This window comes from Pistacia vera, unplaced genomic scaffold (genome assembly GCF_008641045.1).
Source record: "Pistacia vera cultivar Batoury unplaced genomic scaffold, PisVer_v2 Contig251, whole genome shotgun sequence".
Lineage (NCBI taxonomy): Eukaryota > Viridiplantae > Streptophyta > Magnoliopsida > Sapindales > Anacardiaceae > Pistacia > Pistacia vera.
The window spans coordinates 382,478-448,160 of record NW_022196059.1 but is presented as its reverse complement, the minus strand read 5'-3'; the positions used below and the strand labels follow the sequence as shown (position 1 = coordinate 448,160).

The 65,683-nt window shown below is 35.7% G+C and overlaps 2 protein-coding genes and 1 pseudogene across 2 annotated transcripts; all 3 read right to left on the bottom strand.

Moving 5' to 3' along the window:
• Positions 1-17,972: 17,972 nt before the first annotated feature.
• Positions 17,973-18,984, bottom strand: LOC116132414. Its single transcript, XM_031418064.1, has 2 exons — positions 18,684-18,984; positions 17,973-18,502 (listed from the first exon to the last, which is right to left on the bottom strand). The coding sequence occupies exons 1-2, from the start codon at positions 18,982-18,984 to the stop codon at positions 17,973-17,975; spliced, it is 831 nt and encodes a 276-aa protein (XP_031273924.1).
• Positions 18,985-19,002: 18 nt separating this feature from the next.
• LOC116132413 lies at positions 19,003-35,314 on the bottom strand (annotated as a pseudogene).
• Positions 35,315-50,481: 15,167 nt separating this feature from the next.
• On the bottom strand, positions 50,482-55,563 carry LOC116132415 (putative transferase At1g60990, chloroplastic). The gene is made up of 12 exons (XM_031418065.1): positions 55,309-55,563; positions 55,115-55,216; positions 54,328-54,361; positions 53,565-53,638; positions 53,368-53,433; positions 53,200-53,264; positions 52,874-52,961; positions 52,706-52,771; positions 52,226-52,391; positions 51,323-51,406; positions 51,124-51,251; positions 50,482-50,964 (listed from the first exon to the last, which is right to left on the bottom strand). Exons 1-12 carry the CDS (start codon positions 55,525-55,527, stop codon positions 50,812-50,814), a joined length of 1,245 nt encoding a protein of 414 aa, XP_031273925.1. The 5' UTR covers positions 55,528-55,563; the 3' UTR covers positions 50,482-50,811.
• Between the last annotated feature and the right edge of the window lie 10,120 nt (positions 55,564-65,683).

The following is a 65,683-nucleotide window of genomic DNA, read 5'->3' as shown; positions in this document are numbered from 1 at the left end:
CTAATTAGGGGTAGAATGGTCAAATTGCCCTTAGAGAAGAAAATATCTAAAACTTAACAAACATTTTGGTCGGCCTATCGTCGCGGCGAGGAATCTTCTGTCACCGCGGCGAAACTGTCTAGCAGCTTCCCGTGGCTTCAACACCTCTTCGCCGCGGCGAAGATTCTTCTTCGCCCCGGCGAAGCTTGGAACACTGAACTTCTTCTATTTTCAACCAATTACAGGGCAAGTATTCAACATAACACTCAATCAAAGGTTAACCAAACAATAATACCAAGAAACCAACTCAAATAAGAGCCAAAAGAAGAAACAATAACTACATACCTCAAGTGGGGCGTTACAGGGGCCGGGGGTGGGGTGTTATTGATAGACCACCCATCAAGAAGGTTTACCAACACAAAGGGCAAAAGGGTAAAAAGCCACTAACTGAATTGGAATTAGAGAAGCATGCATTAGTGGACGGAGCTAACAGAATTGAAGGAGCATGCTTGAGTGGAGGAAAGCTGGAGGCATATGACATGTGTACAATTAGTTAGAAAGGAATAATGTTGTTAGCTGATTCATGTATAAAAGGAAGAGCCCTTGGCTAAAAAGATAAGAATTTGTTAAGCGTGAATCAGGGAACTCCCCAGCTCCTCGAACTACTGGGATTTATCTGCTGTATTTTCATTTTATTTTGCTGAAGCATTACTCTGTAATCTGCCCTTTTTAATTCTTGATCACAATCCATTTAAATCAATCTATTCCTGCCTTGTGATAAACACTTGAGTATCTGTGCATCTTCTGTTTTTTGGTTGCTTGGTTAATTGATTATCCTGGGTTTTATCAAACTTAACCACTCAAGAATGTCATTTGGTAATGGACATGCAACAACATGGGAGCTGGTTCCTAGAAGTTAACAAGAGAAGAAATGCCAGAGCTATTAAAACCAGGGCAACTTTCTAGCATAACAAATAAAGCAATGAATGTCTCAGGCCATTAGAAATTTTATCTTACAAGAATACAGTCGAAAAAGTAAAACAAAAGCAAAAATGAAAGTATACAAAACCAAACATCCACTACAAAGGATGCATATATTATTAATTGTCAATAAATATACAGAATTTTAGAAAGGTGGGGGTTCATATTTTATAGAGTGCTCTATATGCTTTCTAAAGACCCTTAACACACACTTTCTCTACCATCTCACAACTTTAAACTTGTAGTAAAATAAAGCCTAGTTAGTAAATTCACGTTTTATACGCAAATTCCTGTATTCTATAAGCACAGCCAAATTATACGCGAATTATATGCCCTAGCCATATAATTAACGTATAATTCGACCGTATTTTTGAAAATAAAATTTTGTTATCTTATGAGCAAAAACGACGTCGTTTTAGGTGAAATTTGATCAAAACGACGTCGTTTTATGCTTAGTCTCTTTTTACTAAAGCAAGGTCAGTCTCTTTTGGCGCCCTCTTGCTCTCTCCTCTTTTTTGGCGCCCTCTTTCTCTCTCCTCTTTTTTGGCACCCTCTTCTTTCTTTTGCGCCCTCTTTCTTTCTTTATTTCTTTTTTTGTGCTCTCTTTCTCTCTCCTTCTCTTTTTTGGCGTCTCTACCTCTCTTCCTCTTCAACTATTGTTCAACAAACTTATCTTCTTCTTCTTCAACTTAATAACAAATAAAATTGTTTGTTTTATTTAATAATTGATCTATTTCTATAATATTTGTAATAATTGATTACGAATTAAATAATATAATTTTTTATAAACTAAAATATTATAATTAAAAAAGATATAAATCATACACATATAAAAAAAATATAGAGAATGATTAATTTAATGATCATAAAAAGTACTAAAATCAGGATTAATATTATCGTATTTTTCAAAACGTATTATTGACAATATACCGTATTAAACCCGTACCTTATTTTTCCCGTATCCGAATTTTAAGGCCGAATTTTTATAAACGTATTTTTCACCGTTTGCGTATCATTCCAGTACCCTTTTTTTACCGTACCCGTATTTACTAACTATGAAATAAAGTTAACAACTTAGTTTTTTTTTTTTTTTTTTTTTTTTTTTATGGACCTCCAATCTATTGGCCGATATAAAAAAAGTGAAACAAGAAATAAATTGATTAGGCAGTTGCTAGACCATATAAACACACAAAATAAATTCATCAAAAACTCTCCATCACATGGAAAGCCACTATTTATCAAACAAACAAGATTGGAGGGGAAAAAGAGTGTAAACTCTAATCCAGGTAAAGAATGAGCAACACAACTTCCACATAATAAGAAAAAGGTACCAAACCAATCCAAAGAAAAATAAAGATGCATAATCAAATATGCCATGGAAAAAAGTTGTGTAAATCCACACAAGTGTTATGTTCAACACCAGGAAGGAGGGCAGGGGTACAAATGCATATCAACGAGTATTTTTACACTTATGATATTTAACACATATACTAAATTATAAGTATGGGTTTGTATGCCTGTGGAAGAACTTTCTAAGATGGACGAACTTGTGATTACATGTAGGTGGAACTTATATAGCAAACTATTATTATAGCAACCACAGCATGTTACATATACTTTTAGCATATGAAATTGCGTTCTCCCATAATTTTCTATGCAATTGTAACAAGGGTTTCGTGTTCTCTAAGTCTTTGGCACAACATATTTCCTCAATTCAAATTTCCAACAGGAGCAATGTCCTGCAGGTCATAGTAAAAAAAAAAAATCTCCTCCTTTATTTAAGTAGCCAATTCCTACAACACTTAACCTTCCAACCCAGATGCTTATAAATCTACAATGCTACTCAACCATATAACCAGGTTTCTAATAACTAAGCGATGATTTCATGAAAAAGCAAAAACACTAAAAACAGATTCCTCTCTAGTTACATTACTCCATACCCAATCCTCAACAAAACCTAAATTTTTACCTTTTTTTTTTTCTTCTTCTTCTTTCAATCTTCTACTTTCTACCCACAAATCCATAATAAACATAATCCAAAACCCATTTTGCACAAACAAAAACTAATCTATGTATATATTTCTCTGCAAAAAAGTTAATCCCACAAAGAGAAAACAACCCATCTGAGCAAAAAACCATTAGCACGAAGCATCCATTTTTCAAATCACAACCCATTAGCATCAAGATCAAACATGGAACTCAATAAAAAATCAAACAAACCCATGATCCACAGCAACAACAAACAAAAACAATTTAAAAAAAAAAAAATGGCCCACGGGGATCCATCTCAAGCAACAATTGAAAACCCAACTGAATCCAACAAAAGGGTGAGAATCTAACAAAAATAAAAGGGTGGCAGAAGCATACCAGGAGATTGTAGAAAAAGGGTTTAATTGGGCTTCAAATTTAGGGATGACATAACAAAGATGCTTTAGAGAAGCTTCGTACACAGCTTTTGACGAAGACTCGTTAATGGAGAGCAAATTAATTAAAAAAGCTTCACTTTATTTCGTTTTAATACGTCTTTTTTAAGAAAAAAAGTATTATGATACAATCAAGGCATGACAGATTGAACAAAATTTCAGATTACAATATGCTATTATTATACACTACTACATCACTACAATTTTTTTTCGACAAATTTCTGCGCCAAACGAACAAAGATCTTGATTCCCAGAATATAACATACGGAAATCATAGTAAAAAGAAATATGTGTTTATGAACATAAAAACAAACACAGAAGACATGTTCATCCAAGGAAGAAAACACCATTGTTACATGTGATGGTTTGCGGTGGCAGAGGTGGCCAAGTGACGACTTCATTATTTATTGCGGCTACCGGGAACTGAAGAAACAAGTGATGGAAGAGATTTGGGCAATTAAGTGGAAGAGACTTGGGCGATTTAGTGGAGAAGATTTAGGGTTACGGAATCTGATTAATTTAGTGGAGGAATTTGGGTTTTTGGCAGAAGTTTTTTTCTTGCCCTAGGTTTGACTTGGTCAAAATTTGGGGAAAAATGGGCTTTGACAATGAACTTTGGTGTTTTGGGCGGAAAGAATTTGCTTTAGCCAAATTTGAGGTTTTTTTTTTTTTTTTTTTTTTTTTTTTTTTTTTTTTTTTTAACTTAATCCATGACAGTTAAACATGGTACAAAATGAAGCGTATAACCGTCAATAAATGAATTTCATTATTCTTTAAGATTATAACAATCAAAGAATAAAATTGAACAACTTAATTTTTACAAAATCCTTGTAACACCTCACTTGAGGTACATAGTTAAGATTTGCTGTATTACTTAAATGTTCATGTATTCAGTTTCAATTGAGTTTGTATGTTATTATGGTTGGTTGAGTGTTTGCCTTGAGTTTGGTTGAGACTTAAGGAATCTTGGAATTACAATCTTCGTCGCGGCGACGTTGACTTTGTAATTGTGGTGTCGACTCTGTAAGTTTTGCCGAGGCGACGGAAATTGCTTCGCCGCGGCGAAGGGACGGCAAAAAAGTTTAATTGAGTTTCTAGAGAATTCTCCATAGGGGTAAAATGACTATTCTACCCCTAATTAGCAGGAAAAGTGGAGAGTAAAATGTAAGGAAATTTAGTAGAGAATGTGTTGGAGATGAGGGTGTATTTGCAAAGAATTAAGGGTAAAATGGGAATGTTTGAATGTAAATTGAGCTAACAAGGGATTAAGTGTAGTAAACCCTTCATTTCACCCATTTCCACTGCCATTCTCATTCCCTAAGTTCTCTCAATTCTTCATTCAATTTTCCAAGAGTTTCTAAGGTTTTTTGGGTAGTTTTTAGTAGAGATTTCATCTAAAGCATTCTAAGGTAAGAATTCTTGCTTTAGATAAGAATTTGTTTATGGTTTATTGAAGTCTTATGTTGCTATTGTTGTTTAAAGTTGTAGAGAAAAGTTAGGCCACAAAAAGGGAAGGAGAAGTGTTAGAGAAGCCACTTATTCACAAGGTAAGTAAATCCAACCTAAGTTGAGATGTAAGAACTCTTTTGAGTAGAAATTTATGCATGAATGTGTATGTATCATGTTTGTTGAGATGAGATGAGATGAGATTATAGTTATTGATGAGTATTGAATATATTGGAATATGAGAAGTATTGAGAGTTTTATGATGTTGAGTTAAGTTTTGATTGAAGTTGAAGGAAGTTTTGAGCAAACCCTATAGGAGTGTTTTTCTTTGACAGGAGTTTAGAGTGTATGAGAGAGTTTTTTCTCCCATTTTTGGATGATTAAAGAGAAGAGAAAAGTTATTGTTAAAATAGAGTTTTATATGCACATGAGTTGTATGATGAAATGCTCAAGAGAAGCATGAATAAGAGTAGAAAGCCTTAAATTTTGCTACATGGCATAATTGCATTACATGGGTGTATTAATAAGCATGAGTCATCCATATGCATTAATTGCATTAGAGAAAGAGAAAGAGAGTAGAGAAAGAGTAAAGAACTTTGAGTGTGAGCTTCATTAAGAGAAAAGAGAGAAAAAGAGAATAGAGTAGGTTGTGCGATGGGGAACCCATGAGTAATGGGTAGTATATTCCCGTATGCATGCTGCAAAGAGAGAGAGCAGCTTGAGTATGAAAGAGAAAAGTGGTGTAGCCTGTGAGAGTACATGCGGATAAAGGCTATAACCGAGAGTACCCTAGAGAGAGTTTATACACTCACATGGCCAAGGGTTCCGAATCCATGTATAACCGAGTCCAATCGGCTGAGAACGAGTAGAAGTCACGAGGAGCGGGAACGAGTCCCGGCCGTGCCTCCGGTAAGATGAGGCTGTGACTTACAAAAGAGAGTTAGTAGAAAAGAGTTATGAGAAAGAGAAATAAAAGAGAGAGTAAATTAGAATTGTAAGGAAAGAATTAGACAGAGGTACAGGGATAGATGAGTAGAGGATTTACTTACTGAGTATTGTTTTTGTGCTCACCCCGTTGTTTCCCATGTTTTTTGCAAGATCTAGGCGAGAACACGGTCGGCACGCAAGGAGAAATGGTTACACTATCCACCATGTTTTTGATAACTGTTGTACATAATCTAAATTTTATATAAAGAATGTATATGTTTAATAAAAGAAAAATGTGGGCCCAACTCTTTTTATTATCTTATATGTATTTTCATTATGTATATTTTGTGGGTACTTAAGTAGAAAACAGTTATTACATTTTTGGTATCAGAGCCGAGATTTTGGGATTTGACAGTGTACCATTCTTGTCGCTACGATGTCCGAGAGCCGACTGTGTAAGTTAATTTTTTCCTTACGTTAAGTGTTTGCTGAATTGATCGAGTGTGGTTGTTTTGTAGATGAGGCGTAGTAACAAGAAGAAGGGTAAGAGTGTGATGAATGAGGGAGAATCCTCTAACCCACCAGAACCAACTCCCCCTACCCTTGATGAGACGAGGATTCGAACCATTGTACAGCAGGTATTAGCGGAGAGTCAGGGGAGAGTTGTTCAGGAGAGAACTGAGACCCCCAGTAGAGTACTGCCCACAAGACAAGAGCGAGAAGGGCCGGTACCTCAAACAGTACAAACTTGGGTTGATCCGATTTAGGGGCTTGTAAATCAGCACCAGCCGCCAGAGTTTAGGGGTACTAGGGACCCGTTGGAAGCAGAGGAGTGGTTTAAGTCCATAGAGCAGATGGCGGTACTGTTTCCCATGAATGATAGAGAGAGGATCAGATATGCTAGTTTCTTATTTAAGGGAGATGCTCGAATTTGGTGGGAATTAATGGAGGAGACTCATGATATGGCCTTGATGACCTGGGAGGAATTCAGAAGGTTGTATAAGGCCAAGTACTGAACAGAAGATCGAATACATGAGAAGGTCCAAGAGTTTATTAATCTGAAGTAGGGGACTAGTATAGTGAAGGAATATTCAGTAAGATTCAACTTCTTTGCTCGCTTTGCACCAGGGATAGTGTATACACCGGAGTTAAGGAGAGACAAGTTTGTGCAAGGGTTGAGATTAGATATTGCTTAAGATGTAATGACAGGATCAGAGCCCCCTCATACCTACAGTGAAGCTCTAGCACGGGCTTTGAGGGCAAAGATCTATATAAACAAATATATTGTAGAAGAGTTGGCTTTAACAGTATCTAGCGAGCCATCCATCACCCCACAGAAGGAGAGAGTAGATACCACAAGGAACAGAAAAGTAAGGGCCAAGAAGAAGTTCCAACCAAGGAAGACTAGAAGAGATTGGCAGAACAAACCGCCTAGGACAGAAGGGTTTCCCCCTTGTGTTAAATACGGGAGGAACTATTTAGGGGAGTGTTCAAGGGACAGAAATGTGTGTTACAAGTGCTGACAGCCAAGGCATCTGATGAGGGATTGTAAAGCTCCTCTTCCACCGGCAGCTCAGACTTCTAGAGGTACAAATGCTAGAGTATTTACAGTGGTTCAGGGTGAGGCCGAGGCCATTCCATCAGTCGTAACTGGTCAGTTGTTATTTCATGTTGTTCCTTTATATGCTTTAATTGATTCTGGAGCTACCCATTCTTTTATGTCTCATGGAATGATAGAGAGATTAAATTTGAAACCTACTAGAATGAGTCAACCCATTAAGATAGAGTTACCTGATTGGGTGAGTGTGTTGACTCGGGAGATGTTATTAGGAGAGTCCGTAGTGATCCGGGGTTGGGAGTTAGCAGTTGACTTAATAGTTTTTAATATGCCCGACTTTGATGTGATATTGGGCATAAATTTCCTAGGAAGGTATGGAGTAGAAATTGATTGTTGGAAGAAGAAAGCGAGATTTAAGCTCGATAGTGGAGATAAGTTTAGTTTTGGAAAGGGCCATCAGTTGAGTATGTTGATTAGTAGTGTAAAGGCTAAAAAGATGTTGAGAAATGGGTGTTCTGGATACATTGCTCATGTAGTACAGAGTGGTGATGTTCCACAGTCAAAAATTCAGAGGGTGCCGGTAGTTCGAGAATTTTTAGATGTGTTTCCGGAAGACTTACCAGGTTTGCCACAGGAAAGAGAGGTTGAGTTTAGTATTGAACTAGCACCAGGAATAGCACCAGGAATAGCACCCATATCTAAAGCCCCTTACCGAATGGCCCCCGTAGAGCTTCAGGAATTAAAGAAGCAACTCCAAGAGCTTTTAGATAAAGGTTTTATCCGACCGAGTCATTCTCCCTAGGGAACCCCAATTCTGTTTGTAAAGAAGAAGGACAGGTCACTACAGATGTGTATTGATTACAGAGAGCTGAATAAGGTGACAATGAAGAATAAGTACTCGCTACCTCAAATAGATGATTTGTTTGACCAGTTGAAGGGAGCAGTAGTATTCTCCAAGATTGATTTGAGGTCAGGGTACCATCAGGTAAGAGTGGCCGAACAGGATATAGCTAAGACTGCTTTCCGTACAAGGTATGAGCACTATGAGTTTGTAGTGATGTCGTTTGGCTTGACAAATGCCCCAGCCATTTTTATGGATTTGATGAATCGGGTATTCCATGACTGTTTAGATCAGTTTATAGTGGTGTTCATTGATGATATTCTGGTTTATTCCAAATCGAGAGAAGAGCATGAGGAACATTTGAGAATAGTGCTGCAACGGTTGAGGGAAAAGCAGTTATATGCTAAATTTTCTAAGTGTGAGTTTTGGCTCGACCAAGTAATATTTTTGGGCCATACAGTGTCTAAGGAAGGGATTTCAGTAGATCCGAGTAAGATAAAGGCAATCCTTGAGTGGCAGAGGCCGAAGACAGTAAAAGAGGTCAGAAGTTTCTTAGGCCTGGCAGGTTACTACAGACGATTTGTTGAAGGGTTTGCCCAATTGGCTAAACAATTGACAGCTTTTATCAAACAGAAGACTCCTTTTGTATGGTCAGAAGCTTTTGAGGAATGTTTCCAAGAGTTGAAGAAGAGCTTAACAACAACTCTAGTGTTAGTGTTACCACGGGAGGGTGTAGATTATGATATTTATACGGATGCCTCATTGCAAGGGCTTGGCGCAGTGTTAATGCAGTTAGGCAGGGTAATAGCTTATGCCTCTCGGCAATTGAAAGAGTATGAAACGAGATACCCTACGCATGACTTAGAATTGGCGGCCGTGGTCTTTGCCTTAAAGATTTGGAGGCATTACCTTTATGGTGCAAAAAGTAACATCTACACTGATCATAAGAGTTTAAAGTACTTCTTCACTCAAAAGGAGCTGAATATGAGACAGAGAAGGTGGTTAGAGCTGGTTAAGGACTATGATTGTGAGATCAAGTGTCAATCGGGAAAAGCCAATGTAGTAACCGATGCCTTGAGTAGAAAAGCCTGTTTGTCCCAGCTCACTAAGTAGAAAGAGCTAGTGGCAGAGTTGTGTAGAGAACAGATTGAAGTGATTCCGAGAAGGATTGCCAGGTTAGAGGTTCAGTCTACCTGTAATACCCAAGATGTCAAAGGTATGTTCCTAACTCAAAATAGTCCTTTAAATGTTTATTTTATGTTAAAAAGCATAAAATCTAACTAAGGGCAAAATAGTCAATTCATTTGGAATGGTATGAATCAATTATCCATAAAGAGGCTTAGGGGCAAAATGGTTATTTTGCCTATGGATAAGCATTGAAAAAGTCAAGGATGAGTAGGCTTCATTGCATTTAATGGCATTAATTAAGTAATAATTATGTCTAGTGTGAAATGACCAAAATGCCCTTATATGAAGAATTAAGGACTTATGAGTTATACAATTAAAATAATTGGGCCAATTGCATAATTTTGGAAAATAAATGAAATATTTTCCTATAAATGAGATGAAATTCGTTCAAGCCAAAGGAGAGAGCCTTTCTTCAACATTTCTTCCATTTTCTCTCAAATCTTCCATGAAACAAGCTTTCTTTCTCTAGGTTTTCAAGGAGTTTTGCATAATTTTTCAAGGAGAACAAGATAGGAGCCTTGGATCTTCAATTTGAAGGGTTTAAGGTAAGGATTAAAAACTTTAGTTTTGATGTGATTTGAAGATTTGAGGTAGATGTTGAGGTATAATGTTATATATGTAGGATTAAGGTGTAAAAGAAGTCAAAGGCAAAGGATTTGTTGGAGGAAGTCTTTAAAAAGGTAAGGAAGAACCTCCCATGACTTTAGGGTTTATGCTAGGGTTTGTAGATTTTTATGAAACCTTAAATTAAGGCTTTAAGGCATAGAATTAGTTGATGGCAAGTGTAGTTGAACTCATTTATTCTACTTATTGCCTTGAATTCATTATACATGAAGTTATTGCTCTTTATGTTTTATGAGTTGTTATGTTTGATTGAAGAAAATGAAGTGTGGATACTGATTGTGGCAAAAATTGTAGTATTGGAGGCCACATGGTGTTGAATGGTTGCTATTAGAAGTGTTGATGTGTTGTTTGCATTAGCTTACAATGTTTTATAGGCAATAATGGATGATTAGGGAAATGAGATTTACACTTCCTTTAAGATGTAAAGACTATTAAGGGGAGGTTTATTTGATCCACAAGTTAACCTATTGGTTAATGTCAATAGGAATGAGTGGCATAGTTAATATGAAAATTCGGATTAATGGGCTTAGGGGTTTTGTTAACCCTGCTTCTGTATTTCGACCAATACTTGAGTTATAAAAATCTAAATGAGATGATTCTTGAAGATTAGAAAGCTAAGACACAGACCTATAACTTTATGTTTATGCCAAGAGCCAATTCATTTGAGAAAAGGATGGAAAATGGCCTGAAGCATAAAAGGTTATTAAAGTTTAAGATTTAACATAATCAATCTTATGATTATGAATTGATTATTAATGTATTATTGTAATTATGCCATGTACTAATGTTTACCCATTAGTTAGATGATCTTTGAAAGATATACATGGTCATGATGTCAATGCATGATTAATGTTATGGAATGGCATGAAGATGCAATGTAATACATGTTTTAAGATGAGTATGTGAGCAAGAGGTAAGTAAATGGGTTGATAATCATAGATGAATTAAAAGTATTAAGCTCACCAAATATGTATTTACATGCCATAAGATGTTAGAGATGCAAATAGACATGACAGAAGAGATATAGACACGTGGAAAACGCGTAAGCATATCCTCGTAACCAGTTGAGGAAAGATGAATATATGCTTTAGATGCTAAATAACGCGTAAGCACGCCTCCCGATGATATGAGCTCTAGATGAAATTTGAGGCTAGATGATATGAAGTGCTAAGATGCTAAGAAAGGTCCGATCAGCTAGATGTTAAATGTTTCATATGCATTAGTTGCATTACATGAGTTATGATGTATTTACATCATGAGATGATTTACACTCATGTTAGATGATTTTAGATGTTATGTCATGATATGGGTGTGTGTGTACACATTGATGTTTATATAGCTATGGGATAAAATGATGAAAAGCATATGATTAGTATAAAAGAGGAAGTATCCCTAGATGTAAGAAAAAAAATAAGTGATGTGTTAACAGATAAACGGATCATTCCTTACTGAGCGATTAGCGCTCACCCTTTCATTGTTGATTGCTTTGCAGGTAGACTAGAAGCGAGGGATGCTAGAGACAGCGGGACTACACGTGAGGGGAGATGATTTATTATCATCTCGATGTTTTTATCTTGATGTAAATATGTAAATGATAAATATTTGTGAAATACATTTGGAAGCTTCCACCCTATAAATATGTTTTGATCTTGTAATTTCTTAAAGTTTGTAAATTATAAGTTTAGATCCTGCGTGATATTTTATATGCATGTTTTGGATATTATTATTATTATCCTTATACAGATTTTTTTTCTAAATACAACTCGTTCTCCAGACATGTATCCTCGGGATTCTCATTGAGGGATATTCAGAGGATACCTGACTGGAGGGGGGTTTTACACTACCTTACTGGAAGAAGTCAAAGAAAAACAAGTGGCTGATTAGTGGTGTCAGAAAATAGTTCAACAAGTGCATGAGGGCAAGGTAACATAATTTCACTTAATAGATGGTGTCCTCTATTTTAGGAATCGATTATGTATTCCTCAGGATGGTGAGTTGAGAAAGAGAATTCTTATGGAGGCTCATGACACACCATACACTGCCCATCTTGGAGCGACCAAGATGTATCAAGATGTAAAGAAAGACTTTTAGTGGCCAGGTATGAAGAGAGACATTGTAGAGTTTGTAGCTAAATGTCTAACTTGCCAACAGGTGAAAGCGGAACACCAAAGGCCGTCAGGGTTGCTTCAGCCACTGAGTATTCCAGAATGGAAATAATGCTATATGGGTGATTGTGGATAGATTAACTAAGTCCGCCCATTTCCTTCCAATAAAGGAGAGTACCACCACGGATCAGTTGGCTCAGATCTACATTAAAGAGATAGTCAAGTTACATGGTGTACCCAAGATTATAGTGTCAGACAGAGATTCTAGATTTGTCTCAGCTTTCTGGGCTAGTTTACAGAGAAATTTGGGTACCCGTTTGGCATTCAGTACTGCCTATCATTCTCAGACAGATGGTCAAATAGAGAGAATGAATCAGGTGCTTGAGGATATGTTGAGAGCTTGCTATATGGATTATAAAATATCCTGGCATGAGATGTTACCCTTAGTTGAGTTTGCCTACAACAACAGTTACCAGTATGGTAAATGATGTAGGTCTCCACTACATTGGGATGAGATTCAAAAGGGACAAGTTGAGTACCGTTCTTGGGCCAAAGGTGACTCAGAAAATGATAAAGAACGTCAAGTTAATCAGAAACAAAATGAAGCAAGCCCAAGATCAACAGAAGAGTTATGCTGACGTGAAGAGGAAAGAGGTTGAATTCCAAGTGGGTGATAAAGTATTTCTGAAAGTTTCCCCCTACAAACGAATAATGCGCTTCGGAAGCAAAGGGAAGTTAGCACCGAGATATGTAGGTCCATTTGAAGTTTTACAACAAGTAGGAAAGGTTGCCTATAGATTAGCACTACCACCTAGTATGGACAAGGTACATGATGTTTTTCATGTCTTGATGCTGCGAAAGTATGTAAGTGACCCCTCCCATATCTTGAGTATAGAAGATGTTGATTTAGCAGAGAATCTTGTGTATGAGGAGCGTCCAGTACAGATTTTAGATCGGAAGGTTAAAGAGCTTTGGAACAAGAGTATTCCGCTAGTAAAGGTCCTTTGGAGAAATCACAAGATAGAAGAGGCCACATGGGAGGTGGAACAAGACATGTAGAATCGGTACCCGGAGTTATTCGTGTGAATTTTCGGGACGAAATTCTTTTAAGGGGGGAGAATTGTAACGCCCCACTTGAGGTACATAGTTAAGATTTGTTGTATTACTTAAATGTTCATCGATTCAGTTTCAATTGAGTTTGTATGTTGTTATGGTTGGTTGAGTGTTTGCCTTGAGTTTGGTTGAGACCTGAGGAATCTTGGAATTACAATCTTCGTCGGGGCAACGTTGGCTTTGTAATTGCGGTGTTGACTCTGTAAGTTTTCGCCGAGGCGATGGAAATTGCTTCGCCGCGGCGAAGGGACGGCAAAAAAGTTTAATTGAGTTTCTAGAGAATTCTCCATAGGGGTAAAATGACTATTCTACCCCTAATTAGCAGGAAAAGTGGGGAGTAAAATGTAAGGAAATTTAGTAGAGAATGTGTTGGAGATGAGGGTGTATTTGCAAAGAATTAAGGGTAAAATGGGAATGTTTGAATGTAAATTGAGCTAACAAGGGATTAAGTGTAGTAAATCCTTCATTTCACCCATTTCCACCGCCATTCTCATTCCCTAAGTTCTCTCAATTCTTCATTCAATTTTCCAAGAGTTTCTAAGGTTTTTGGGGTGGTTTTTAGTAGAGATTTCATCTAAAGCATTCTAAGGTAAGAATTCTTGCTTTAGATAAGAATTTGTTTATGGTTTATTGAAGTCTTATTTTGCTATTGTTGTTTAAAGTTGTAGAGAAAAGCTAGGCCACAAAAAGGGAAGGAGAAGTGTTAGAGAAGCCACTTATTCACAAGGTAAGTAAATCCAACCCAAGTTGAGATGTAAGAACTCCTTTGAGTAGAGATTTATGTATGAATGTGTATGTATCATGTTTGTTGAGATGAGATTATAGTTATTGATGAGTATTGAATATATTGGAATATGAGAATTGTTGAGATTTTTATGATGTTGAGTTGAGTTTTGATTAAAGTTGAAGGAAATTTTGAGCAAACCCTATAGGAGTGTTTTTCTTTGACAGGAGTTTAGAGTGTATAAGAGAGTTTTCCTCCCATTTTTGGATGATTAAAGAGAAGAGAAAAGTTATTGTTAAAATAGAGTTTTATATGCACATGAGTTGTATGATGAAATGCTCAAGAAAAGCATGAATAAGTGTAGCAAGCCTTAAATTTTGCTACATGGCATAATTGCATTACATGAGTGTATTAATAAGCATGAGTCATTCATATGCATTAATTGCATTAGAGAAAGAGAAAGAGAGTAGAGAAGAGTAAAGAACTTCGAGTGTGAGCTTCATTAAGAAAAAAGAGAGAAAAAGAGAATAGAGTAGGTTGTGCAATGGGGAACCCGTGAGTAATGGGTAGAGTATTCCCGTATGTACGCCGCAAAGAGAGAGAGCGGCTTGAGTATGAGAGAGAAAAGTGGTGTAGCCCGTGAGAGTACATGCGGATGAGGGCTATACCCGAGAGTACCCGAGAGAGAGTTTATACACTCACATGGCCAAGGGTTCCGAATCCATGCATAACCGAGTCCGATCGGCTAAGAATGAGTAGAAGTCACGGAGAGCGGGAGCGAGTCCCGGTCGCGCCTCCGGTAAGATGAGGACGTGACTTACAAAAGAGAGTTAGTAGAAAAGAGTTATGAGAAAGAGAAATAAAAGAGAGAGTAAATTAGAATTGTAAGGAAAGAATTAGACAGAGTTACGGGGATACATGAGTAGAGGATTTACTTACTGAGCATTGTTTTTGTGCTCACCCCGTTGTTTCCTATGTTTTTTGCAGGATCTAGGCAAGAACACGGTCGGATGGATGTCGGCACGCGAGGAGAAATGGTTATACTGTCTACCATGTTTTTGATAACTATTCTACATAATCTAAATTTTGTATAAAGAATGTATATGTTTAATAAAAGAAAAATTTGGGCCCAACTCTTTTTATTATCTTATATGTATTTTCGTTATGTATATTTTGTGAGTACTTGAATAGAAAGCAGTTATTACAATCCTTGACAGTTAATAACAGTCAATGATTTGCTAAAACAGTCAAGGATTGTCTCAAATCCTTGACAGTTGAGAAATGGTCAAGAAGTTATCAAGGAAAAGACTTCTTGACTGTTTTAAAAAACAGTCAAGAAATTCTGTTAAATTTTCTATCAAGAAAGGCCTTTTTCCTTGTATTGTCATCATGAATGGTGCAAACAAATCAGACAAAGACTGCAAAATCAAGTCAATTAAATCAGCAAACCTCAAGCAAAGAAAATAATACAATAGCACAATATTTTCCTACTTCAATAAATTTGTGAAAAGCAATTTTTTGAGTAAATGTGTTGAGCAAAATCTTCTTTTAATTTTTGGCTTCCAAAAATTATAATATAAATTTTTATGACTTTGATCAGACAAAGTCAACTAAAACTTAAATCAAGTCAATATTGCATTAACTTTTAATATGAATTAATAAAAATAAAAGGGAATAACGTCCTTTAAAATATAGTTATGGTTTTAATAATTTCTTTAATAATTTTGAGCATTTGAACGGTAACGTTTGAAATGTAGGAAAGTGGTATGTAAAGGGTGAAGAATAACATTCTTGAAAATATAATTATATCTTTAATTTGGGAAAGCAGGAACATTCTTAGACACAAAATATAAAATAAACTTACAAGATCAATATATTTTTCCCTCAAAGTAGAATAAAAAACCTAATAAGCACGATTCAACCTAAAATAAACTAAATTCAAATAAGCAGTACACATACTTAAAATTGATAAAATATAAAACATAGCTAATTGTGGTACCTTGAGTAGTGAAAGCTTCAAACAATTTCAATCTTTAAAAGTTTTATGAGCAAATGACATGAAAAAGAGAATGAGAGAGCAAAAAATTTTGCAGATAAAATCATAAAAAATATGTGGAGCCTTGGAGAAGAAGATTGGGGAGAATTTTAAACTTTTAATATAACGTAAGCTTGAAATATATATATATATATTAATAACAAGTTTTTCTGTGACTGGATATATATATATAATAATTCTCATTAAAAAAAAAAAAACTTTTAATATAACGTAAGCTTGAAATATATATATATATATATATTAATAACAAGTTTTTCTGTGACTGGATATATATATATATAATAATTCTCATTAAAAAAAAAAAAAATCTGAGAGTAGGCTTGGATATAGATATTAATAGCAATTTGTTGTGGACTTATACATTAGTAATTTTCGTTTAAAATCTTGGGGTAGACCCAGGCTTACCCTCAAAGGGTTGAATCCGCCCCTGCACATGTGCCATTACGTGGGCTGCTCGTGGCAGCAACTATTTTATTACTTTAGGACGTGTTTTAAGATGTGTCCTTGCGTATGGCTCAAATAGCAAGTCAATTGACTCACTATATTCTCAAAAATCCACAATTTACAAGCACAAAGTCTGACCACACGCACCAACATGCAGTCAAACTGGGTGCTCGTAAATTGAGCAAAACCCTTTTGCTGCATGAGCAGAAAAACCGGTGCAGCCAATTCCTATCAACCTTCTCACATGCAACAACACGTGGAAGGCGTCCCCAAACCTGTTCGCACGCTACAACACGCAAGGGAGCAAGTGGGTCTGCTGTGCACAACAACGCACAGCAGCAAGGGCACACGACTGGAATTGTCGCGTGCAAGTCAAGGCTGCACGCTTTAGGGCGCGACCATGGCTGTGCACAGCAGTGCACGGTGTGATCGTGGTTGTGCGCTGCAGTGGTTGCACGCAGCAGCCATCACCCATGGAAAGTGCAGTGGCTGTACATATTTGTTTCATGAACCAGGGTGGATTTTTTTATGTTGTATATTATAATATTGAATTTATGACTATGCGAAGGAAATTTAATGTATTAGCTATATGGCCTCAACAGATAAAAACATGTACGTAAAATCATTCATGATTTATATTGGAAATCCATTTTCCATTATGTAATCTACTGTTATTTAAAGATAAATTTTGAATGAATTCTTCGAAGTGAATTACATTGTGCCCACTCTATTCTTCTCTTGTCTTGTTCTGGTTCTTTCACAATTAAGACGTCTCCAATCCCAAGTGATAATGAGGTTGAAGACATGTCCAACTCCAAAGTGTATGGCAACATGTGAAAAACTGTTGGAATTTGGGATTAACAAATCAAACATGCACAGCCCAAAATCGTGATGAACTTATAGAGAGAAAACTAAACTTCTTCTTTTTATTAATCTGAATGACTCAAAATACATTGAAGACTTCTCATCTCTTTTATAGGAAGAGATCACAACTCTAATCCTAATTGAAAACTACTTCCTTGTTCTACTCAAACTAAGAAAGGGAAAAATACATAAACTCAAATTCTTAGTCCTAACTAAACTCAACATAAAAGGAAAACAATTAAACTTAAACTTAAACTCCTAAACTAAACTAAAACTCTAAAACTTGAAACTAAGTCCAACTCATCACGTTTTGCACCCTCTCTTGTGCACGCCTCTCTTCTTCTTTTTTGCGCTTGCTACAGTGACCTTTTCTATTGTTGAGGCGATTGCTCTTTTTGCTCCACGTTATGTGCTTTTTCTAGCGCTTGCTGCAGCGACCATTTTTGTTGTTGTGGCGACCAGGTGGTCTGCTTCATTCTTCTTTGTCTTCAACCATTCTTTTTCCAACGCTTCAAACATGGCCATCATTTCCTTCATCAAAATAAGTTCATCTTTCAACACTCCTCCTTGAACTTTTTTGGTGCTCATTCCGTGCAAGCTCTTTGACATTTCTGCTTCTTGATTAGCATGATGTTCCTCCTTAATTGGTTCTATCATGGCGCTATTACATCTTTGATTAATCTCCTCAAGAGACCTCATTCATCTTGCTTCCACATCATCCATGCCTATATTTTCTTGAGGGTTTTTTTCTATGACCTCTACGGTTGGTAAGATCGATATTTTCTCCTCCTTACTTCTAAGGGCATCAACATCCATAGCACTCCAATCCATTACAAAGCTTCTATTTCTTATGGGCACATTCATAAACTCTACATCATTAGAGTCTTTTACTTTGCACACATTGTTTGCAAATTCAAACACAAATCCTTTTTGCATCATTTGATCAGTACTCATCAAATTATGACTTAAATTAGGCGCTAAAAGAACATCAAAAATTAATTTCATAGCTTTTAATGTTGAGACAACATTGGTACATTTTCCTTTGATTAGCACTTTGTCTCCATTACCCAATCTCACAACTCCTTTCATGTCCTCCAATTGAGTGAACATCTCTTTCTTTCCAGTCATGTTTTGAGTGCATCCACTATCAATAAACCATGAATCATTTTGCTCCTTAGTTGCCACTATCATGGCAGTGAACAACAATTCTTCTTCTCCCTTATCTTTTTCTTTCACAACGTTTACTTGTTGTTGTGTTTCACTAGTTAGCTCTTGTTATTGATTCTTCCTCTTTTGATCACAACCAGCACGTGTTTGGCTTATTCTTGTACCAACAATCATCATCTGAATGATTGTTCTTTTTGCAATGGTTGCAAAAAGCTTGACTTCTTCTATTTCCATATCCCTTACCTTTTCCCAAAATTTGAGCCTTCGTTCGTAAAGCAATCTCTAGCCCATTCTCATCTCTCATCTTCCTTCTTTGTTCTTGTGCTTCAAGAGCACTTATCAAATCAGCTATTGACATTGATTTAATATCCCTTGAATCTTTGAGAGGCGAAATCTTGGATTTGAACTTTTCTAGCACCCTTACCATAACTTTTTCTACCAACCTCTCTTCTGGAAGGATTTCGCCCAAGATTCTGATTTCATTCACAACCTTCATTAGCCTATCAAAGTATTGCAACACACTCTCCATCTCAATCATTCTCATATTGGTAAGTTGTCGCTTCTATGTGACGATCTTCATCTTCCTTGTCTTCAAAGAACCTTGATACTCTATCTGCAACTTATCCCAAATCTCCTTGGCGGTAGTGCAGGCAATGACCTTCATAAAAATTCCATCAGACACAACTGATTTCAAGTATGACAGAGCCTTTGCTCTCTTCCTATCTGCTGCCTTTTGTAACTCCAATTGAGTGATTATTGGATCCTCTAATTCTCCTTGAAAGTCTCCTCCTGTCTTGCTGACTTCCCACAAATTAGCAACCTATAGACACCCTTGCATCTTCACCTTCCAAATCTGGTAGAGATCTCTTGTAAATACAAGAATTGGCGACATTGAAATTAACGGTGCCATCTCCCTTCAGATTTTCTTTTCCCTCTCTCTCTAACTTAAGAACCTCACCACAGATCCCTTAAGATGACTCTGCTCTAATGCCAATTGTTGAAAATTAGAAACTGCTTTGATACTATTTTAAAAATCAAAATCTACTCTAATACTATGTTAAAAATCAAATGAGTGTTGAGCCGGTCGTCAAGGTCGGAAAATTAATCCTAAATATCGTAGTTAGCGGTAAGCAGGGTCGAATCCATAGGGAAACCTAGTGTAAATTTGAGTAACGATAATGAAATTGGCAAATTGATTAATTAAACTAAACAAACTAAATGCAAATAATAAAAGCTTGAAATTAAAATTAATGAAGACTTTATAATAAAAACGTTGCCGCTATGGTTTTGGTTCGACACGAGACCAACTCACACAATTCTCCTCCACACTTTACGATCCCTTAAACCTACAAGGCAAGGTTGTAATGCCCCACTTGAGGTACGTAGTTCAATTGTGTTGTATTGCTTGAATGTTTATTGATTTGTTCTCATTTGAGCTTGCATGTTGTTATTTTCCATTGGTTGGCCCTTAGTTAGATTGATGAGTTGATTTGGTTAAGTGTTTGCCCTGATTTTGGTTGAGACTTGCTGAATTTTTGAAATTCAGTCTTCGCCGGGGCGAAGAATAGTCTTCGCCACGGCGACATTGGCTTGAGAGTTGTGAGTCGTTTCTGTAAGTTTTCGCCGGGGTGACAGAAAGTTCTTCGCCGCGGCGACGGGTCAGTTGAAAAATTTAATAAGTTTCTAGAGAATTCTTCCTTTGGGGCTCAATGACCATTCTACCCCTAATTAGCAGGAAAAGTGGGGAGTGAAATGCAAGGAAATTGCATATAGAATAGTTTAAATTGGGGTGCATTTGCAAAGAATTAAAAGGGCAAAGGTGGAATTCCTAAGAAAGAGTAAGGGTAAAATGGGAAAGAGTGGAGAAAATATGAGATATTAAGGGTTTAACTTTAGAAACCCTTCATTCTTCTTCTTCCACCACCATACTCTCTCTCAACTTTCCATCCAATCCTTTAAGGATTCTAAAGGGCTTTTGAGTGGTTTATGGGTAGAGAGGTGATCTAAGGCATCCTAAGGTAAGGACCTTTACTCTGGATGTGAAATTTAGTTATAAAGGTGTTAAGGTCTTATTGTGTTATTATTTTAAAAGTGTAGAGAAAAGACATCTACCAAAGGAAAAGAGAAGTGCTAGTGGAATCATACCATCACAAGGTAGGTAAATCCAACTCAAGCTAAAGTTTAAGAAATCCTTGATTAGAGATTTCTTTATGCATGTATAAATGATGCTTGTTGAGAAATTGAGTAGAGATATATGTTTGTGTGTTGAGAAATTGAGTTGAGATGAGTATTTATGTTGTGGTATTGGATATGCTCTCTTTGTGGGAAGTGTTAATGTGTGATGAGTTGAGATGATGTTGGAGGAGATTGAGTATTATTTGGAAGTGTTCTTCTATGATAGGAGTTATATCCATAGAAGGGAATTTCTTCCCATTTTGGATGGTTACAAAGAGAAAGAGAATTGTAGTTAGAGAAGAGTTTTTGTATGCACATGAGTTGTTTGATGAAATGCCCAAGAGAAGTATGAGAATGAGTTATTTGCATATTGGCATTTCCTAAGTGCATTAATGATCATGAACCATTCTTATGCATTAATTGTGCATTGAGAAGTAGCTTGAGAAAGAGTAGAGAATTTCTACACTATGAGTCTTAGCTTGAGAAAAAGATGAGTATTAGTTTGAGAAAGAGTTGAGACTTTTGTGCTTAAACTACTATAAGAGTTAAAGAAGAGAATAGAGTAGGTTGTGCGATGGGGAACCCGTGAGTGATGAGTAAAGTCACGAGTGTGGGTGCTTTGTAATCCCTAGCCGTGCCTCCGGTCAGATGAGGCCGTGATTGTCACGAAAAGTAGAACATGAGGCTCCAGCCATGCCTCCGATAAGAAGGGGCTGTGACATTCGAGAGATAGAGAGAAAGAATGTACACTCACATGGCCAAAGGTTCCGAATCCATGCATAACTGAATCCGATCGGTACAGAAATGAGTAGAAGTCATGTAGAGCGGGAGAGTTCCCGGCCGTGCCTCCAGTAAGATGAGGCCGTGACATTCCCATGAGTAGAATGGGAAAACAGAGAAATAGAAAGAACAGAAAGAGAATGAGTAGAGTCACAAAGAGTGGGTTGAGTCCCTAGCCGTGCCTCCGGTAAGATGAGGTCGTGACATACACCAGAGAGTATATAGAAAAGAGTATGAGAAACAAAAACAGAAAGAGAACAGAAATGAGAAGAGAAGAGAGTAAGGAAAGAATTAAGAGAAAGAGTTACGGGGATAGACAAGTAGAGGATTTACTTACTAAGCATTATTTTGCTCACCCCGTTGTTTTTCTATGTTTTTGTAGGTTCTAGATGAGGACGCAGTTGAATGGATGTCGGTGGGCAAGGAGGAGTAGTTACACTGTCCACCACACTTTTGTGAACTTTTGTAAAGGATACTGACTTTTGTAAAAGAATATGTATATTAAATAAAAGAAAATTTGGGCCCAACTATTTTTATTAATGTACTCCTATTTTATTTTAAGTATTTTTTTTATGAGCATAGTAGTATCAAGCAGCTATTACAAAGGTAAATCAATAAAATCGCTTTCTGGCACTCTAGGTATAATCTATCATGTCTCACCCAATTGTTCAAGTTCGATCGGTTAAAGACTATCTTTGACTACCGAAAAACTCCACAAGTCAACACCACTAGTTGGTACGTCATTAACAAATACAATTCATCAACACGTATCATCCAATCAACCAACTACACAATCAATGTAACATAAGTAGATATGGCATTAAATGCAAATATAACTCAATTACAATCGATGCGAAGTAATTTAGAGCAATAATCAACATTTAATTATCTCAAACCAACATTTAGCATGCATTAAGTTTTATATCAACAACTAACCTCAATGGACAACATCAATAATCACAAATTGCACATCAAACTACAATTAAAGTATCGTAATCAATCAAGAAACAAAAACAAACATAGTTTGATACACAATACTTAACCAAATGTCCAACAATCGAGCTCATTCAACTTGTCGAGAGTTGTTGAGGAGAGTCATGGGAGTTAATCTCGATCTCACCTACACCGTAACAGACAACCGAAAGCTCAGCCACTCATGGTGGTGTCCATGGAGGCTGGAGCGGTGGAAACGAAGCTGGTCATGGCAAAGAGCAAGTGACTGGCTACTGGAAGATGCTATGAAGAGGTGAAAAAGACCAACGGAACTCCTGGAAGATGAACAGATGCAACTCGCTAGAGTCCAGCGGTGGCTCATGGTGGCGACTGGTGAAAAGGAGACCCAAGGGTACGGGAAGATAGATCAGGTGATGGAGATGATGGATCTTTTAGTTGGAAGGTGCGAGGTCACTGGAAAATACACAAAAAAATGGCGAGGAAGCTGAATAGTCACAGCAACAATTTGGCAAGATGGCGGCTAAACGACGGTAATGGAGCTTAGAGGAAGATGGATCTGAGCATGAGGAAGGTAGATCAGTCACCAGGGAAGTGAGAGGCTACTGGAAAATAGGAGAAAAGCCGTTAGAAGCTGAAAGGTCATCGGTAAAGGTAGGTAAAGTGTCATGCGGCAGTGGGGATGATGGATGGTGGAGATCGGTGCAAGGGGGAGATGTGGAGTCAAAAAAAATGGAAGGGGAAAGGTTTTCGACAGTGGAACTGTGGTTTGGGGTGAGTGGTGCTGCTGGAAAGCGACCCTTCACTTCCTTCTTATACAAAAAGTGGAAATTTTCCATTTGGTCCCTGTATGATTGAAAAGTGATAAAATCAACCCCATAAAAATATGACAGTTTACCCCCTAAACAGAATATATGAAACAAAATCACCCCTAATCCATAAATCACAACCTAATATCAACTCATACCATTCCCAAAATCATTCCAAACATGTTAAATTCATAAGAAAACATTAGGATGTGATTTTTCATGAATAAATTCATGAATTTCTTAATTGCCTCAATATGATTTCTTTTTAATCGCACATAGGGTCTTTTTATCACCAAAATAGAGTCACTTTCATGACTCTAACACACTCCCCAACTTACGCTTTGCTCATCCTCAAGTAAAATAAAAGAAAATTTCCAACATTTTCACAAGACCATACACAACCATATTAATCAACAACCAAGACATTCATCAAAAGGAAAAGTGAAGAATTTGAACATACCAAGTAAGCAACACAATCCTAAATAAGGAACTAAAGTTTCTGTCAAGATTTGCCTATCTCCATTCAAGCTTCTCAAACACACATTTCATGTTCTTATTGTTAGAGTAGATGCCCTAGAGCCAATCAATTATTGTAGAATTGACTCTTTGTAATAATGTTCATTAATCAATAAAAGGAATTTTATTCTATATTGCGTGAATCATTATTATTGTAATATGTATTGATATATGTCCTTAGAATGGTGGAACCATGATGAGGGTATCAAGTGTTTCAAATCTTGATAGTGAGAACCCTATGAGTACATATGGTGTCCATTCTAGAAATGTTCGTAGCCTCAGTATTATTCTGAAGTAAGGGCACAGATAATACGGTAAGGCTATCATAGTATTGAACAACCCTGTCAAAAGGCAGTGACTGATCTCACTTGTCAAGGTTGTTTGGTGACAACCTGGTGCAACACATGGGTGCTTGCTGTAGGTGAATACACCGCAGCAAGTTCACTGGACTGACCCACCAAAGGATTCCATATGGATGGTAACCCTAGTGTCTATGGAATAAATCCTCTAACGAATGGTGGTGCATGTGATCCTTAGACTTGAGATCACCGGAGCACCTTGTGCACCGATTGGTGCAGTTTGACACTAGCCTAACGCAGTTCTTTTCAGAGCTATCAATACAGTGGTGATTGGTTGCATCAAGGAGTGTATCAAGACTATGGTGGATAGACAGAGGATTCATCACTCCCGGGTATGAGAGAAGTTATCTCATGGCGCAATTCAGTATATGGCAATGACACTAAAACTGTGGCCGCAATGGGATTGAGTTGTTGCTCTATCCAATTTATAATACAGGTCATTAGTCCAGAAACTGAATACATAATATTGAGAGTAACCGAAGGTTGACACTATTTCTATGCCTTCGTCTCATCTAGATAACCTATGATGAAAGGATCAAATTGTATGGTAACCATATCGTTAACAGGTAGCTATCTTGCTGAATCCGAATCTATCAGGTGGCCATGATGCCTTGCTAGGGGCCAATCTTGGTATGCGTACAGTGAGATGATTAATTGGTGTCAATCGCGATACTATACACTGCCGGTATGATGAGGAGCCTATGGGTCACACACATAGAAGATAATTTAAGATCCAAGAAGAAGGAATGGCGTTTTCATCTTTTAAGGCGAAAGGGTATTTTTGTAATTTCACAATGCAATTAAATTTGCTGAGAGTTGTAGCCTTTATTTAATTAAAAAAATTAAATAAGTGAAATTACGTTTAAATATGTGTTCACATATATTTAATTAAATAATCATTATTGTTAAATGTTAATATATATATTAATTGAGTTTAATTGAGATAGTGATGAAATAAATAAAATATCTAATTAGGGAGTGTTTGGTAACATAGGGTGTTTGGGTTGGAGCCCAAGCCTATTCCATATGGGAATAGGGCATTAAAGTTTTACTATAAAAGAAAATGTTTATTTGTAAAATTTGACAATTAATTGATTAGCTCATTTTCATTGTAAAACCAAATACACAGCAGCCCCATTTCTCTCCCATTGCAGAAACCCATTTTGCCTAAAATCAATTCATTTTGATTTCATTCTTCTTTAATCTTAAAGCTAAAGAGGATCTAGCAAATCCCTCTTTGGTTCTTTATGATTTTCTTCATGTGGACTTCATAAGTTCGATCCTACGCTTGGGTCGGTAGCAAATACGTACAATGACTATTTTGGAGGAGCCTCCAAACGTGTGTATGTTATTCTAAACTCTTGATTAACCTTTTGTGCAGATTTTACTTTAATATAAATTGTAAAATTATACCCTTGATCTTGGCTCATGTAAACGATCCTTGTGTTATATTTTTTTTGTTTCTGCTGCGTATATGGATCATTTACTAACACATATCACAATGTCAAAATGTCATGCAAAACTCCCCAACTTATGTACATGCAACATAATGCTCATTTTCCACACATGATTTTAACATATAATTTCTTTTTCATTCATCTCTTGATTTTTTTTTTCTTGCCTTAACTTCTGAAGCTTTCTAGAAGGTCTGTGTAGCGAGCTTTAGGTCAATGGCTCCCAAACTAGATGGCTATAGGGCACTAAGTGCAGAACACTCCTCAAACTTACTCACCCGAACCAACAAGGCTACAAGTCAAGACTTATACTATTTTATTTTTTTATAAAGCTCATGATCTATGTAATGACTTATTAAGCTTTCTAGAGGACCCGTGTAATGAGCTTTAGCCAACCGCTCCTAAGCTAGATAGCTTTAGGGGATTAAATGTAGGACACCCCTCGGGCATACTCACTCGAGTCAACTAGGCTACAAATCAAAACCAAATCATCAAGCAACATTCTAGTACTTTTAACATACGTGAGATAATTAATGAAAATTTGCTCCATAGGCATGTAAAGTATGTGGGAGATTTGCATAAACACTAAAACACATTCACACAAAACGGTGTCTAACCACAATTATGGACAAACCTAGCACATAACAAAAATAATAGTTCAATGTTAAAAACCATGTTGCAACAAACCATTTTCAAAAAGCTCACACAACCTCTCAACTATCAGCTCAATTGCTTCTAAAATGGTGATTATGCATGAATTCATAATTTTTTTTTTTTTAAAAAATGGCTCACTTAAGTTCACTTTTACCACTTTTGGACTTACAAGAGTAAAATTCAACATATTTTCAACCAAAAACATAAGCATGCCACAAAAATTTAAGCACAATCCATTCAACACACAATCTCCACAAAAGCATCATCAACAACACTTCACAAAAATATGATCAACAACATAATCCACAAAAATAAAAATCAATCAACACTCCCCAACTTAAAATGTCATTGTCCCCAATGACCCACAACTACAAACATCCTCCCCAACTTAGCATCAAATGATCTCAAATGGCAATATGATCAATAACATTAAAATCGTCCAACATAATTGAGAAAAAATCTAACAATAACAACATATAAGGTGGAGAGATAAAACTTGAGGACCAATGGTGGGGTTGTCACCAACGAAGTTTGTGGAGCATGCATAAGCATGGCCTTCAACTAGTTAATGAGTTTCCAAACATGGCAATTCCTGCAAAGACAAAAACAACAAAAACATAAAAGCAATAAAAACATATTTACAAAGATGGGTTGCCTCCCATAAGTGCTAAGTTTAAAGCCTTCAGCCAGCCTTAGTGCACTGAAATAGCTAATGTGGTTCTAACAAAGAACACTCCTCAATCACCTCTCCATCATTAATGTCATCGACATAAGGTTTAAGTCTTTGGCAATTCACCTTAAAACTTGTCCCGTTTTTGGGTTTTGGATTTCAACAGCTCCGTGAGGGAAAACATTAAGAACAATAAAAGGGTCATCCCATCGTGACTGAGGCTTCCCCAAAAAGAGATTGAGCTTAGAATTAAGGAGCAACACTTTTTGTGTAATATCCCACTTGAGGTACGTGTTTAAGATTTGTTGTATTAGTTAAAAGTTTATTGTTTCAACTTTAATTGAGTTTGTATGTTGAGTTGGTTGAATTGTTGCCTTGAAATTGGTTGAGTTTTGGTGAAGTTGGAAATCCAATCTTCGCCGGGGCGAAGAAGAAGCTTCGCCGCGGCGAGGAGGAGAAGTTGTATTACGGGTAGGTTCTGCCCTATTTCGCCGAGGTGACGAAAAATGCTTCGTCGCGGCGACGAGCCTAAAACAAAGATTCTTGAGTTTTCTAGAGAATTCTCCTTTGGGACACAATGACCATTCTACCCCTAATTAGTAGGAAAAGTGGGGAGTAAAATGAAAGGAAATTTAGTAGAGATTGTGTTTTGGTGGAGGTGTATTTGTAAGGAATCAAAGGATATAGATGGAATTTCCAAGAAAGGGCAAGGGCAAAATCGGAAATGAAGCTTTTAATATGAACTAAAAAGAGTAAAGTGTAGAGAAAGCCTTTATTCATCTTCATTCCACCGCCTCTTCCAATTGCCCATATTCTCTCAATTTCTCCACCCAATTCTCCAAGAGTTCTAAGGAATTTAAGAGGGGTTTTGAGTAGAGATCTCATCTAAGGCATCCTAAGGTAAGAATTCATGCTTTAGATGTGAGTTTTCTTATAATTATAGTGAAGTCTTATTGGGTTGTTGCTGTCCTTGTGGTTGTTTTGAGTTGTAGAGAGGAGACAAGACCACAAAAGGAAGGAAAAGTGCTAAAGAAGCCATCTTTGCACAAGGTAAGTAAATCCAACCAACTTGAGTTTTAAATAAGCTTTTTGAGTAGAGATGTATGCATGATCAGTATGTAGTATAATCAATGAGAAATTGAATTGAGATGAGTAGTTATTTTGTAGTTGTTGGATAAATTCCATATATGAGAAGTGTTATTGATGGGTGATGAAAAATGGAGTTTGAGATGAAGTTTGAGAGATGTAGTGTAAACCTCTTTGGGAGTGCTTTTCTTGACAGGGATTATGAGTATTTGAGGGAGTTTTTCCCTAATTTGGATAGTTAAAGAATGAAGTATAGTAGTAATTTTAGAAGGGTGTTTATATGCACATGAGATGTTTGAGGAAATGCCTAAGTGAAATCTGCCCTGTCACTGCCGTAACTTTCTAAGTAATTTTTGAGAATCTTACGGTTTGAACTGGGCTGAGACCAAAACAGAGAAGTTGTAGCCCTGTTTCTAAGCTTTGAAACGAGACCAGAATCGTAGTAATCCGAGGAGTATAGCACAAGTTATGGCCGTTTTAGTGTGACTGGTGCAGAATGACTGTTTTGAGGAAATCTTGTAGTGGGCATTTCATTAGTGCATTAGGGAGCATGAGATAGCTCTATACCTTTGTTTATACACTTGAGAAGTAGCTTGAGATTTAGCAGAGAATTTGAGTATAAGTTCCTTAAGAGTTAAGAGAAAGAGAATAGAGTAGGTTGTGCGATGGGGAACCCGTGAGTAATGGGTAGAGTATTCCCGCATGTACGCCGCATTGAGAGAGCGGCATGAGTATCAGATAGAGAAGTGGTGTAGCCCGTGAGAGTGCATGCGGATGAGGGCTATACCCGAGTACCCGAGAGAGAGATTATATACTCACACGGCCAAGGGTTCCGAATCCATGCATAACCGAGTCCGATCGGCTAACATGAGTAGAGATCACGTAGAGTGGGAGTGAGTCCCGGCCGTGCCCCCGGTAAGATGGGGTCGTGATTTATGGATTTATGAAAGAGTTATCAGGAAAGAGTTATCAGGAAAGAGTTATCAGAAAAGAGTTCTAAGAGAAAGAGAAAAAGGAGAGAAGTACCCAAAGAGAAACTGAATGAGGAGTTGTAAGGAAAGAATTAGAGAGAGAGTTACGGGGATAGCATGAGAGAGGGTTTACTTACTGAGCATTATTTTAGTGCTCACCCCGTTGTTTTTCCATGTTTTGCAGGACCTAGGTGAGGACACTGTCGGATGGATGTCGGCATGCGAGGAGGAGCGGTTACACTGTCCCTGATGTTTTTGATGACCCTTTTTATACCTTATACATTTTGTGTAAAAATGTATATGTTTGTAAAAAGTATGTATATATGTTTAATAAAAGAAAAATGTGGGCCCAATTTCTTTATGTTATTTTATATGTATTTCTTTATAAGTTTTGAGTAGTAGTGGCTATTACATTTTGATTAGGAGAGAATGACTTCCTAAAAATGTGTTTATCATGAAAAGCCTTAGTCTTTTCTTTAGAGATGCGAGAGTTCTCATAAGCTTCGTGTCTTAGCTCATCTAACTCCGAAAGTTGGATTTTCCTATGGTCACCAGCCATGGTCATATCAAAATTGAATTTCCTTGTGGCCCAATATGCTCTATGTTCAAGTTCTATAGGTAAATGACATGTTTTCCCAAAAACTAACGGATAGGGACATTCCAATAGGGGTATGATATGCAGTTCGATAGGCCCAAAGTGCATCATTCAGATGCACTGACCAATCATTACGATCGGGCTGTACCATTTTCTCTAAGATAGTCTTAATTTCCCTATTAACAAGTTCCACTTGTCCAATAGTTTGAGTGTGATAAGGTGTGGCAACTCTGTGAGTGATTGAGTACTTTTTCAATAGTAAGCCAAAGTGCCTATTGGTGAAATACGAACCACCATCACTGATGATGGCATGCGGGTGACCGAAACGACTAAATATGTGTGATTGAACAAAGTTGACGACCATCCTATGACCATTGGTTCTAGTGGCAATGGCTTCTACCCATTTAGACACATAATCCACTGCAAGCAAGATATTTTCAAAGCCAAAAGATGAGAGAAATGGACCCATGAAATCAATACCGCACACATCAAACACTTCCACAATCAAAATAAGATTAAGGGGCATCATATCTCATCTACCAATATTCCCTAATTTCTGACATGAAGTACAAGCACGACAATGAAAGAATGCATTGCTAAAAAAGTAGACGATAAAAATCACACTGGAGGACCTTTAAAGCAGTCACCTTGCCACTGTAATGACCACCACAAGCATAAGAATGACAAAATGCAATTACACTACTAAACTCGTGGTCGGGAACACATCTCCTAACAATCATGTCTGCACACACCCTAAAAAGGTCTGGGTCTTCCCAAAAATAATGCTTGATGGTTGCAAAGAAATGATCTTTCTGAGTTTTGGTCCACTCTAATGGTAATTGTCCTACAGCTAGGTAATTGACTATATGGGCATACCAAGGTGCTTCGGATTGGGATATTGAAAATAGTTGCTCTGTAACATCTACTGAAAACTGGTACACAATGCATGCATAATAACAATATAAAATTGGGCCCCAAAAATTTCTTTTCATTATAATTCATATGTCTTTTATACACAAAGAGTACTGTTTACAAAAATGCATTTTTAAAAGACAAAACAGGGGAAACAGTGTAGCTATTTCTCCTCGCTTGCCGACGCCCCTCCGACCGCATCAACACCTAGAACCTGCATCCACAAAGGAAAATAACGGGGTGAGCACAATTAATGCTCAGTAAGTAAAACTCTCTAACTGTCTGTCCCCGTGTGTGACTCTTAATTCTTTCCTTTTCTAATTCTGTTTCTGTTTTTGTTTCTACTAAATACCATGGCCTCATCTTACCGGAGGTACGGCCGAATGGCGTTCACACAGCACCATCTCACTCTCTATGGCTATCGGGTGGAATTCACACAGTACCAACCCGTTCTTAGTGACTACCGAGTGAGGATCACAAAGCACCAACTCGGTTCCTCCTAACTATCGGGTGGAGATCACCTAGCACCTACCCGTTCCTCATGAATTTTGGGTAATGATCACCAAGCATTTACCCGTCTCTAGTCACTATCGGGTGATGATCACAAAGCATCAACCCGCTTCTACTAGCCATTGGATGATGATCACAAAGCATCAACCTACATATCTCTTAACTAATCGGGTAGTGGTCACAAAGCATCTACCCATTCCTATTACTCATTGGGTGACGATCACTAAGCATCGACCCATCTCTCCAAGGCTATTCGGATGATGATCACAAAGCATCAATCCGATTCCCATAACGGTCGGGTGATGATCACAAAGCATCATCCCAACTATACTACTCTTCTAACTCATTCTATTGTAGCATTTTTCAATGCTCTCTACCCTTAGAGTAATTTTACCCACTAAGCTCTCTACTCATAGGGTATTTCTATACACAAAGTTTCCTACTCTTCCTTAGGTCACTTTTCAATGCATATAACAATGCACATGGATGATTCATCTCTACTAATGCACTTGTGAAATGCCAACATGCAATGTTGCAAGAATTAAGGTTCATTACTCACACTCAATTCTCTATTAGGCATTTCATCAAACAACTCATGTGCACTATAAAACTCTATCATAGCCATGAATCTAAAACTTTTCCTAACCATCCAAAATGGGGAAAAACCCCTTCACAAAGCCATAATAACCTGTCAAATAAAACACTTCCAAAAAGGGTTCCATAACACCCCTTCAAATCCATCTCAACTACCTTGCCAATCCAACAACCCATTTCTCATATTTGCAAGGTATTAACATTCACAAAGCATAGAAATCTCTATTTAATCCTTCATACATGCCATATTACATGTATATCACATACATACATCAAGTCTATCAAAACCCTAATCAAGAAATTTCATAAATCTCAACTTGGGTTGGGTTTTACTTACTTGCTATGGAGAGACTTCACCAAATCTTCTTTCCACTTGGTTTTCTTGACTATTCTCTCTACTCTTAACCAAAAGAATGAAAACCCTCAAAATCCAAAATGAACTAAAATCTACAAATCACACAACTTAAGGAGAAATCCTTACCTTAGGAAGCCTTAGGTTGTTTTCTATACCCCAAATCACTTCAAAATCCCTTGGAAATCCTTGATCAAAAGAAAAGAGAAGTTGAGAGGAGTAGAATGAAGAGTTGCGTTTGAGAAGAAGAGAAATGAGGGGTTTCTTTGATTCTAATTCCTTTTAAAGAAATATAAACACACTCATTCCCATTTTGCCCTTATTCTTCTATGGAAATTCCATCCATATCCTTTGATTCATTACAAACTCACCCCCATATCAACATATTCTCCATGAAAAATCCTTACAATTCACTCCCCACTTTTCCTGCTAATTAGGGGTAGAATGGTCAAATAGCCCTTGGGGAAGAAAATGTCTAAAACTCACTCAACATTTTATTCGGCCTGTCGCCGCGGTGAAGAAACCTCTGTCGCCGCGGCGAAACTGTCCAGAGAGTTTCCCCGTGGTTTCAACGCATCTTCGCCGCGGCGAAGATTCTTCTTCGCCCCGGCGAAGCTTGGTACACTAAAATTCTTCTATTTTCAACCAATTTCAGGGCAAACACACAACATAACATTCCATCAAACAATACTACCAAAACCAATTCAAATAAGAGCGGAAGAGGAAACAATAACAACGTACCTCAAGTGGGGCATTACATGCTCATATGTGAAAGAGTCATTCAACATTGACTAGGGACATACTCTGTAAAGAGTCTAGACAAGTGGTCGGCGACCACATTATCACTACCCTTTTTATCTTTGATCTCTAGATCAAACTCTTGCAACAACAAAATCCATCAAATTAGTCTAGGCCTACTGTCTTTCTTGTCTAACAAATACCTAACTGAAACATGGTCTGTAAAGACAACTATCCTAGACCTAAGAAGATAAGACTAGAACTTATCAAGGGAGAACACTACGATAAGCAATTCCTTCTTGGAAGTGGTGTAATTGCATTGAGCATCGGAGAGAGTCTTGCTTGTGTAGTAGATCACAACGGGCTTTTTATTCACCCGTTGGCCAAGGACTACAACAATGGCATAGTCCGACGCGTCACACATCATTTCAAAAGGAAGATTCCAATTAGAAGGTTGCATGATAGGTGTTGTGGTCAACGCTTCTTTCAAAATGGTAAAGAAAATCATACAAGAATCATAAAAAACAAATGACACATCTTTAGCAAGCAAATCACACAAAGGCTTAGAGATCTTGCTAAAATTTTGGATGAAATGCCTATAAAATCCTACATGGCCTAGGAAAGATCTAATTTGTTTGACCGATGAAGATGGTAGAAGTTGAGAAATCAACCCCACCTTTGCCTTATACACTGTTATCCCCTTCTTGGAAACTACATGACCTTAGACAATTCAATCTTGAACCATGAAATGGCTCTTCTCCCAACTAAGAACAAGATTTGTCTTTTTACATCGTTTCAACACCAACTCAAGTTTTTCGAGACAATCATCAAAAGATGTGCCAAACACAGAAAAATCATACATGAAGACTTAAAGGAATTGACCCACCATGTTAGAAAATATTGATAACATGCACCTTTGAAACGTTGCCTGTGCATTGCATAACCCGAAGGGCATGAGACGACAGGCAAACGTACCAAAAGGAAATGTGAACATGGTTTTTTCCTGGTCTTCGGAGGCAACTGGTATTTGGTTATATCTGGAATAGCCATCCAGAAAATAATAGAAGCCTACCCTGCAAGTTTCTCTAGGATTTGGTCAATAAATGGGAGCAGGAAATGATCCTTCCTAGCGGCTAGGTTGAGCTTCCTAAAATCAATGCAAACTCTCCATCCTGTTGGAGTACGGGTAGGAATTCACTCACCTCTTTCATTTTCAACAACGGTGAGGCCATTCGTCTTAGGTAAAACATGGGTCGGACTCACCCATTGGTTGTCGGATATGGGGTAGATGATACCCACATCAAGCCATTTGATCACCTCTTTCTTCACCACCTCCTTCATGTTCGGGTTTAATATTCTTTAAGATTCATGCACTGGTTTAGCATTCTCTTCACAAAATATATGATGCATGCATAAAGAAGGGCTAATCTCTCGCAAATCAGTTACTGACCAATCGATTGCTTCCTTATGTCTTTTCAAGACTGCCACTAATCTCTCTTCTTGCTCATTGTCTAAGTTGGCAGCAATGATCATAGGTAAGGTCTTGTTGGGTCCCAGGAAAACATACTTGAGAGTATCAGGCAAGGCCTTCAACTCTAAGACTAGTTGAGACTCAATTGACCTCAGTTGTGTCGTATTAGACAAAGGTGGTAAGGGTTCATACTTAATGTTCCAAGGTTGACGCTCTAAAGTGGGTGGCCTATTCATAGATGCACTAACCTCCTGAATCTTAGACATTGCACTCAAGCTACATATCTCCTCAACAGATGGATTCATAAGAGTGTAAATCGCATCATCACATAACATCTATGGGGTGTGAGCCTCCGCTAGACTGTCAATAGTATCAACCATGAAACACTTGTTATCTTCCTCATGCATAGGCCCTAAACCAGCATTAAACACATTAAGTCTCAGTTTCCTATTCCCACAAGACATTTCCATCTCTCCTGATCTACAGTTAATGCAAGCATTTGCCGTTGCTAGAAAAGGTCTCCCTAAAATAATCGGTGACATACTTCCACTGCTCGTATACTCAATGTCTAAGACAAGAAAATCCACCAGAAAATATAGTTCCTCAACCTTAATTAACACGTCCTCAATTAGGCCCCTAGGCATTTTGACCGATCAGTCAGCTAACTGTAGCATGACTTCAGTAGACTTGAGCTTACCTAAGTTAAATTGTTCATACACAGAAGCGGGTAATAAGTTCACGCTTTCCCCTAAGTCTAAGAGTGCTCAATCAATCATGACATCACCTATCACACAAGAAATAATAGGAGCTCTAGGATCCTTTAACTTCGAGGGAAGGCGGTTTGAGACAACCGCACTTACATTTTCCTATAAATGTACAGTCTTGGGTGTGTGAGATTTCATTCGCCTCTTTTACGTGCATAAGTCTTTGAGGAATTTGGCATAAGAAGGTACTTGCTTAATGGCATCTAAAAGTGGAATGTTAATATGTACCTGCTTAAACAACTCAACCATTTCTTCCATCCTAGCGCTTTTCCTAGTAGTGGGAACATTTTGGGGCTTTAAGCATTGAGGAAAATGTGCTCTCGGTATGTACAATGCAGAGGATGGTTCATTGTCCCCAACTTTCTCCTTACCCGGTCTCTGAACACTTGACTTTACAAGTGGCTCACTCTCACTCTCTTTGGCTTGGTCCCTCCCTAGACTTTCCTCTTCTCTACCCTGGATTTTTACTTCCCTCTCAGGCCTAATTAGCTCTCGGCCACTCCGAAGAGTCATCACAGCATTAGCTTGTTCGAAAAACCCTTTATGCTGAAAAGAACCACTAGGGTTACCTATGACTTGACTAGTCAATTGGCCTTGTTCCCTCCTATTGACTACTTTAGCTATTTGACCAATCGGGTCTCTAACTTACTAATGGATTGGGAATGAGAACGTAGAAGTTGGGTATTCTTCTCTAACCTAGCATTCATGTTGGCTTTTTGTTCTTGCATGGTTTGGAGCATTTGAGCCATCATTGATTCCAGTGAACAGGGCACTATAGTGGGCTGCTGAATAGGAGGTGGGATCCTAGGTTGGACGGGTGGTTGGATTGAAGGTTGCTCCCTATAATTGCCTTGCTGATTGGAAGGATTGTTCCTATATGGCATATTAGTGGGGACATTCTAAGGTGGTTGTGGCTTCCATGAAAAATTTGGGTGGTTACACCACCCAAGATTGTATGTGTTCGAGTACGGATCGTTCCATCTCTAGAAGCCTTGTGTAGCCTGCACTTGCTCCTTAAAAGGGTCAGGGGCGGGTTCCTCAATTGGATGTCAAGAGTGAAATGCATGGTAAAAACATCCTAGTTCGCACTATCCTGATATGATTGTGTAGAGGGTTGCCCTTGTATAGATACAAACTTGTCAAACCGGTGGGCCAACACCTCTAGCTTGGAACTAATGTCATCTAACTGTGACACCTCATACACACCACCCTTCTTGGATGGTTATCATGAGATAGGCATTCTAGACGTAGAAATGTGGTGCATTGAATTTTCACTTAAGGTCTCGAAGAGTTGCCATAACTCATTCTTGTCATTGTGCATAAATGTTTCTCCACATGAGGCGTCTACCATATTCCTATGCCTTTCGGTCAATTCGTCATAAAAAGTACAAACTAATTGCCACCTAGGGACTGTGTGATGGGGACACTTCCTAAGCATTTCCTTCAAACGTTCCCAACTCTCATAAAATTCCTCACCATCTAGTTGAGTGAAACTAGTGATGGCTTGTCTTATGCGGTTGGTTTTACCAATGGGATAATACTTTTTGAGGAATCCTTATTGCATTTGGGCCCAAGAGGTAATGGACCCTGCTACCAAAGAATTGAGCCACTGTTTGGCTCGATCTTTAAGTGAGAATGGGAATAAAATTAAGCACACGACATCTTCATTTACGTTTTGAAGTCTAACTATAGAGCAAACCTCTAAAAATTCATCTAAGTGTTTGTATGGCTCCTCATTTAAATTCCCATAATAAATTGGCAGCAATCGGATGACACTAGTTTTGATCCCATATTGTTGTGTCTGGACATTAGGGATACGGATACATGAGGCTGAGGTGTACGTGTTGGGTGCGAAATGTTGGCTAAGGGGCACAAGTGCGGTTGCATCCTGGTCAGTCATCCTATGTGCTTGTTTTCTATTCATCTTACAAGTGCGTTCAATTTCAAGATTCAAAGGGAATAACTATTTGTTACAAGACCTTCTAGTTTGCATTCATCAATCAAACACACAAGAGGCTCACAAGCAATCGCAACAACAATTTCAAAGAAAAAAAACTAAATGCAAATCCTAAGAAGAAAACTTTAATAAGCACACGAAACCAAACTAAAACAAATCTAAAATTTAATAAAACTTAACCCAACAAAAATTCACACAAACAAGTACACTTAATCAAAACTAAAGCTAACAATGTAACCTAAAAGAAATTAATACTAAGAACAAAAATTAAATCCTAGGAATAAAAGCAAATTATGAAAAATAAGGCAAAAGCTATTACTAACAAACTACCACACAACTATAACTATTAATCAAAAGGACTAAAAATAAAATAAATAAATTAAAGTTAAGAGAATTTGACAATCGGGTCACGCCAAATCTTTAATGCTCACGACACGTTGCAGTGTTTTCCCAATTGCAATCTTCCTGCAAAACAAAAACAAACACAAATGAAACTATTCCAATGAAAATGAAATAAAACAAAGTAAAATGAAATTATGCAAACAACCTAAAAATAAAATAATTAACCAAAGATGCAAAGAGACAAACTAAAAGGAAAACAAAAATTAAACACTCAACCAAACAAAACAATTCTCCCAAATAAATTATCACTACAAAGAAAATAACACAAATAAAAACAACAACTAAGATAAACCTAGAGTAAAAACTAATGACTACCCAAACACACAAAGTCAAAAGCACGTTGCTCCCTGGCAACGGTGCCAAAATTTTGTCAAGCCAGTCATCACGGTCGCAAAATTAATCCTAAATACTGTAGTTAGCGATAAGCAGGTTGAATCCACAGGGCAACCTAGTGTAAATTTGAGTAACGACAATGAAATTGGTAAATTGATTAATTAAACTAAACAAACTAAATGCAAACAATAAAAGCTTGAAATTAAAACTAATGAAGACTTTATAATAAAAACATTGTCGCTACGGTTTTGGTTCGACACGAGACCAACTCACACAATTCTCCTCCACACTCTACGATCCCCTAAACCTATAAGGCAAGTTAAATCAATAAAATCGCTTTCCGGCACTCTAGGTATAATCTATCATGTCTCACCCAATTGCTCAAGTTCGATCAGTTAAAGAATATCTTTGACTACCAAAAAACTCCAGAAGTCAACACCACTAGTTGGTACGTCATTAACAAATACAATTCATCAACATGTATTATCCAATTAACCAACTACACAATCAATGTAACATAAGTAGAAATTGCATTAAATGCAAATATAACTCAATTACAATCGATGCAAAGTAATTTAGAGCAATACTCAACATTTAATTTTCTCAAACCAATATTTATCGTGGGTTTTATATCAACAACTAATCTCAATGGACAACATCAATAATCACAAATCGCACATCAAACTACATTAAAGTATCGTAATCATTCATGAAACAAAAACATAGTTTGATACACAATACTTAACCAAATGTCCAACAATCAGGCTCATCCAACTAGTCGAAAGCTGTTGAGGAGAGTTATGGGTGTTAATCTCGATTAGACCTAGCAAAAAGGGCCCGGACCGGTAGGTCAACCCTAAACCCGGGTAAAAAATAAGGGGTGTGGGTCTTTAATATTGGACCCATTTTTCTTCAACTTGTACTTGGCTTGACCTGTTTTGCCAATGGGTCAAGCAAGTACACCCGCAGGTGCTTGCCGGTACCCATTTGTCTTTTTTTTTAAAAGAAAAAAAAAACCCTTTCCCCATTTCATTTTGCCCCAAATCGCAAAATCCCTAACCTAACTCAAACTCACTCTCTCATCAGCCTTCTCTCAAACTCATCGTCATCGAAATCCCTAACTCCACTGTCGCCGCTTCTTCTGTCTCTGCTTCTCATCAGCCATGTTTGTAGTCTCCACTGTCGGCGCATCAAGGTATGTGTATCATCGTTGTCGATTTGATCTCATCTCCTTCGTCTTTACTCTTCACTCTTCAGCAACTCCAATTCTCGGAGTCGATTCTCCAGCGTCTTCAGCTTCTCCTCCGCTACAATCTAGTAACATTGAAAGTTGCTCTTCTTGCTCTATTCTTATCATTCTACAGATAACAAGTGTCAATCATTTGTATTCTTTTGGAAACCACTGTAATATGAATCAAACTAAATCTAGAAGTTTTTCTAATTTGTCTTGTCTCCATTTCTAGTACTTAGTAGATACTTTCTAGCTTGTGCCGCTGTTGCTTTTCTTGTGTAAATTTTTTCTTTTTTTTAGATTTTTTTATGTGAGTTTATTTGGTTGATGAGGAATGAGAGGACAATCGGTAAAGTTTTTTATCTTTTTCTTTGTTAGGTTCTGGGTTTTTGTTTGGTTGGTGACAAAACTTGGGAGAAAATAATGTAAGGGACTTTTTTTTTTTTTTTTTAATTGCGCTTGTTTGTGTGTATGGTTTTGGTTCATGATTGGCAGCTCAGAAAACTAGGGAAAAAGGATTCTAAATTGTGGGGAAAAAGAAAAGAGATCATATTGATTTATCTAAATCTTGTGTTAGCCGAGTTCATCAAAATTAATTATTTAGAATTTCAGTTATTTTTTTTTTATGTTAAAGGATTCAATTTAGATCTAAAATTGGGGATTAGAGATTTTTATTTGGTTTAATCTGATTCTTCTTATTTGTTCTGATGATAATTTGAATGATTATAGAAATTTGGATATGTTTTTTCTAAACTAAAATTGTATTGGGTATAAGAGTATTTTTGTTTGGACTTGAGAAAGACAAATTTTGCTCAAGAATCAAGATTTTAGGAAGATTTGGGGGTGTAACTACAAAAATCTAAAACTGGAGTGAATAGTATAGGCATCCATGGGTCCACCTGTACCCTCATAGGGTAGGGTGTGGATCTAAAATATTTGGCCCATTTAAATCAACCTGTTTTGGGCCCGTATCTCCTGCACCCGTTTAGACCCAACTCATACCCAGCATGCCCGCCCATTTTGCCAGGTCTAATCTTGATCTCGCCTACACTGTAACAGATGACCAGGAGCTCAACCACTCATGGTGGTGTCGATTGAGGCTGAAATGGTGGAACCAAAACTAATCATGGCAAAGAGGAAGTGATCGGCTGCCGGAAGATGCGATAAAGAGGTGAAAAAGACTAACGAAACTCCTGGAAGACTAACAGACGCAACTTGCCCGAATCCGACGATGGCTCATGGCGGCGACTGGCGAAAAAGAGACCTAAGGGTATGGGAAGATAGATCAAGTGATGGAGATGATGGATCTTCTAGTTGGAAGGCAGAAGGTCACTAGAAAATGCATGAAAAACGGTAAGGAAGCTAAACGGTCATGGCGACGATTTGGCAAGATGGCAACTGAACGATGGTAATGGAGCTTGGAGAAAGATGGATCTAAGCATGGGGAAGGTAGATCAGCCACAGGGAAGTGAGAGGCCACTGGAAAATGCGAGAAAAGTCGTCGAAAGCTGAAACGTCACCGGTGAAGGTAGGTGAAGCGTCGCGTGGCAGTGGGTGGTGATGGATGGTGGAGATCGGTGCATAGGGGAGCTATGGAGTTCCCAGAAATGGAAGGAGAAAGGTCACCGATGGTGGAACTCGGGTGAGCGGCGTTATTGGAATACGACCCTTCACTTCCTTCTTATACAAAATTGGAAAATTTTATTTGGTCCCTACATGATTGAAAAGTGACAAAATCAACCCCCTAAAAATATGACAGTTTACCCCCTAAACGGCATAAATGAGACAAAATCACTCCTAATCCATAAATCACAACCTAATATCAACTGATTCCATTTCCAAAATCATTCCAAACATGTTAAATTCATAAGAAAATATTAGGATGCGATTTTTCGTGAATAAATTCATAAATTTTTTAATTACCTCAATATGATTTCATTTTAATCACACATAAGGTCTTTTTATCACTAAAATAGAGTCACTTTAATGACTCTAACAATGAGTGAAAACTAAAATAAAGAATAGCAGAATATGTGAAGAATACCAGCCACACAAAGACACAATATTTTACGTGGTTTAGCTTAACTAGCCTACATCCATGGACGAGAGAGATCTATATAATTTTAAGAACAATGATACTCATGGTACCCTTACATCAAAACCCTTGTGTACTCACATTCTCTCTTTCTGTTATTCCCTCTCTCATAACCTTGAATTGGTTCTAACTCCCTTATTTATAGGTAAAATAGGACACTCTTATTCTACTAGGATTCATATTCCTATCCTAATAGAACTCCTCTAACTTAACTTCATTCTCCTAAACCAATTCTACTTCCTTTATTTATCTTACAATAGAAAAGGAAAACAATTATTCTCAATTACAAAGTCCTAAACTAGAAATTTGCCTAAAACTTAAATTCTCTTTTCTTCTTGTTTGCCTTTTCTTCTTGCTTGCCTTTTCTTCATCAATTACCAAAAAGTGTTCACATTCCAACAAAAACTTATTTTACATGCATTTGTTCAAGAAGGATATGATTGGACACTATTTTACAAACAAGTGACATTTACATGAGATTTTGGTGAAAATGATATAATTGATGACACCACTTATTCATGAGAAATACTTATTTGAACAATCTCATCATCTCACTTTAGTGATGATGTTAAATTGTCAAATTATATAATGACTGGTATTGCCATGTATATGTTAAATTCTCTTTCACCCAAGTGTTTGTTAGCATTATTCAAGAATAACCATCCGTTATCATTCTTAATAAGCACCACCACTCCAGGTAAATTTGAAATCTAATAATATGTGTATTTGTTCTATTGAACTATCTTACCCCATTAGTAACGTGTGTTGGTGAGACTAATGAGAACCCACAGTTTCAACTATAACACTATGCCAATCCCTAGTAAATCACCACAACACAACACAATGATCTTCACCTATATAACACAAACAATAACAAAAATGCTAACAGTAAACAACAATATTGAATAATGCAATATAATTAGACTTAGATTAATAAGAAAATATGGATGATAGCATTCATTTGGATAAAACAGTAACACCAATTGGTCTTCGAGGGCCAACACCTCCCAAACACAATTCACGTACAAAATCAAAAGATATCCCATACCATACTTTTCTCTCTTTTATTTTGACACTAGGATTCTAACAACTACGAAGTCACCTGTCCCCACATGATTTACCCCTTTTGCCCCTTTTTCCCATTTCATGTCTTACGCATATACCACTTGGAGATACCAGGCCCATCATTACCCTCCCCAAGGAGTGCCACCTTGTCCTCAAGGTGAAAGGATGGAAATGAATGGCAGATGGTTTCGTACGACTCCCAAGCATTATCACAAGCCAATAACCCCTTCCATTTAATAAAAAACTCATAGTTCCCATTCAACAATCGACACTTGCATAGGGCCTATTCTGGTTCAACCTGGATAACCATAACCCCATCTAGAAACTAGGGAAGAGGAAGTGCAGTGACTGGCAAAGAAGTAACTTTTTTCAGCTAGGAGACGTGGAACACATTATGGATGCAAGCTGTGGTGGGAAGTTTCAAGCGGTAAGCGATAGGGCCAACCTTTGCAATCACCTTATAAGGCCCATAGAATCTAGGACTAAGTTTTTTGTTGGGTCTTCTGGCTAGGGATTTAAGACTATATGGTTGGAGTTTTAAGTAAACTAAGTTGCCCTCCTTAAAATGAACACCCATTCTTTTTGCATCAGCATAAGCCTTCATGGCTCCTTGAGCCTTAGATAGATTAAGCTTGAGTTCATCTAGGATGTGATTCCTTTCTATCATTTGTTCATCAACTGCTGCTATCACTAATGCTTGCTTAGAGGATCTAAGAAATGTTGGTGGATCTCTCCCATATAATGCCCGGAAAGGAGTCATACCTAAAGATCGGTTGAAGGTTGTATTAAACCAATATTCTGCCCAACTCAACCACTTAGGCCACTGTTTCGGCCATTGTTTTGGCTATTGTCCCACAAAGCAACATAGATATGTTTCAACAGATTGATTTACCACTTCAAATTGACCATTCGATTGGGGGTGATATGCGATACTCATGTGTAGTTTAGTGTCGGACTGTTTAAACATTTCCCCCCAAATTCGTGCAGAGCCTATCCCGATTTGTGACGATTGTCCTTGGGAAACCATGCAATTTAACAATATTCTAGAGGAAGAGATTAGCTACCTTTTTGGTTGTGTAAGGATATTGGAGAGGAATGAAATGGTTATACTTGGTCAACCGATCCACCACCACTAATATTGTATCCAATTGCTTAGTTTTAGGAAGGCCTACGATGAAGTCCATCGAGATGTCCTCCCATACTTGGGTTGGTATCAGCAAGGGTTGTAACAATCTGACGGGTTTGAGGTTGTCATATTTATTCTGCTGACATGTAGGATAGTTGTAAACAAAAATTAGAATGTCACTCTTCATTCCCTCCCAATATACAACTTGAGATAATCTCTTGCAGGTTCTGAAAAATTTGGAATGACCACCCATGGGCGATGAGTAAAATTCCAAAAAAGGAGCTAAACCTGGGGACTTGAGCGAGGCAATACTAACTACTCATCATAGAAAAGCTGGTGTCCTACTAGGCGAAAGTGCAAATGGCTTTGGGAATCCGCAATTAAATCCCGATTGATTTTGCATAATTTCTCATCTTGTTGAATAACTTCTTCCCACTCCTTTCAGCTACCAAAATAACAAGTAGAGATAGAGTTGCACTTCACACTATCATCCCGTCTAGACAAGGCATCAACTGCCTTATTTCCTTTTATATTGTATCTCAAAGTCCAACCCCAACAATTTGATTATCCATTTCTGTTGTTCTTCCCCATGTAACCTTTGATCATTCAAGTAATGGAGACTGCGCTGGTCAGTTCGGATAATGAAATGCCTTCCGAGGAGATAATGTTTCCACTTCTGTACTACTGAAACAATTGCCATAAGCTCCCGCTCTTACACCTACTTGGTTTGTGATCTAAATGACAACCCCTGACTAATAAAGGCCATTGACCTTCCCTCTTGCATCAAAAGAACCCCTAAACTTAGGCTCGAAGCATCTGTTTAAATGATGAAAGTTTTAGTAAAATCAGGCATAGCAAGGACTGGCAACTAGTCATTGCCCTTTTAAGCTCATTAACTGCAGTCTGTGATGATTCGGTCCAATTGAAGGAATTCTTGCAAAGTAAATCGATGAGAGGTCTTTCCATCGATCTGTACCCTTTAACAAACTTTCAGTAATACCCAGTTAATCTGAGGAATCCACGTAAGGTCTTGATGTCCTTGGGTGTCAACCATGCAAGAATATAGTTAATTTTTGTCGGATCCACTACCACTCCCTTTGGTGATATTATATGCCCTAAGTACTCCAATTGAGACTAAGTGAACTTACATTTCCTTTCGTTCACTACTAACTAATGCTACCTCAATATCTAAAAAGTGATGCTTAGATGGTCCAGGTGAGTTGTCATGTTTGGGCTATAAATCAAAATATCGTCAAAGAAGACCAATAGAAACCGCCATAGATAAGGCTTGAAAATGTCATTCATGAGAGCTTGAGAGGGTTAAGGGGCATTCAAAAATCCAAAAGGCATCAACAGGAATTCATAATGACCTTCATGGGTGCGAAATGCAGTTTTGTAAGTGTCTTCTTCCCTTACCAAAATCTGATGGTAACTTGATTTGAGATTGAGTTTAGAGCATACCGAAGCTCCTCCAAATTCATCGAACAATTCATCAAATGTTGGGATGGGAAATTTTTCTAGCAGAGTAATCTTATTCAAAGCTCTATAATCAACGCAAAAGCACCATCCACCATCTTTCTTTTTCACCAGCAGTACAGGGCTAAACAATGGACTCTTACTCAGTTTAATAATCCCAGTTACCAACATATCTTGTACAATATTCTCAATTTTGTTCTTGTAATACCCACATTCAAAAATATGGTAGGTATTATTTTATAGTCATAGTGAATATATTTAACTAGTTTTATAGAGGAATTCCATAAAAGTTTCAATAGGGGCAAAATGGTCATTTCACACAAAATCACGTGTTCAAGTGAAAAGTGAGTATGAAAAATATAATGTATTAAGTGTGCTAGCCATGAGAATACCGCGGTAGATAGATCATAGAAAATACAAATGGTGTGATGACGAGATAAATACGTGTTTGTAAAGTAATAGAAAGAAATTAAAGAATAAGGGTAAAATTGTCTTTTCATTCACAACTAGATGAAAGAGTGGGGAGTGAAAATGACCAAGAACTTGTGTTAAATCCATTGAAAGAGAGGGTATATTAGTAAATGCACGTATGGCATAATTGGAATTATTATAAAAGTACAAGGGCAAAATGGGAATATAAATAAATAAATATATATAAACTAAACCCTAGCCATTCCCACCCCTAGTACACGCCACACCCCTCATCCAATTTCTCTCAAAAGTTCTTCACCAAATTTCAAAGAGAATTCATAGGATTTGGCTTAAATGTTTGTAGATTTTCAATCCTAAAGCATCCAAAGGTAAGAATCTAGCACAAAGGTGTGTGATTAAACTTTAAAGTTTCAAATTCGTATGGTTTTATATGATATAGGTCCAAGAGGAAGAGAATTTTAGCAAAGGGAGGTTATATCATTAGAGTTGCACAAATTCAAGGCAAGTAAATCCAATTTTAGTTTTGTTTGAGCAATAATTGTGTAGATTGATTCTTGTATGTTTGTATGTGATAGTATGGTGAGAATTATTGGTTGTTTAAATGTTGAATGATGTGTAAAATTCCAGCCATGAGAAGTAGTTCATGTGTATGTGGTGATTTGGTGGAATTATGGATGAAATATGGAAGAATTGTTGATGAAATTTTGAATTGTTGAATCCGGCCAAATTTGAAGTTAAATTTAGTGAGTTTTTGCTCCAATTTTGGTGGACTTGGAGAGATATGGAAGTGTGGCCAACTAAGCATTTGCATGTGCATGTAAATTGTTTGATGAAAATTCAAAGAGAAATGTATGCATGAGTTTTTTAAATCTTATTGAAGAAATTGTTAGAGAAAGGAAAGAATTGGAGTTGAAAGGTTATGTTAGGCTTAACCAAGTGTAAATTTTAGTATTCAAGAGTGCATTTTGTTATGCCAAAATTTAGAATATCACTTGGTCATGTTAGTTCAATGAGATAAATGGCTTTTAGTGCATGGTTCAAGTTACTTGAACCTTGAGTATTTCTTCAATAGCACATTTTATTTAGTTATTGAATTAGAAATTGTGAAACTTATGACTTTGGGAAAGTGTTAGAAGGGATTTACATGTTAAATTGTTACTTTGATATGGCATTGTTGATAGTAGAGAATGATAGATTATGTCATGACATATCGATATGCCATAATAAATTCTCAAGTTTGTGTACTTGAATTTAGAAAGATCATCTAAATAATGGCTTGGCCAAATGAGTATATTGTTGTTTCTTATTTTGAGATTAATTACAAACAATATATAATAAGTGATTTTATTGTATAAAGAATAGAAAAGCTTTCCCAAGTATAAATATCAAAGAAACATCAAAGAAATAGAAGTTTGGTTTACGTATTAAATACATGACCATTTTAGAAATTGATTGGTATGAGTATAGTTTTCATGCCTTATTATATATTACAAGCTATAGAATTGTCCTAGAAGATATTGAGAATATTTTGTATCGGCCAAAAGTTTAGTTAAGAATGTTAGAAAGAAATTAGAATTTAGCTAAAATATATATCTTGTGCCATATGTTAGATTGAATTTACAATATTAATATGGCAATATAGATTAATGTATAGAATGTAGCCAAAAGAAAGGAAGAAAGAAGGGCATGTATAACAATTGAAGTTGATGATCATGTAAGAGAATGCAAAATTTATGGCATTAAGATTTGTATTTAGAAAGTTGTACAAGACATGTTTGTTACATTAGAAAAATATCAGAGAGTTGTTTAATGAAATGGTTTTGTGACATATAAGTTTGAGAAAATCTAGTAGCATAACTAGGCAAGTTAGTAGACTTAATACTTAAGTTGTGGCATAGCTTTTTATAGAAGAAATTAGATTGTCCAAAATGTAGAATTCATTCCCTAGTTGAATTGTGCTGTTTTAATATCTCACTGATAGAATTATAGAAGAGTAGAATTTGTGAGAGATAATGTACTTTTGTACGTGTACATTTTACATAGCATGATAGAATTGAAGAAATACATAATTTATATAGAAATTATAGCATCGCGTACGTACACCGATGCATAGAATTCCAAAATAATTAATAAAATAGAAAATGTTTAAGTTAAGCGTGTTATTAGAATAGAACTTTGGCTTTCTAGAAAAGTATAGAAATAAAAGCCTTAGAATTAATAGAATACATGCAAGAGTCAGACACATATTTTGGGATCATGCATAGACAACATATAAATGCATGACATAGCATAGCATCTATTTCAGAAATTTTATAATTATTGAAAATGTCTAGCTAGTTATTTTGCAAATTTACAAAGCATGTTTTCAGAGGGTTGTTGCGATAGGGAACCTATGAGCATTCGCTGTGTTAGCTAGTGGCAACAGAGATGCAGAAGTTTCCCACATGCACATAGCCATCAGTGAGTGACCTTAGAATAGAAAACATAATTGTACTGTCTGTCAGAAGTGCATGTGGATGAGGACTGTACCCAGAAAGAATTTCAAAATATGCTCACACGGCCAAGGTTCCAAATCCATCCTTAGCCTAGTCCGATTGGCAAATCAGAACATAATGCAGAAAGAATTTCAGAAAAAGAAAGAAAAATAGAATAAGAAACAGAAAACAAAAAGAATTTCAGAAAGAAAGAAAAATAGAATAAGAAATAGAAAACATAAAGAATTTCAGAAAAAAAAAAAGGAAAATAATTTTTGAAAGAATTAGAAAAGACTTTTCAGAAAGAATACAAACATGATAATTTGCATATGCATCAGACATTTTATGTGCATTGCATCTCATGCATTTATGTATAGATTAAACAGTTTATTTTATTATTGCGTGTCTGACTAGCCAAGAAAAGAAAATAGAAGCCCACGAAAATAGAGAAGAAAAGAAAATAAAAACCCATGAGAATAGAGAAGAAAAGAAAATAGAAGCCTACAAGAATAGAAAAGAAATTAGAGATATACAAGAAAAGAACAAAAATTAGATACATACTAGAAAAGAACAGAAATTAGAAACATGATAAATAGCAAACAAACTTAGCGATTTGTTGAGTAGAGAAAGAAACAGAAAGTTATAATGTAGCAGAGAAGAGAAATAAAATGATAAAGAATAGCACATCACTAGAAGGATTTAGAAAAATTTGAGAAAAATAGAGGACTGCTAAGCAGTATGCCAGAGAATAAAGAGCAAGCAGAAATTTAGAAGCAGTACAGCAAAAACGGGGACAACAAAGTAAGAGCATAGTTAGATTTAGTTTACTTACTGAGCATTTATAGCTCAACCCATTGCTTTCCTTATTTTTGCATGTATTAGATTGTAGTGGTCGGAAGACGTCAGGCTGGCGAAAGGATTGCACACACTATCTCAGGGAAGAAATTTAATGTGGATTTATATATGTGAGAAATAATCTTTGTGTAACAGTATGTTATAACTGGATTAAGGATAAAAATTTTAGATGAACACCTTTTTAAAACTAGCAATTCTTTAGATTCTCTGTATAGGATACTCAGTGAATACTTGCCTAGTGAGACATTACATTTTTGGTAACATAGCAAGATTTTGGAGACTTTAAGATGTTTTCTGAAAGAAAGTTAGATCAAAATCTGGTTAAGAAAAGTGACAGTGTGCCTCCCAAGCCACAATGACATGGTTCGTAAGCTGACCGCTGTAAGTAATTTTCTTTTTACTTGTATGGGTTGATTGTTATTGATGATTAATAGTAGTTGTGTTTTTTATATGATAGTAAGAATCAGTAGAGAATGTGACGCCAGGGTTGTATACACGGGTTTAGACGAAGCAGGGTTGCAGTCTCATATATTTAGTAGCGAGAGAGTAAGCCTCTAAGTTAGCAAGATCAGTTTTGAATCCAATGACTGCAAACTCATTGGGAAGTTAACCCTAGAAAGAAAAACTTGAAGGTAAGTGGGCACAAGGCCTGCATAGTGGTTCAGAGAGAATGGTAGCCTGTTAGAGATGTGGTATAGTAAGAGACTCTCGCTTGAGAATGGTACTATGCTAGCCACTAAGATTAGTTACAAATCCATGGAGTTCTAGAGAGCCATGGTTAGTTAAACGATCCGAATAGAGTTGTTAAACGGGGAGAGGTAAGTATGAATCTAGTTCTATTAAGTATCCCCGATTAAGAGGATTATTTTGAGTATAAATCTCCTAGGGAGACGTAAAGTAGAGAATGAGTACCATTAGAGAAAAGTGAGATTCAATTTAGATGATTGTGATAAGTTCAGTTTTAGAGAGGGCTGTCAGTTATTGTGATGATCAGTAATATAAGGGCTAGGAAGCAATTGAAGAAAAAGATGTATGGAGTATTTTTGCCTAGATGGTGCATAGCGAGGTGGTTCCCAATCTAGAGATCAAAGATGTGTTAGTAGTCTGGGAGTTTTCAAATATGTTCCCGGATAAGTTGTCGAGTTTGATTCCCAGAGAGAGATGGAGTTTAGCAATAAATTGGCACCTGGGATAGCATCAATTCCTAAGGCTCCGTATTGAGTGACCCTAGTAGAACTCTAGAAATTAAAGGAGTATTTCTAATAATCTTCTAAGCAAGGGTTTCCTCTAACCCAACTAGTCTCCCTAGGGTGCACCAATCTTATTTAGTGGAAATAAATAAACAATAATGGATCACTCCAGATGTATATAGACCCCTCAAAAGTAGAATAAGATGATAAGGAAAGAATCAATTTTTCGTGGCTTCATATTGATAAATACAAGTGGTTCTAAGAATTTAGAAGAATAATTAGTTGAAAAGTGATGACACAGGATAATAAGTTGGCAAGTGCAGAAGAGATATAATACTCTATGAGTGACCATCGAAGGAGATAAGCATGGTTAGCTCGAATATATGCCAGAAGGATAGTCAAGATATCCGATATACCCAAGGAAATAGTACGTTGAGCCCAAAAAGATAAAAGAGTTATGCAAACTTAAAAGAAGAAATGTGGAATTCCAAGTGGGTAACAGAGTTTTTGTTAAGAATTGCCCCCATAAATATGCCTTCAGCCTAAGTGAGACATCGCAAAGAATGGAAAAGGGAACCTTTAGATTTATTGTATCATTAAGTATAGATATGATACTTGATCTATCCCATGTCGTGTAGCTTGGCAAGTTAGTGAGTGATCATTCGTATGTATCGAGGACAATGAAGTGGACATTAAAAGAGAATCTAGTGTGTACAAAACAACCGGTGAGTACCGTTAGAGACCTTGGCGAGTTAGTGAGTGATCTCTCATTGCATTCACTGTCTCAGTCACCTTGGCGATATCCCTCTGAACCACTGCCATCTCCTTCTCAACGTTGTCAACTCTATTCTCCATCGTAGTATCAACCATAACCTAGAAAATCAACGAGCTCTGATACCAGTTTGATGAGAACCCACGGCTTCAACTCTAACACTACGCCAATCTCCAATAAATCACCACAACACAACACAATAATCTTCACCCATAGACCACAAACAATAACAACAATGCAACCAGTAAACAACAATACAGAATAATGCAATATAATAAAACTGAGATTAATAAGAAAATATGGATGATAGCATTCATTTGGATAAAACAGTAACACCAACTGGTCTTCAAGGGCCAGCACATCCCAGACACAATTCACACACAAAATCAAAAGATATCCCTTACCCTACTTTTCTCTCTTTTATTCTGACACTAGGATTCTAACAACTACCAAGCCACCTGTCCCCACATGATTTACCCCTTTTTCCCATTTCCTGTCTTATGCATATACCACTTGGAGATACTAGGTCCATCGGATTGTCTCATGTATACTCCTAAATAAGATTGCGAACGTCAAGGAGTCATGTTTTTCATTGGGGGATGCTACTGAGAAAGAAAAGGAACTTCGACCACTGTCCCAACAATGTTCTCTCCCACAATGACAGTGTCTCCTAAAGCAACTTGCTTCTTAATGTAGCCTAAACCAAAATGATCAGACTCTTTTCTTCCGGATGTATAGCTTGTCAGTTTCCCCACCTGCACATAACTCATGTCATATGTTATTAACAAGGAGATTGTGAAAAATCTACAAAATGGAGAAGTAGCTAAAATGTGACCATTCCAGCGAAATATTTCACAAATTTGTATACAATTTTCTCTACTTTGAAAGGTAGATGACAAGGAAATGAATTCTACCTTTTTCCCATCAACCGTTATTGCGCTGCCAGGCTCTACGAGCGCTGAGAGGCGAATTCCCCATAATCTCTGCTTAACTCCATCATATGTTATGAGCCTAGAAATGGTCTCTTGTCCCTTATAACATCCTGAGATTGTTTAGAGTCAGGTCAACCTTCTTTTGTATCTTGCTAAATGTATGTTCAGTAAAAAATGATACCTTTGTTTAGAGATATTGAGTTCCAGAGACCAGCCTCCAGAACATTGAATTCATTAGTAAGCTCCTTTCCAGGTGCTGGCCTCCCTGCGAAAAAGCAAGAAAATTGTCACCACAATGCCTTTCTTAAAATGAAAATTAAATGTTGTTTGGTTGAGAACAGAGAGAAATTTTCGAACGTAAACATCCATCAAAACTGAAAAGCAACTTGCTTCCAAGCTTTTTGTACCATTTAAGTTTCCCCATGATTTAGGCAACAACTAAAATGATGAAGAAGCTAAATCTTTTATCATCATATTATTGTCCAAGCAATCAGCAAAGACTTTAAATGCATTACTCAAAGATAAGTAACAGTACCGAATGATTAACTTGAACCCTTGTAATTAGGGAATAAAAATAGTTTGTTTGTTTCTTGTTTTTTTTTTTTCTTTTTTTTTTTTTTTTCTATGGTTTAAAAACTTGAATGATTCCGTTAATTCATTTGCACTTGAACTTTTTGAGCTAGATTGAGCAAAAATTTCTATTTAACAGAGTGTTTGAGGCTGAAATTTTATTCTCTTGAACAAGAACATGAAAGAGAGGATGTTGTATAGTTTTGAATTGCAATGAGACCTTGTAAAAACAGCCAATATTTATTCTCTTCCATTTAATCCTGCTGGTTGTTTTGCTTCACGTAAAGTAACAGTAAAGCTAAAAATTCACTGGAAAGCTAAAATAACGGTAGGCAATAACAAAGAGATTTAAAGTTCAACTGCATCTATTAACCAATTATTTCAAATAAGATGTGAAACTCCATAACTTTCAAACATCAAATGCGAGGAAGATTTGGAAATGTTTGAAGTAAAACAAATCTGCAAAAAAAAAAAAAAAAATGCAAGTCAAACGAAGAAGTGAAGAATTAATCACCTTGAATAACCCTTAGTCTTTCCCAGGCATTAGAACCCATCGGAATAGCACCTAGAGATAAAAGAGACCGCCAAATTGATCCAGCAATGGCCGGTGACATCAACAGAGAAAATCCTTCTGCAGAAATGACATTTCCCACAGCAACAGTTATTGGCGTGCCATTGACCTGAAATGGGAAAAAAAGTTCTTTTCATATTTCATTGCATTAAAAAATGCATTGTACTTATGTTATTGTTCCAAAATTACAAAACTAAATGTACTATTCAAATTTCATCTTATTGACAATTTGAGGATTTTCTGCGTTCAACATTAGATTTTAGATTGTAAATTGCTTTATATTGAGGAATATTCATTCTTTTATGTGGCTCTAGATTTTGGAGAGTTATGATTTATATTTTACGCATGACTTCCATGATTGATTATTATTCTAGTTTAAAAGGCATCTTGCAGTTAAAAATCTAGAAGGCCATTCACTCTTACACTATAATGTCGATGTGTGCCATATGCCTGTCCAACAAGATCACTGAGGTTCAAACTGCTCATTACCTGTTTGCACACCACAACTAGGTCAATGTCATCATCAAGAAATCTCTATCTCAAAGACAAATCCAGGAAAGAAAAATAATCATTTATCAAAAATATACTTACTGTGTTGCTTTTAGGTCCCAATAGAATGCATAAGGAAGTTTGCTTGGTGATGTCTTGAATTTCCACCTTGTCAGCAAAAAATATGAACCTAAAACACCAGGAAGAAACAGAAAATTTTACAAGAAGAAAAGTTTTAACTTAATATTTTTAAGTTAGTGCTAATCAAGCTGGCATACTATGTAAAAACAAGAAGAGAGGCAATTTATTAGGTAATTTTCTTCAACTTTGTGTTCTTTTGATAAAGAACAAAGGCAAGGCTGGCAGACTAAGGATATCTGCCAGCATAGAAAATTAATTAGTAAATCTGGAAGAAATAGAACACATACTTATTGAGCATTTCACTCATGCTTCCACAGGTCAGTGGCGAGACCACCAACATGATAGAATTTTTCTGTGAATGCCATAGAAATCCTAATGAGTTGACAAAACTATATTGAATTATTAAACAGCAGAAAAAGAAAGTTTTATAGGAGAAACGTGATGAAAGAGATTACCATGAACCAAGCGTGAGCAATATCTATTGTCCGAGCAGTTGGGGTAATAAAAACAGTGTCACATCCCTACGGATTTCAATCGAATAAATCCCATCAATTAACCCCATATGACTGCATCAAAAAATAAATATACAAAATGATGTTTGTGTTTGTTTTTTTTAACAGAATCAAACAGAAGGACATGTAATCAAACTTACTTGTCCTTCTTGAAGATTTTCAAAATTTGCAGTGCTTTGATTGTGAAGAAACTGAATACGATCATCTCCACTAACTTCAAGACAATTGAACCCATATTTGACAATGTAAACAAACATTAGAGCAGCAATCATAGAAAACCTTAAATATTTGCAAACCTCATTTAAATAAATTGGACTCTCAATAACCAAAGAATAAACACACCAGAAATAACAATTAACTGTAAAAGTCTATACATTAATATAAAAAGTAAAAAATATAGGAACACCTAAAATATATAAAACAAAAAAGTAAAAAATAGAGGAACAGCTATTTAAGTAATAGAGACGAAGACCTTGGCTGCTGTAAGCCAATATCACCTAATTTGTCTGCTAATCATACAGACTACTGTGTTTACAGCAGCAAACACCTGTTTATACTACTGAAAAGTGAAACATGATGCAATGCAAATCCAAGCTTCAAACCATTAAATTAAAACTTTTCATTCAAGACTTAAAGACAATTAAAATACTATTTCTTTAAGAGAGAGAGAGAGAGAGAGAGTTATCATTTTGAAGACTAGTCAAAATATATACTACTGTCATAGGCCAAAACTTTATGGCACAATTATAAAACAAAAATGAAAATAACATGCTCATTTGTTTTGGAAAGAAAACTTTCAACGATAGTGAACTAAATGCTCCACCCGTCAAGAAATTTCTGAAAGTGTTCGCAAGAACAAAGACTATGATACATGTATGGCTAAAGTACCAGAGAAGAAAGTACCTCTTATCCTTCCAAAATGTGAAAGATCCACCACCTAGATCATTATTCAAAGATGAATCAATAATGGCAATGATTATCTACTCGTTACAGAATTTTTAAAAAAATAAACACCATAAATTCTGACAAGCCCAAAAACAAAATAATAACAAAGTTTAGACAAATTGAACATGAACAACAGAGATAATATCAATTAGAGGCATGACATCAACTCAATATCTGAAGTTAACACGGAATTGTTCATTTCACCATCATAGGGACATTATTCTTACCAATTTGTCTGCAAACCTCCTGGCTTGTCATCTAGCTTACATAACCAAAACCAAAAGCATCTCTCAGGAAAATACAACTCAGCCTAAAATCTGATATCAATTTGTCCCTATGCATAATCATTTTCCTACTTACCATCTCTTGCATTCAATTCACATTTATACAAAAAATTACATAGTACTCAGCATATCACTTGAGTAACAAAAATGTAAATGCACATAAAAAAAAATAAAAAAACCTCAAAATGACGTCAACGCAGAGAGGAACTAAAATATCAATATTTGAACCAAAAACTGACTTCAACTTTCAAGTTCACGAAGTCCAAAAGACATGCTTTCAACCTTAGTTACATACCCAAAAATTTTCCTTTCTAGCAATTAAATTCAAAAACACAAAATTAAAATTAAAATTAAATAAAATAAAATATATAAAACTTGAGCTAATACACTTGAACGTGCTTCAAATGTAATAAATTCAACATGTTCAAAGTAAAACATAAACATTCTCAATAAACACTCACTGCAACGCCATTTTCAACTGCATCCAGAGCTTCATCATCATTGCCAAATGTTTCAACAATCCCATTTTCCGAAACCTCTGCCCCTGCAATCTTCATTGTGTCCTGCAAAGAATCCAGTTGGCAACTCTCTTGTTTTCATGTTTTTGTTTAATAATAATTAAAAAAAAAAAAAAAGTGTTTTCAGTGAATCTTACTAGGAGGTCGTGATCAATTGGTGGAGGCGAGAGATCGAAAGGCAATGCCGCAATTGGCTGAAAACTTGTGCTTTTTAATGAGAGCGTAGTAGTGTTCTTGGTCTTGATCTTGATCTTGCTCTCCTGATGATGAGTGAAACCGGTGCCGTTTAGGAAATTGCGAGATGATAGGGCGTGGAGATGAGTTGAGAAAGGTCTCGCTGGTGCTGTTGTTGCCATTGCCGGATTTTTGGGATGGCGGAATATACTGAGGAAGTGGATATTGAGGAAGAAACCTTTTATTAGGACGGACTTTTAGTTAGAGTTAAAGCTATCATAAACCCCCTGAGGTATGAAATAATAAAAACATCTCCGTGAGGTTTTTGAAATAACAAACATTCTCCCACCGTTAATAAATCAATAGTGAGCTAAACTTTACAATATTATGGGGGCGTTTGGTTCAGGAATGTTAGATTATTAGGAATATTGGATTACTTGGAAGATAGATTACCTTGGAAGATTACTGAGAATCTTTAGGAAAATATGTTTGGTTAGTTGATGGGTATGTTATATTAATATGTTTGGTTATGGAGAATAAATTGGTGGGTATATTATTTAAATTACTAAATTGTCCTTTTTTAAAATATTAATATAATATAATTTTTATTATTAATTTTTGAATAATTTTTTTAACCTCCAATATTTCAGATTTAGCTAAAACACCCCCGTTTATATAAAACTTTAATTTATGACGAAATCACCCCCCCTCTTGCCGCCGCCTGTCGCCACCTCAAACCACCACCGGAAGTCTCCGAAAGTCCCCGTGAGTAGCTCACAGTGACTAAGAGGCTTCGAGATGGCCGTTTCTAGCCATATTGTTGGCCGAAAACGGCCATATCAGGCTAGATCTGGCCGGAAATGGCCAGATTAGATCTGGCTGTTAGCTGCTAGATCTGGACGAGATCTGGCCGTTAGCGGCCAGATCTATTCCGGCCAGAATAGATATGGCCATTAACGGCCATGTCCGTGGTCGTTAATGGCCAGATCTTGACCAGATTTGACCGTTAACGGCCAGTTCCAACGATCTGGCAATTTCCGGCCAGAACTGGCTTGATATGGCCTTTTTCGACCATTAATATGGTTGGAAACGGCCACACTGAAGCCTCCCGGAGCCTCCCACCGAATCTGGTTCTTTTTTAGGGACTCCAGCGACTTTCTGGCGGTGGTCCATGGTGGTTGGCCCACTGTCGACAGTGGTGGCTGGGTGGCATTGGTGGTCTGTAAATTGTTTTAAATATAAGGGCATTATTGTCCAAAATTTTAATTAAACAAGGGTAAAATTGAAATAAGATATTAATGTAAATTTCTTTTAAAATAGGGGCATTATTGTCCAAATTTTTTATTAATAAGAGATAAAATTGTAACAAAAAAAGATAACCCTGATAATCTTAAAAAACCTAAGAAAATGGAAGTAATCAGATTACCTCTAATATTACCAATAGTAATCACTATTGGTATTTGAAGATTACCGGTATCTTATATTACTTGACAACCAAACATGGTAATCAAGTAATATAAGATTACTTACCCTCAGTAATGACAGATACACCCGAACCAAACACCCCCTATAAGTAAGTGAAGATAACCAAATTACCACAGATTATTTTTAACATTTAAAACTTAGTAGTACTAGAAATTCTATTATTTTCAAAACTTCAAAGGGATTTTATTATTTCATCATACATCAGGGAATTAGTGTATTAACTCTTTTATTTATCACAAATATGAAAAGAAAGAAAAAAAAAAAATTATGATTATTGTCACGTTTTAGTTTACGGTATTGACTCCAAAAATTAAGTATTGTATTTGTATATGATGCTTTCGTTTTCAAAAATACCAATAAAAAGTTTTAATGTGAATGTATCTTTTTATGATAACTAAAATTTATATCTATACATCTATATAATTCTAAAACACTTACTATTTGAATGTCACATATGACTCTATAATTGTTGCATGTGTCAGCATGTTATTAATTTAGATTATAATTGTTGCATATGTTAGCATGTTATTGGTCTAGGCTATTTGGTATAACTACATGCATTCAAGATTTTTTAGAAACACTTGACATTCACATTAAATGTTTTGATGGTTATACGTTTGTTTAATGTTTAATTGGATAAATATAAACACTTCACATTTATATTTATTGTTTTATGTTTCATTATTTTTTATGAATTTAGTTTGATTCGTTGATTTTGTCTAATTGAATGTGAAAAGGCGCATTTATGTTATTTGTGAAAGAGTATAGATGCATGAATAAATGTCAATATTAATGGATTGATGTGGTGTATTATTGATTTTCATGAATATGAAAAGATACACTATATCAGTTACAATATTCATTATATATATATATATATATATTACATGATTTCTCTTAAGAAAGAGAGGTAGTCAATTTTTAATTTTTATTTGCGATTGTTTTCTTTTGGTTTTTCCAGTTTATTGTTAAATTTTATATTTTGATTTCATATAGTTATATACTTTTGGTTGGGACATAATATTTGTTGTCATAGTTGGAAATTACGTGCTATTAAAGGTAATGTATTATTCGCTATTGTATTGTAATATTCCTATTCAATTGCTTATCATGTTTGCTATATAGTTTTTTTTTTTTTTTTTTTTTTTTTTTTTTTTGCAAGGGTATGTAAGGGTGGTGTTTAGTTTATTATTTTGGATATGACTTTTTGGGATGAGTATTGGATAGTTGGATAGGGTTATGATTACGAGAATATGATTTGTTGAATATGTGTTTAGTAGAGTATTTTGACCTAGATATTTGTGTTGAATATTTGATTAATATATTTTTTTATAAATGATTTATTAATATAATATTTTGTTGTATTTTGTTAAAATAATGTATTATTATATATATAACTTATCAAGTTACATTTTAATAATACTAAATATTTTATTGATAATTTTGTCACCCGTAGATATTAAAAAACAAAAACCCATATTATGAAACACAAATGCAGTGAAGAAAACTGAGAAAATGAAATACAAATGCAATGAAGAAAACTGAGAAAATGAAAAACAAATGAGAGAGAATAAAAGTTGCAAACTGTAACGGTCAGTGAAGAAAAACTGAGAAAATTAAAACTACAAACTGTAACGGTCAAAAGCTGTGGGGATCAAATTTTCAAAGTTCTATTGTCTGAATAATAAGCCAAACACTATTGGGAAAATCCGTTTGAGAATACAAATAAAAATTATAAGCCAAACAGGCCCTAAGTTATTGTATGGTTTTAACTATTTCATTGTTTTAGTCCAGATGGTGAATTGTACATCCTCCTATAGAATTGTCAGACCAATTTGTTGAACCAGAAATTTTGTTATTCAATTATAACAAGTTATAAGAAGACATAGGTAGACCATTCCAAACAATTTATTTGTCAATTGCTATACTGAAAAAATCTATGCGGCGAACAATTATGATCAATGGTTTTGTTGCTATTTGCTGATGCCTGTGCCAAACCATTTTTATCATAATGTTGTTGACAATTGTACTCTATAATTGTAGTTGATTGCCGAACCATTCTGTTTAATCATAAAAGTTGAGATGCAAAGCTATTTAGATTATACAGTACAATTACAATAGACCATTTGTCAAACATTATTCATTAACAATTGTAATATTATAGTGTCCTTTTTAGTTAATACTATATGAAAAGTTTATTTCATGCTATTCATCATAATTGTTGCAAGCAAGTTGCCTACCAAAATACAATCAATAAACATATCAAATGAAGATTGTACTATAGAATTACAAGAGACTAGATGCCGAACCATTATTTATTATACTATATAATTGTAACAGTCAGTAGTAAATTGCTCATAACTTGCTCAATGAAAATTCAATTGACAAGCAGTTTGAATCTTTAGAAACTAGACAAACAGGGCTTTAATTTGATAAATTATACGCTGAATTTGGATAATTATAGATCCACTATCGAACCATTCATTTTATCATCACACATATTTTGTTTTCCCCTATTTCTCGGTTTCCACTGAACAGTCAGTAGTAAATTAACCCTAACTTACTCAACGCAAATCCAATTGATGAGCGGTTTGAATCTCTAGAACCTAGACAAACAAAGCTTTAATTTAATATATTAAAAGCTGAATTTGGATAACTGTAGACTAACTACCGAACCATTATTTTATCATCACACATATTTTAGTTTTCCTGTTTTTCGGTTTTTACTAAATAGTTAGTAGTAAATTAGTCATAACTTGCTCAATAAAAATCCAATTGACGAGCGGTTTGAATATTTGGAAACTGAATAGATAGTGCTTTAATTTGTTATATTATATACTAAATTTCAATAACTGTAGACCCACTACCAAATCATTCATTTTATCATCACACACATTTCAGTTTCTCCTATTTCTTAGTTTCCACTTAATAGTCAATAGTAAATTAGTCATAACTTGCTCAAGAAAAATCCAATTGACAAACGGTTTGAATATTTGGAAACTAGACAGACAGGCCTTTAATTTGATATATTATACACTGGATTTAGATAACTGTAGACGCACAGCCAAACCATTCATTTTATCATCACATACATTTCAGTTTCCCCTGTTTCTTGGTTTTCACATAATAATCAGTAGTAAATTGACCATAATTTGCTCAATAAAAATTTGGAAACTATTTATTTTATTATCACACATATTTTGATTTCCCTCGTTTCTCGATTTCCACTGAACAGTTAATAGTAAATTGGTCGTAACTTACTCAATAAAATTCCAATTAACAAACGGTTTGAATATTTAAAAACTAGATAGATAGGGATTTAATTTGATATATTATACACTGGATTTAGATAACTGTAGATGCACAGCCAAACCATTCATTTTATTATAACACACATTTCGGTTTCCCCTGTTTCTTGGTTTTCACATAATAGTCAGTAGTAAATTGACCATAACTTGCTCAATAAAAATCTAATTGATAAACGACTTGAATATTTGGAAATTAAACAGACAAAGCTTTAATTGGATATATTATACGCTAAATTTGGATAACTATAGACCCACAATTGAACCATTCATTTATCATCACACACATTTCAGTTTCCCCCATTTCTTAGTTTTCACTAAACAGTCAGTAGTAAATTGACTATAACTTGCTCAATAAAAATTCAATTGACGAGCGGTTTGAATATTTGGAAACCAGATAGACAGTTCTTTAATTTGATATATTATATGCTAAATTTCAATAACTGTAGACCCACTGCCGAACCATTCATTTTATCATCACACACATTTTGGTTTCCTCCTTTCCTTAGTTTTCACTGAATAATCAGTAGTAAATTGGCCATAACTTGCTTAATAAAAATCTAATTGATGAATGGTTTGAATATTCAGAAACTAAACAAACATGTCTTTAATTTGATATATGCTGAATTTGGATAATTGTAGACCCACAGCCGAATATCATCGCAAACATTTCGGTTTCTTCTGTTTCTCGGTTTCTATTGAACAGTTGGTAGTAAATTGGTCATAACTTACTTAATAAAAATCCAATTAATGAACGGTTTGAATCTTTGGAAACTAGATAGGCAAGACTTTAATTTGATTTATTATACGATGAATTTGGATAAATGCAGATCCTTCCAATTGTGGTCGAGCAACACTTAAAAGAAATGACAAGTTATTTAAAACAATATATGAAGTGACATCATTTTAAAGTGTTAGACATTTTGACCGTAAAAAACAATACCACACAGTAAAATCATAATGTAAAACTATATATAATTAAAATCTTTAATTTAATAGACCTTTACAATATATGTACCTCAATAGTAGATTTCAACCAATTGAAACATCTAATTATTCAAACAAATGTGATGTCAAAACCAATATCATAAATAACCTATGCAACGTGCAGGACTTTCAACTAGTATTATAATAAGATAGAGGACAAAAATATAAAAGCATTTACTTTACTGCTATAAGTAATGTATTATTCGCTGTTGTATTGTAATATTCCTATTCAATTACTTATCATGTTTGCTATATAAGTTTTTTTTTTTTTTTTTTTTTTTTTTTTTTGCAAGGGTATGTAAGTTATGGTATGGTTTTAAATTGTTTTAGTCCAGTGGTGAATTGTACATCCTCCTACAGAATTGTCAGACCAATTTGTTGAACCAGCATTTTGTTATCAATTATAACAAGTTATAAGAAGACATAGGCAGACATTCCAACAATTTATTTGTCAATTGCTATACTGAAAAAATCTATGTGCGAACAATTATGATCAATGGTTTTGTTGCTATTTTGGCTAAGGCCTTGTGTTTTCAGTGAATCTTACTAGGAGGTCGTGATCAATTGGTGGAGGCGAGAGATCGAAAGGCAATGCCGCAATTGGCTGAAAACTTGTGCTTTTTAATGAGAGCGTGGTAGTGTTCTTGGTCTTGATCTTGATCTTGCTCTCCTGATGATGAGTGAAACCGGTGCCGTTTAGGAAATTGCGAGATGATAGGGCGTGGAGATGAGTTGAGAAAGGTCTCGCTGGTGCTGTTGTTGCCATTGCCGGATTTTTGGGATGGCGGAATATACCGAGGAAGTGGATATTGAGGAAGAAACTTTTTATTAGGACTTACTTTTAGTTGGAGCTACCATAAACCGCCTGAGGCATGAAATAATAAAAACATCTCCATGAGGTTTTTGAAATAACAAACATTCTCCCACCGTTAATAAATCAACAGTGAGCTAAACTTTACAATATTATGGGGGCGTTTGGTTCAGGAATGTTAGATTATTGGGAATGTTGGATTATTGGAAAGATAGATTACCTTAGAAGATTACTGAGAATCTTTAGGAAAATGTGTTCGGTTAGTTAATGGGTATATTATATTAATATGTTTGGTTATGGAGAATAAATTGGTGGGTATGTTATTTAAATTATTAAATTATCCTTTTTTAAAATATTAATATAATATTATTTTTATTATTAATTTTTGAATAATTTCTTTTAACCCCCAATATTTCAGATTTAGCTAAAACACCTCGTTTATATAAAACTTTAATTTATGACGAAATCACCCCCACCTCCTGCGGCCCCCGCAAACCACCGCCGGAAGTCTCTGAAAGTCCCTGTGAGTAGCTCACAATGACTAAGAGGCTTTGATATGGCCGTTTCTAGCCATATTGTTGGTCGAAAACGGGGCTAGAAATGGCCAAATCTATTCTGACCATTTCCAGCCAGATCTGGACGAGATCTGGCCGTTAGCGGCCATAATAGATCTGGACGTTAACGGCCAGATCTGGCCTGATATGGCCTTTTTCGACCATTAATATGGTCAGAAAAGGCCACACCGAAGCCTCCCGGAGCCTCCCACCGAATCTGGTTCTTTTTTAGGGACTCCAACGACTTTCCGGCGGCGATCCGTGGTGGTTGGCCCAGTGTCGACAGTGGTGGCTGGGTGGCAGTGGTGGTCTGTAAATTGTTTTAAATATAAGGGCATTATTGTCCAAAATTTTAATTAAACAAGGGTAAAATTGAAATAAGATATTAATGTAAATTTCTTTTAAAATAGGGGCATTAATTGTCCAAATTTTTTATTAATAAAGGATAAAATTGTAACAAAAAAAGATAACCCTAATAATCTTAGAAAACTTAAGAAAATAGAGGTAATTAGATTACCTCTAATATTACCAATAGTAATCACTATTGGTATTTGAAGATTACCGGTATCTTATATTATTTGACAACCAAATATGGTAATCAAGTAATATAAGATTACTTACCCCCAATAATGACAGATACACCCGAACCAAACGCCCCCTATGAGTAAATGAAGATAACCAAATTACCACAGATTATTTTTAACATTTAAAACTTAGTAGTACTAGAAATTCTATTATTTTCAAAACTTCAAAGGGATTTTATTATTTCATCATACATCAGGGAATTAGTGTATTAACTCTTTTATTTATCGCAAATATGAAAAGAAAGAAAAAAAAAATTATGATTATTGTCACGTTTTAGTTTACGGTATTGACTCCAAAAATTAAGTATTGTATTTGTATATGATGCTTTCGTTTTCAAAAATACCAATAAAAAGTTTTAATGTGAATGTATCTTTTTATGATAACTAAAATTTATATCTATACATCTATATAATTCTAAAACACTTGCTATTTGAATGTCACATATGACTCTATAATTGTTGCATATGTCAGCATGCTATTGGTCTAGGCTATTTGGTATAACTACATGCATTCAAGATTTTTTAGAAACACTTTACATTCACATTAAATATTTTGATGGTTATACGTTTGTTTAATGTTTAATTGGATAAATATAAACACTTCACATTTATATTTATTGTTTTATGTTTCATTATTTTTTATGAATTTAGTTTGATTCGTTGATTTTGTCTAATTAAATGTGAAAAGGCGCATTTATGTTATTTGTGAAAGAGTATAGATGCATGAATAAATGTAAATATTAATGGATTGATGTGGTGTATTATTAATTTTCATGAATATGAAAAGATATACTGTATTAGTTACAATATATATATTATATATATATATATATATATTACATGATTTCTCTTAAGAAATAGAGGTAGTCAATTTTTAATTTTTATTTGTGATTGTTTTCTTTTTGTTTTTCCAGTTTATTGTTAAATTTTTTATTTTGATTTCATATAGTTATATACTTTTGGTTGGGACATAATATTTGTTGTCATAGTTGGAAATTACATGCTATTAAAGGTAATGTATTATTCGCTGTTGTATTGTAATATTCCTATTCAATTACTTATCATGTTTGCTATATAAGTTTTTTTTTTTTTTTGCAAGGGTATGTAAGTTATTGTATGGTTTTAAATTGTTTTAGTCCAGATGGTGAATTGTACATCCTCCTACAGAATTGTCAGACCAATTTGTTGAACCAGCAATTTTGTTATTCAATTATAACAAGTTATAAGAAGACATAGGCAGACTATTCCAAACAATTTATTTGTCAATTGCTATACTGAAAAAATCTATGTGGCGAACAATTATGATCAATGGTTTTGTTGCTATTTGCTAATGCCTGTGCCAAACCATTTTTATCATAATGTTGTTGACAATTGTACTCTATAATTGTAGTTAATTGCCGAACCATTCTGTTTAATTATAAAAGTTGAGATGCAGAGCTATTTAGATTATACAGTACAATTACAATAGACCATTTGTCAAACGTTATTCATTAACAATTGTAATATTATAGTGTCCTTTTTAGTTAATATTATATGAAAAGTTTATTTAATGCTATTCATCATAATTGTTGCAAGCAAGTTGCCTACCAAAATACAATCAATAAACATGTCAAATGAAGATTGTACTACAGAATTACAAGAAACCAGATGCCGAACCATTATTTATTGTACTATATAATTGTAACAGTCAGTAGTAAATTGGTCATAACTTGCTCAATGAAAATTCAATTGACAAGCAGTTTGAATATTTGGAAACTAGACAAACATGGCTTTAATTTGATAAATTATACGCTGAATTTGGATAATTGTAGATTCACTATCGAACCGTTCATTTTATCATCACACATATTTTGTTTTCTCCTATTTCTCGGTTTTCACTGAACAGTCAGTAGTAAATCAACCATAACTTACTCAACACAAATCCAATTGATGAGCGGTTTGAATCTCTAGAACCTAGACAGACAAAGCTTTAATTTAATATATTAAAAGCTGAATTTAGATAACTGTAGACCCACTGCCAAACCATTCATTTTATCATCACACATATTTCAGTTTTCCTATTTTTCGATTTTCACTAAATAGTTAGTAGTAAATTAGTCATAACTTGCTTAATAAAAATCCAATTGACGAGCGGTTTGAATATTTGGAAACTGGATAGATAGTGCTTTAATTTGTTATATTATATACTAAATTTCAATAACTGTAGACCCACTATCAAATCATTCATTTTATCATCACACACATTTCAGTTTCTCCTATTTCTTAGTTTTCACTTAATAGTCAATAGTAAATTAGTCATAACTTGCTCAAGAAAAATCCAATTGACTGACGGTTTGAATATTTGGAAATTAGACAGACAGACCTTTAATTTGATATATTATACACTGGATTTAGATAATTGTAGACGCACATCCAAACCATTTATTTTATCATCACACACATTTTGGTTTCCCTTGTTTCTTGGTTTTCACATAATAGTCAGTAGCAAATTGACTATAACTTGCTCAATAAAAATTTGGAAACTATTTATTTTATTATCACACATATTTTGATTTTCCTCGTTTTTCGGTTTCCACTGAACAGTTAATAGTAAATTGGTCATAACTTACTCA

Coding starts and splice junctions, on each gene's coding strand:
- LOC116132414 (XM_031418064.1), bottom strand. CDS start 18,984: ATGAGAATGATTGAGATGGAGAGTGTGTTGCAATACTTTGATAGGCTA. Junction 18,503..18,683: donor GGCTCAAATTTTGGGAAAAG/GTAAGGGATATG, acceptor ACGTTGTGAAAG/AAAAAGATAAGGGAGAAGAA.
- LOC116132415 (XM_031418065.1), bottom strand. CDS start 55,527: ATGGCAACAACAGCACCAGCGAGACCTTTCTCAACTCATCTCCACGCC. Junction 54,362..55,114: donor CAGTTGAAAATGGCGTTGCA/GTGAGTGTTTAT, acceptor ATAATGATCTAG/GTGGTGGATCTTTCACATTT. Junction 51,407..52,225: donor AAGACTAAGGGTTATTCAAG/GTGATTAATTCT, acceptor GCTTTTTCGCAG/GGAGGCCAGCACCTGGAAAG.